This window comes from Rhinoraja longicauda, chromosome 27, assembly GCF_053455715.1.
Source record: "Rhinoraja longicauda isolate Sanriku21f chromosome 27, sRhiLon1.1, whole genome shotgun sequence".
Lineage (NCBI taxonomy): Eukaryota > Metazoa > Chordata > Chondrichthyes > Rajiformes > Arhynchobatidae > Rhinoraja > Rhinoraja longicauda.
In genome coordinates, this window is record NC_135979.1 from 2,768,166 (window position 1) to 2,840,254 (window position 72,089).

Below are 72,089 nucleotides of genomic sequence, written 5' to 3' on the forward strand. Positions count from 1 at the left end.
AGTCCTGAACTACTATCTACCTCATTGGTGACCCTCGGACTATCCTTGATCGGACTTTACTGGCTTTACCTTGCACTAAACATCATTCCCTTATCTGTCTCCACCTATATCCTTCCTTTGTCCCGCCCCCCTGACATCAGTCTGAAGAAGGGTCTCGACCCAAAACGTCACCCATTCCTTCTCTCCTGAGATGCTGCCTGACCCGCTGAGTTACTCCAGCATTTTGTGAAATAAATACCTTCGACTTGTACCAGCATCTGCAGTTATTTTCTTACACTACAAATTATTCCCTTATCATGTATCTGTACACTGTAAATGGCTCGATTGTAATCATGTATTGTCTTTCCGCTGACTGGTTAGCACGCCACAAAAGCTTTTCACTGTACCTCGGCACACGTGACAATAAACTGATAGGTTTAGAGGGGCATGCGCCAATCCCAGGCTGGTGGGTTTGTGTGCTGTATCTCTAAACTAAACTGCAGACGCTGGTTTATACCGATGATAGACACAAAAAGCTGGAGTAACTTAACGGGTCAGGAAGCATCTCTGGAGACAAGGAATGGGTGACGTTTCGGGTCAGAACCCTTGTTCAGACTGCGAGAAAGCACATTCTGTGCATCTCTAATGGCAATTGGAGCCAATGCCTGAAGGCTGGGGCAAACACCATGATTATGTGTTGTTAAACTGCGAGAATCAGGCCAACTCAGCACAACATCAAGGGTCAGACAGGGCAGCGCTCCCAACACACTCTTTTGCAACAGTAATATTTACAAAATATGTAATTATTCAATCTATTCACAGCACCGAGTCAACACCATTTACACGGCTAGACATTTCTTTTCCTATACTAAATATTTTTAGTGTCCTTTTATGTAAACCAACATCTGCAGTCTGAAGAAGGGTCCCGACCCGAAACATCACCCATTCCTTCTCCCACAGAGATGCTGTCTGTCCCGCTGAGTTACTCCAGCACTTTGTGTCTATCCTTGGTTTAAACCAGCACCTGCAGTTCCTTCTTGCACATTTTGTCTGCACTTCGTTGTTTCTTTCATATTTTTAGGATTAAGTTTAGACTTTTTAGACTTAGATTTAGATTTAGAGATACAGCTCGGAAACAGGCCCTTCGGCCCACTGAGTCCGCGCCGCCCAGCGATCCCCGCACATTAACACTATCCTACACCCACTAGGGACAATTAAAAAAAAACATTTACTCAGTCAATTAACCTACATACCTGTACGTCTTTGGAGTGTGGGAGGAAACCGAAGATGTCGGAGAAAACCCACGCAGGTCACGGGGAGAACGTACAAACTCCGTGCAGACGACGCCCATAGTCAGGATCTAACCCGAGTCTCCGGCGCTGCATTCGCTGTAAGGCAGCAACTCTACCGCTGCGCCACCGTGCCGCCCGTGATTTAGGGATGCTGGTTTAGGGTTGCAGTGCAGAAACAGGCCCTTCGGCCCACCGAGTCCACGCCGACCAGCGATCACCCCACACCCTAGCACTATCCTACACACAAAGGGCGACCTTTACTACTGACCGAAGCCAATTAGCCGACAAACCTGTACGTCTTTTGGGATGGATCATCTTTTGGGGTAGATCGATCGGCGCGTGGGAGCTGAGACCCCCCCACCCCCCCGATACCGGAGCTTGATCGCCCCGACGAGGAAGGCCTGCCGCCGGCTACGGGAGTCAAGATGGCCCCGTCAACGGAAGGCTCGAGGCCCCCGACCGCTGGAGGACAAAGAAGGGAAGAGATTGAACTTTTCTTCGTCTTCCATCATAGTGAGGAATGTGGAGGAGTCACTGCGGTGGATGTTCATGTTAAAATGTATTGTGTGTGTCCTGTTGCTTTTTATTGGTATTACTGTACGGCAAATGACGTTCCTCGTATGTTGCAAAACGTACTCGGCTAATAAAGTATTGCGATTGTGATTGGGATGTGGGTGGAAACCGGAGCACCCGGAGGAAACCCACGCGGTCACAGGGAGAACGTGCAAACCCCACACACAGGCCGGGATCGAACCCTGAGGTCAGGATCAAACCCATTCCTCTGGTACAGTGAGGCAGTGACTCTCCCAGCTCCACCACAGTGCATGAGAACCATAAACCATGTTCAGAGCTTCGACTCTAGATGGCAGCAGCAATCTGCATTGGACGCAGGATGAAGTGGTCGACAAGAGAGTTTCAAAATGTTAGGAGGACATACAGGTTGAGTGGTGGAGTGTGGACTGTGTGGGGAGGGTGGAATGTGTGGGGGGGGGTATGGAGTGTGCACTGTGTGGGGGGGGTGGAGTGTGGAATGGTGGGGTGGGGTGGAGTGTGGGATGTGTGGGGGGGGTGGAGTGTGGAATGTGTGGGGGGGGTGGAATGTGTGGGGGGGGGTTGGAGTGTGGGATGTGTGGGGGGGGTGTGGAATGTGTGGGGGGGGTGGAATGTGTGGGGGGGGTATGGAGTGTGGGGGGTGGAGTGTGGGATGTGTGGGGGGGGGTGGAGTGTGGGATGTGTGGGGGGGGGGTGGTGGAGTGTGGGATGTGTGGGGGGGTGGAGTGTGGAATGTGTGGGGGGGTGGAATGTGTGGGGGGGGGTGGAGTGTGGGATGTGGGGGGGGTGGAGTGTGGAATGTGTGGGGGGGTGGAATGTGTGGGGGGGGGGTGGAGTGTGGGATGTGTGGGGGGGGGTGGAGTGTGGAATGTGTGGGGGGGTGGAGTGTGGAATGTGTGGGGGGGGTGGAGTGTGGGATGTGTGGGGGGGTGGAGTGTGGGATGTGTGGGGGGGGTGGAGTGTGGGATGTGTGTGGGGGGGGGTGGAGTGTGGGATGTATGGGGGGTGGAGTGTGGGATGTGTGGGGGGGTGGTGGAGTGTGGGATGTGTGGGGGGTGGAGTGTGGAATGTGTGGGGGGGGTGGAATGTGTGGGGGGGGGTGGAGTGTGGGATGTGTGGGGGGGGTGGTGGAGTGTGGAATGTGTGGGGGGTATGGAGTGTGGGATGTGGGGGGGGGGTGGAGTGTGGGATGTGTGGGGGGTGGGTGGAGTGTGGAATGTGTGGGGGGGGTGGAGTGTGGAATGTGTGGGGGGGGTGGAGTGTGGAATGTGTGGGGGGGGTGGAATGTGTGGGGGGGGTGGAGTGTGGGATGTGTGGGGGGGGTGGAGTGTGGAATGTGTGGGGGGGGTGGAATGTGTGGGGGGGGTATGGAGTGTGGACTGTGTGGGGGGTGGAGTATGGGATGTGTGGGGGGGGTGGAGTGTGGGATGTGTGGGGGGGGTGGTGGAGTGTGGGATGTGTGGGGGGGTGGAGTGTGGAATGTGTGGGGGGGTGGAATGTGTGGGGGGGGTGGAGTGTGGGATGTGGGGGGGGTGGAGTGTGGAATGTGTGGGGGGGGTGGAATGTGTGGGGGGGGTGGAGTGTGGGATGTGTGGGGGGGGTGGAGTGTGGGATGTGTGGGGGGGGTGGAGTGTGGGATGTATGGGGGGGTGGAGTGTGGAATGTGTGGGGGGGGTGGAGTGTGGAATGTGTGTGGGGGGGGTGGAGTGTGGGATGTGTGGGGGGGGTGGTGGAGTGTGGAATGTGTGGGAGGTATGGAGTGTGGGATGTGTGGGGGGGGTGGAGTGTGGGATGTGTGGGGGGGGTGGAGTGTGGGATGTGTGGGGGGGTGGAGTGTGGAATGTGTGGGGGGGGGTGGAGTGTGGAATGTGTGGGGGGGGTGGAGTGTGGAATGTGTGGGGGGGTGGAATGTGTGGGGGGGGTATGGAGTGTGGACTGTGTGGGGGGGGTGGAGTGTGGGATGTGTGGGGGGGTGGAGTGTGGAATGTGTGGGGGGGGGTGGAGTGTGGGTGGGGAGCGTTAAGGAAAGCAATTGACGCTGTGGTGTTGAAATAGTAACTGGATAAGTGCAAGTGTAATGCATCCTACCATGGCACACGGGCACTGTTGAGGTGCTCAGGAGTTCTTTTTACAATAACGGTAGCGCGGCGGTAGAGTTGCTGCCTTTTACAGCGCCAGAGACCCAGGTTCGATCCTGGCTAAGGGCGCTGTCTGTACGGAGTTTGTACGTTCTCCCCGTGACCTGTGTGGGTTTTCTCCGAGATCTTCGGTTTCCTCCCATACTCCAAAGACGTGCAGGTATGTAGGTTAATTGACTGGGTAAATGTAAAAATTGTCCCTAGTGTGTATAGGATAGTGTTAGTGTGCGGGGATCGCTGGGCGGCGCGGACTCGGTGGGCCGAAGGGCCTGTTTCCGCGCTGTATCTCTAAAAAAATCTAAAAATCAGGACTGTTAACTCTTATATCACCAGGGACTAATTTAATTTACTGTATTAATTTATTTTTTGTAGTTTAGCACAATCCGCAGGCGTTGCCACTTTCATTTCACTGCACATCTTGTACATGTATGTGACAAATAAACTTGACTTGACTTGGCCAATTAACCTACAAACCTGTACGTCTTTGGAGTGTGGGAGGAAATCAGAGCACCGCGCGGTCACAAGGTGAAGGGTCTCGACCCGAAACGTCACCTGTTCCTTCTCTCTAGAGATGCTGCCTGTCCCGCTGTGTTACTCCAGCACTTTGTGTCTATCTTTGGTGTAAACCAGCATCTGCAGTTCCTTCCTGCACGGAGCTGTGGAGGACACATGAGGAGATTCTTTATTCTACCAGCAGATGGCAAGCATCATTCCCTTGGCAATACAGTCAGCACTTCCTTCTTCATTCCAAAAATAAACTTCATTCAGAAAAAAAATTATGCCAGAAATGCAAAACAGTCTTGCTTTACACTTACGTCACCTCCCTGTCCGTGCGCTCCGAATGTCATCAAGTCTACAGATGCACCAGAGAAACCATTTTATCGGGACACATCACAGCTTGGTTTGGGAACAGCTCCATCCAAGACCTGTGTAAGAAGGAACTGCAGATGGTGGTTTAAACCGAAGGTAGACACAAAAGGAGAGAAGCTACCTCGGCACGGTGGCGCAGCGGTAGAGTTGCCGCCTTACAGCGAATGCAGCGCCGGAGACTCGGGTACGATCCTGATTACGGGCGCCGTCTGTACAGAGTTTGTACGTTCTCCCCGTGACCTGCGTGGGTTCCCTCCGAGATCTTCGGTTTCCTCCCACACTCCAAAGACGTGCAGGTTTGTAGGTTAATTGGCTGGGCAAATGTAAAAATTGTCCCTAGTGTGTGTAGGATAGTGTTAGTGTGCGGGGATCGCTGGGCGGCGCGGACTCGGTGGGCCGAAGGGCCTGTTTCCGTGCTGTATCACTAAAAAAAAATTTTTTTAAATGCTGGAGTAACTCAACGGGACAGGCAGCATCTCTGGAGAGAATGAACGGGTGACGTTTCGAGCCGATGCTGCGAAATCTCCTCAAGGTATGTCTACTTTGAAGAGGTTCTCCTCTCTCCGACGAGAGTTCTTTATCTCTCCACATCACCATCTATATCTCTCGTTCCCCTTATCCCCAACCAGTCTGAAGAAGGGTCTCAACCCGAAACGTCACCCATCCCTCCTCTCCAGAGATGCTGTGTTACTCCAGCTTTTTGTGTCCATCTCCCTTCTATTTACTCCATTTACACCTCACGCTGCCTCGGCAAGGCCAGCTGCATCATCAAGGACCAGTCTCACCCCGGCCACTCCCTCTTCTCTCCTCTGCCATCGGGCAAAAGTTCCGTACACTAGCACTATCCTGCACACACTAGGGACAATTTACAATTTTCCAGAAGCCAATTAACCCACGAACGTGCGCAGCAAGGAACTGCAGGTGCTGGTTTGCACCGCAGATAGACACAAAACACTGGAGTAACTCAGCGGGACAGGCAGCATCTCTGGTGAAAAGGAATGGGTGACTTTTTGGGTGGAGACCCTTCTTCAGAGAGTCTGGGGAGAGGGAAACTGAAAATATGTGAAAACGACAGATCAAAGCAGAGGGTTAATTTGATCTTTCTTTCTCCTTCGTGTACCAGTCTGTGAATGCTTAGTTCACCCATTCTTTTGATCGGCAACAGTGAGCGATACACGTACCTCACCTCACTACACGTGACAATAATCTCAATTGAACACTTGGCTCCGAAACAAAACAATGAGATTCTTACTTCCAGCAGCACAACAGGTTTGTAATCACACAGACGTTGTGGGCCGAAGGGCTTCTTCTGGTACTGTACTTAGTTTAGTTTAGAGATACAGCGCGGAAACAGGCCCTTCGGCCCACCGAGTCCACTCCAACCAGCGATCCCCGCACACACTAACACTATCCTACACACACCAGGGACAATTTACACATACACATACACCAAAGCCAATTAACATAAAAAACCAGTCTGAAGAAGGGTCTCGACCCGAAACGTCACCCATTCCTTCTCTCCCGAGATGCTGCCTGACCTGCTGAGTTACTCCAGCATTTTGTGAATAAATACCTTCGATTTGTACCAGCATCTGCAGTTATCTTCTTATACTACAAACCAATATATACAGTACGTCTTTGGAGTGTGGGAGGAAACCGAAGATCTCGGAGAAAAACCCACGCAGGTAACGGGGAGATCGTACAGACAGCGCCCGCAGTCGGGATCGAACCCGGGTCTCCGGCACTGCAAGCGCTGTGAGGCAGCAACTCTACCGCTGCGCCACCGTGCCGCCCTAGTGCTCCATGTTCCAATCCCCTCACAAACCCGAACCACCATCCAATCCCACGGTGCCGATTTACGACTTAATGCCAGAAATCCTCCCTCCTCCCTGCCTCCATCTTTGTTAATCAAAAAAATCTATCAGCCTCCGGGAGAATTCAATTAACCACTTCTTTGATTTACAGAGCAAACAGCAGGAAAATGTAAATGATGTTGTACCTCCGCGGAGTATATCTAACAGCTCCGTATTCAGTTGCCTTCAGGACAATAATCCTGTCATAAATCTAAATTGCACAATGTGTAAATGATGCACTTAGACATTCCCCAGTGAAGCTGTCAGAGGCAAAGCTCGGTGATTCTGACAGACTCGTTACAGATGAAGTAACTAAACAGCGAACAGGTGCTGGCTATGTAAGGGTGAAAAAACAAAACAGGCAAAAATAGCTGATGGTTAATTGCACGAAGAAAAACTAACTTTGTGCAGTAATTGAATGTCGAGGGAAAATCTGTTCTGGATATTAATAGACAATAGACAATAGACAATAGGTGCAGGAGTAGGCCATTCAGCCCTTCGAGCCAGCACCGCCATTCAATGCGATCATGGCTGATCACTCTCAATCAGTACCCCGTTCCTGCCTTCTCCCCATACCCCCTCACTCCGCTATCCTTAAGAGCTCTATCCAGCTCTCTCTTGAAAGCATCCAACGAACTGGCCTCCACTGCCTTCTGAGGCAGAGAATTCCACACCTTCACCACTCTCTGACTGAAAAAGTTCTTCCTCATCTCCGTTCTAAATGGCCTACCCCTTATTCTTAAACCCCTTATTCACTTCAGACAATGCAGCTTAAGGAAGTAAAGCTAACTCTTGGTCTTATGTCCGTCTCAATAGAATGGCTTGCTTGAGCTGGAGTCATTGTTAAGCTTTCAGTTACTTTCCCAAACAATCATTATTTCAATCATTGAAATTGCAGTAGAAAGCAAAACTGTGGACCCGCTGAGTTGTGGTACGGTGTGGCATGGTGTGGTAGCTTGTCCCATGGCATGTACCATGTCTCATGGCGCCATGTCCCATGGCATGTACCATGTCTCATGGTACCGTCCCATGTACCATGTACCATCGTGTGGTACCATGTCCCATGGCACGTACCATGGCATATACCATGGCATGTACCATGTCCCATGTACCATGTACCATGGTGTGGTACCATGTCCCATGGCACGTACCATGGCATATACCATGGCATGTACCATGTCCCATGTACCATGTACCATAGTGTGGTACCATGGCATGTATCATGTCCCATGGTACCATGTCCCATGTCCCATGGCATGTACCATGGCATGTACCATGTCCCATGGTCCCATGTCGCATGGCATATACCATGGCATGTACTATGTCCCATGGTACCATGTCCCATGTACCATGTACCATGGTGTGGTACCATGTCTTTCACAAGTCCCTAAACTGTGGACCCGCTGAGTTGTGGTAGGGTATGGCATGGTGTGGTACTTTATTTGTACACGTTCTGAGGTACAGTGAAATTCATTTTTGTAGAGTTTTTGTATACACCGCACGGTGGCGCAGCGGTAGAGTTGCTACTGTGCAGCGCCAGAGACCCGGGTTCGATCCTGACTACGGATACTGTCTGTACAGAGTTTGTACGTTCTCCCTGTGACCTACGTGGGTTTTCCCCGAGATCTTTGGTTTCCTCCCACACTCCAAAGACGTGCAGGTTTGTAGATTAATTGACTCGGTGTATGTGTAAATTGCCCCTAGTGTGTATAGAGGATGTTTCCACCAGTGGGAGAGTCTAGGACCAGAGGTCACAGCCTCAGAATTAAAGGATGTTCTTTTAGGAAGGAGATGAGGAGGAATTTCTTTAGTCAGAGGGTGGTGAATCTGTGGAATTCTTTACTACAGAAGGCCGTAGAGGCAAAGTTAGTGGATTTTAAGGCAGAGACAGATAGATTCTTGATTAGTGCAGGTGTCAGGGGTTATGGGGAGAAGGCAGGTGAATGGGGTTAGGAGGGACAGATAAATCAGCCAAGATTGAATGGCGGAGCAGACTTGATGGGCCGAATGGCCTAATTCTATTCCTATCGTTTATGATCTTATGACCTACAGGGTTGTGTTATTGGGGATCGCTGGTCGGCACGGACTCGGAGGGCCGAAGGGCCTGTATCCACATTGTATCTCTAAACTAAACTAAACTAAGTTCAAAGGTAGACACAAAATGTTGGGGTAACTCAGCGGGTCAGGCAACATCTCAGGAGAAAAGGAATAGGGTCAAGTTTCGGGTCAAGTCAAGACGTCACCCATTCCTTTACTCCCGAGACGCTGCCTGACCCGCTGAGTTACTCCAGCATCTTGTGTCTCCCTTCGATTTAAAGCAGCATCTGCAGTTTTTTTCCTAAACTAAGTTCAATACAAGTATAACATAAGCACTTAGATATATAGTATTAGATAAGCATCTCAGATACAGTACAAATGTATAGCAGTTTAAGAAAATAACTGCAGATGCTGGTACAAATCGAAGGTATTTATTCACAAAATGCTGGAGTAACTCAGCAGGTCAGGCAGCATCTCAGGAGAGAAGGAATGGGTGACGTTTCGAGTCGAGACCCTTCTTCAGACTAGTTGCACTGAGGCGGTAGATAGCGTCGTTAATCCAATACTTTTTTCACCTACCTATCGAATCTTTGTTTCTAAAATATCACAGTTATTAATTTAATTTATTGCCTTTTTGTTTGTTATAATTAGTATTCATGTGCCTTGTGTTTACAAGGCATGTTATGCTGCTGCAAGTGAGAATTTCATTGTTTCCAATGTCATTACATATCACAATTAAACACTTGATTCTCAATGACTCTTGAATGAAGTAATTAATTAAAAGCACAGAACAATATTTGCAAATATGTAGGAAGGAACTGCAGATGTTGGTATAAAACCGAAGATAGTCACAAGAAGCTGGCGTTAACACAGCTGAAATCTGAAGTAGGGTCTCGACCCGAAATATCACCTCTTCCTATTCTGAGATTTAGATTTAGAGATACAGTGCAGAAACAGGCCCTTCGGCCCACCGGGTCCACGCCGCCCAGCGATCCCCACACATTAACACTATCCTACACCCACTAGGGACAATTTTTACATTTGCCCAGCCAATTAACCTACATACCTGTACGTCTTTGGAGAATGGGAGGAAACCGAAGATCTCAGAGAAAACCCACGCAGGTCACGGGGAGAACGTACACACTCCGTACAAACGGCGCCCATAGTCAGGATCGAACCTGAGTCTCCGGCGCTGTATTCGCTGCAAGGCAGCAACTCTACCGCTGCGCCACCGTGCCGCTGAGTTACTCCAGCTTTTTGTGTCTTAATGTTTGCAAATAGCTTAGTTTATAGATGCAACGTGGAAACAGGCCCTTTGGTCCACGGTGTCCACACCAACCATCGGTTGCCCGTTCAGACTGATTCTGCGTGATCTCACTTTCTCATCCACTCCCTGCCCAATAGGAAGAATTTACAGAGGCCAATAAATCTAAAAACCCGCACATCTTTAGGATGTGGGAGGAAACCGGAGCACCCGGAGTAACCCACGCAGGTCACGGGAAGAGCGTACAAACTCCATACAGACAGTGCCCATAGTCAGGATCGAACCCGTGACTCTGGCGCCATGAGGCAGCGACTCTACCGCTGCGCCATTGTGTGGCCCTGAACCTTATTGAAATAATAAATTTTAGATTTAGATTTTTAGATTTAGAGATACAGCGCAGAAACAGGCCCTTCGGCCCACCGGGTCTGCGCCGCCCAGCGATCCCCGCACATTAACACTATCCTACACCCACCAGGGACGATTTTTACATTTGCCCAGCCAATTAACCTACAAACCTGTACATCTTTGGAGTGTGGGAGGAAACCGAAGATCTCGGAGAAAACCCACGCAGGTCACGGGGAGAACGTACAAACTCCGTACAGACGGCGCCCGTAGTCAGGATCGAACCTGAGTCTCCGGCGCTGCATTCGCTGTAAGGCAGCAACTCTACCGCTGCGCCACCGTGCTGTTAATAAAGTTACAATAAGCTTGTAAAAACACTTCTCCTGTAAACCATGTCCACAAAATTGATGATAGATGTGAAAGTGGGAAGGTCTAGGACCAGAGGGCACAGCCTCAGAATTAAAGGACGTTCCTTTAGGAAGGAGATGAGGAGGAATTTCTTTAGTTAGAGGGTGGTGAATCTGTGGAATTCTTTGTCACAGAAGGCTGTGGAGGCAAAGTCAGTGGATATATTTAAGGCAGAGACAGATAGATTCTTGATTGGTACGGGTGTCAGGGGTTCTGGGGAGAAGGCAGGAGAATGGGGTTTGGAGGGAGAGATAGATCAGCCACGATTGAATGGTGGAGTAGACTTGATGGGCCGAATGGCCTAATTCTGTTCCTTTCACTTATGATCTTATGAAAATTATTTTGTCAGGAATCTCTTTTAGTGTAGAAAAGATAATAGTAAAAAAAAGCTGCACATTGAACAACCTTTCTGTGGAGTTAACATTTTAATTGAATTATCTATTTAGTAAGAATGACTGATTCCAGAGATAATTCCTGACCTGCTAGGTTAGTTTAGTTTAGAGATACAGCACGGAAACAGGCCCTTCGGCCCACCGAGTCCGCGCCGACCAGCGATCCCCGCACACTAACGCTATCCTACACACACCAGGGACAATTTACATTGAAACCAAGTCAATTAACCTACAAACCTGCACGTCTTTGGAGCGTGGGAGGAAACCGAAGATCTCGGAGAAAACCCACGCAGGTCACGGGGAGAACGTACAAACTCCGTACAGACAGCACCCGTAGTCGGGATCGAAACCGGGTCTCTGGCGCTGTGAGGCAGCAACTCTACCGCGTACTGAGTAACCTAGTCACTCCAGCACTTTGTGTCTTTTTTAGTGTCAACGTGTAATTGATCATTGGCATAGACTTGGTGGGCTGAAGGGCCTGTCCCAATGCTGTATCTTCAAACTAAACTAAATTTTAGAGAAGGATCTTTTAATTGTAGCTCTCCTGATGTAGAAACCATTGTACGTCGTTCTAGTTGTGTGGGATCATCGTATTACATTTTACATCAAAGCTTAACATATTAGGCTGTGGCGCAATGCAAACATCCCATAAAATCCAACAGTCATTACCTACATTATCTGGAAAAGGATAGATTTTTTAATCAACCGTGATTGCTCCAATTAAATTGTTTATTGTACTACAGATAACATGTTATTAAAGAGCAAACTTTATACAAGATTAAGTAGCTGTGTCCCACAGGGTTAGACATGAACTGGGTCAATAAAGGATGCTGCCAAATATTTGCCTTGAATTGCCCCCTGTGTTTCTTCAACATTGTAAATGAATAGACAAATAGCTGTCCCGAAACGTCACCCATTCCTTCTCTTCAGAGATGCTGCCTGACCCGTTGAGTTACTTCAGCATTTTGTGTCTACCTCAGACAAATACCTTTTCTTGAAAACCAGTCTCATTTATAGAGAGTGAACTTTCTCACCTTGGTCTCACAGTCCCACCATGTCACAGTGCACAAGGATGCTTAACAACAACACTTGGAAACCTATTAAAGGCACAAGAATAGATCCAAATGGAAGGATCGCTGGTCAGTGTGGACTTGATGGGCCGAAGGGCCTGTTTCCGTGCTGTATCTCCGGACTAAACTAAATTAAAATAAACTAAACTGAAAGTAAAGATAGACACAAAATGCTGGAGTAACTCAGCGGGACAGGCAGCATCTCTGGAGAGAAGGAATGAGTAATGTTTCGGGTCGAGACCCTTCTTCAGACGGACGCCTCGACCCGAAACGTCACCTATTCCTTCTCTCCAGAGATGCTACCCGTCCCGCTGAGTTACTCCAGCATTTTGTGTCTATCTTCGGTTTAAACCAGCGTCTGCAGTTCCTTCCTACACTTAACACCACCCTACACACATTAGGGACCATTTTACATTTTATACCAAGCCTACCAAACCAATTAACCCACAAACCTGTAGATCTTTGGAGAAGAGGATTCTTTTCTCTGGAACGTCAGATGTTGAAGGGGGACTTGGTAGAAGTATATACAATGTGGAGAGGCGTAGATTGGGTAGACAGTCAGAACCATTTTCCCCATGATGGAAATGTCCAACATTAGAGGGCATAGCTATAATGTGAGAGGGGAAAGTTTAATGGAGACGTGTGGGGCAAGATTTTTACACAGAGGGTGGTGGGTGCCTGTGAACGCGTTGCCAGAGGAGGCAGATACGATAGTGGTGTTTAAGAGGCTTTTGGATAGGCACAATGGATGTGCAGGGAGTGGAGGGATAGGGCTCATGTACAGCAGATGAGATCAGTTTAAGTTGGCATCATGTTCAGCACAGACATTGTGGGCCGAAGGGCCTGTTCCTGTGCCGTACTGTTCTGTGCTCTAGGTTCAGTGTGCTCCAACACTCCATCTCCCCAATCCAACCTGTGAATATACCCACAAGAGCTTGGACCTCCCAACGTGAATGGTCACGATTCAGATTTTTCCGTGTTCAACATTAAATACCCACGCACAGGCTATTTCTAACTAGCAGTTCCGAAACATCAAAAAGTCACAAAGTGCTGGAGTAACTCAGCGGGTCAGGCAGCATCTGTGGAGAACATGGATAGGTGACGTTTCACAGAGTGCTGGAGTAACTCAGCGGGTCAGGCAGCATCTCTGGAGAATACAGAGAATACAGAATACAGAGCTTTATTTGTCATTCGGTACCGAGGTACCGAACGAAATTACACTGCAGTCACACAAAAAAAAGAAAAAAAAGAACACAAGACACATAGCCCCAACACAAACGTCCATCACAGTGACTCCAAACACCCCCTCACTGTGATGGAGGCAACAAAACTTCCACTCTCTTCCCCACGCCCACGGACAGACAGCTCGTCCCCGACCGACCCGCACAGTCCCCGCAAGGGGATGGAAGTCCCCGCGGCCGAGCCGCACCGGGCTCTGAAAAGTCCCGCGGCCGAGCCGGGCGATGGAAGGCCCCGCGGCCGTACCGTGCGCTGCTAAGTCCCGCGGCCGAGCCGCACCGGGCGATGTTAGGTCCCGCGGCCGAGCCGCACCAGCGATGTAAAGTCCCGCGGCCGCACCGGGCGATGGAAGGCCCGCGGCCGAGCCGCACCTGGCGCTGAACCGTCCCGCGGCCGAGCCGCGCCGGGCGATGTTAGGTTCCGCGGCCGAGCCGCACCGGGCGGTGTAAAGTCCAGCGGCCGAGCCGCACCGGGCGATGGAAAGCCCCGCGGGCGATGGAAGGCCCGCGGCCGAGCCGCGCCCCGCGCCGTGAGGAAGAGACCTAAAAAGGAAAGGAAAGGTTCCCCACCCCCCCACACATACACAGCCAAAAAACAAAAACCATCCCAACACCGACACACAACAAAAAAAAGGAAAAAAGACGAACAGACTGCCAACATGGATAGGTGATGTTTCACAGTGCTGGAGTAACTCAGTGGGTCAGGCAGCATCTGTGGAGAACATGGATAGGTATCTTTTCGGGTCGAGACCCTTCTTCAAACCCTGAAGAAGGGTCTCGACCCGAAACGTCGCCCATTCCTTCTCTCCAGAGATGCTGCCTGACCCGCTGAGTTACTCCAGCATTTTGTGTCTATCTTTGGTTACCTGTAATGGACACAAAAAGCTGGAGTAACTCAGCGGGACAGGCAGCATCTCTGGGGAGAAGGAATGGGTGACGTTTCGGGTCGAGACCCTTCTTCGGACCTCAAGTCAGGATGGAACCCGGGTCTCTGGCGCTGTGAGGCAGCAACTCTATCGCTGTGCCTGTACATGAGCAAAGAAAATGTAAACAGTTCACAATTTTGAATTGGAATTGAAGTCTGTTGCCCTCTGCAAAAAGACAGGGACGGGGTGAATGTCCCAAAGACATAGAAACATAGAAACATAGAAAATAGGTGCAGGAGTAGGCCATTCGGCCCTTCGAGCCTGTACGCACCGTCATTCAATATGATCATGGCTGATCATCCAACTCAGTAACCTGTACCTGCCTTCTCTCCATACCCCCTGATCCCTTTATCCACAAGGGCCACATCTAGGTGAGACAGAGGTTCACCTGCACCTCCTCCAACCTCATCTATTGCATCCGCTGCTCTAGATGTCAACTTATTTATATCGGCGAAACCAAGCGCAGGCTCGGCGATCGCTTCGCTGAACACCTGCGCTCGGTCCGCATTAACGCAACTGATCTCCCGGTGGCCCAGCACTTTAACTCCCCCTCCCATTCCCAGTCTGACCTCTCTGTCATGGGCCTCCTCCAGTGCCATAGTGAGGCCCGCCGGAAATTGGAGGAGCAGCACCTCATATTTCGCCTGGGCAGTTTGCGGCCCGGTGGTATGAACGTCGACTTCTCCAACTTCAGATAGCTCCTCTGTCCCTCTCTTCCCCTCCTCCTTCCCAGATCTCCCTCTATCTTCCTGTCTCCACCTATATCCTTCCTTTGTCCCACCCCCGACATCAGTCTGAAGAAGGGTCTCGACCCGAAACGTCACCCATTCCTTCTCTCCCGAGATGCTGCCTGACCTGCTGAGTTACTCCAGCATTTTGTGAATAAATCGAGGGCCACATCTAACTCCCCCTTAAATATAGCCAATGAACTGGCCTCAACTACCTTCTGTGGCAGAGAATTCCACAGATTCACCACTCTCTGTGTGAAAAAGAACCGTTCTCATCTCGGTCCTAAAAGACTTCCCCCTTATCCTTAAACTGAGACCCCTTGTTCCGGACTTCCCCAACATCGGGAACAATCTTCCTGCATCTAGCCTGTCCAACCCCTTAAGAATTAAGACATATAACCCTCCATAGAAGCCGATTATTTCAACATCAATCCCAGTTGCTTTAGCCATTGCTTGTGTGAGGTTGTGTCTCTCACGGCCTGACGTGGGAATGCCTGAAGACCTCTCACACAGAGCGCCGTCAATCTGAGTGAGAGTTAATTCACCATTAGCTTTTCATTTATTCCCATATGTTCCAAAGACAGTAGCAAAGTCTGAAACCTCTTTATCCATAGCCTCAAGCTGTTTTGGTCCCTTCATCTCCTCCCTTACAGAGTCTTGGTGCCTGTTCATAGGTCCACGAACCGACATCCCTCTCCTCCCCTCTCCTCCCCTCTCCTCCCCTCTCCTCCCCTCTCCTCCCCTCCTCTCCTCTCCTCCCCTCCCCTCCCCTCTCCTCTCCTCTCCTCTCCTCTCCTCTCCTCTCCTCTCCTCTCCTCTCCTCTCCTCTCCTCTCCTCTCCTCTCCTCTCCTCCTCTCCTCTCCTCTCCTCTTCTCTTCTCCCCTCTCCTCTCCTCTCCTCTCCTCTCCTCTCCTCTCCTCTCCTTTTCTCTGAAATCTCCCTTAAGGCAGCCCTCTGTGACCTCTGCTCGTTCCTATTCTTGCCATCCTGGGTAATCCTCAAGAGGCAAGCCTTCACCATTAAAGCCTAAGCTTTAAACTCCAGGATTTCCTCCTTCAACATTCCTTGCCTCTTCACCTTTGACCCTTGATACTTTGCTTTAGACTTACAGTGTAGAAACAGGCCCCTCGGCCCACCTAGTCCGTGCTGACCGGCGATCGTCCCGTACACGAGCACTGTCCTGCACACACTGGGAACAGTTTACAAATTTAACAAAGCCAATTAATCTACGAACCTGTGCATCTTCGGAGAACCCGGAGAAAACCCACGCAGGTCACGGGGCGAACGTACAAACTCCGTACAGACAGCACCCGTGGTCAGGATTGAACCCGGGTCTCTGGCGCTGTGAGGCAGCAGCTCTACCCACTGCGCCACCGTGCCACCCTAATTTGTAACGTTCACCATTACTGACTTCTGTGACTGATTTTGCCTAAAATATCTCCTCTTGATTCAGTTAGTTCAGAATAACTCCAACACTAACACACCGACCCAACACTCCAAAGACGTACACGTTTGTAGGTTAATTGGCTTCGGTTATAAGAATGTAAATTGTCCCTCGTGTGTGTGGGATAGCGCTGGTGTGCGGGGATCGCTGGTCGGCACGGACTGGATGGGCCGAATGGTCTGTTTCACTCTGTATTTCAACACTAAACTCAACTAAACACTCATGAGGGATGCATTCTCCCATGTTCAAGGCTCTGTTTGAATAGAAGATGATGTTATCTCTACTCTCCCGAGAAGACCACCGGGAAAAAGCCTGGACAATTTAGTCGATCGTCAGGAGCCTGTTACTGTGCAGTTTTGCCGATCAATCTCTCCGCTCACTTGAACAGGCATTGATTGATCAAGTGCCTTTGTCTCCCATCTCCATAGCAACACAGCTGGTAGAGCTACACATCTATCCTTCAGTCAAGAAGCAGGCGGGTGGAAATATTGCATTCATTATTCACCTCATCCTTACGCCGTTTATATTCCTACGCATATCCACACTAACCTTACATCCTCCCATGTTCTGAGTTCTGTGTTCTCAGTATACACTGGAATTTAGAAGGATGAGAGGGGATCTTATCCAAACGTATAAGATTATTAAGGGGTTGGACACGTTAGAGGCAGGAAACATGTTCCCAATGTTGGGGGAGTCCAGAACAAGGGGCCACAGTTTAAGAATAAGGGGTAGGCCATTTAGAACTGAGATGAGGAAAAACATTTTTCAGTCAGAGAGTTGTGAATCTGTGGAATTCTCTGCCTCAGAAGGCAGTGGAGGCCAATTCTCTGAATGCATTCAAGAGAGAGCTAGATAGAGCTCTTAAAGATAGCGGAGTCAGGGGGTATGGGGAGAAGGCAGGAACGGGGTACTGATTGAGAATGATCGGCAATGATCACATTGAATTGTGGTGCTGGCTCGAAGGGCCGAATGGCCTCCCTCTGCACCTGTTGTCTATTGTCTATTGTTCTCTTAACGAGTCCATAAAGCAAAAATGGACATTGTGCTGTGTAGAGGAAGGAACTGCAGATGCTGGTTTAAGCCAAAGATAGACACAAAGTGCTGGAGTAACTCAGCGGGTCAGGCAGCATCTCTGGAGAGAAGGAATGGGCGACGTTTCGGGTCGAGACCCTCCTTAAGACTCAGGGGAGAGTGAAACTGGGGATATGGAAGGCTAAAGTGTGAAAATGACAGATCAAAGCTCGCAATGATCAAGGAAATGTAGAATGGTTCATTGTTGGCTGAGGGGAAGGTGACAACGAGGCATACAATCAGTAAAGTTAATCAGCAGGTCGGTGAAACTAGTCGGAGAACCAGGGTGGGGGAGGGACGGAGAGAGAGGGGAACCAAGGGCTACTTGAAGTTAGAGAAGTCAATGTTCATACCGCTGGGGTGTAAGCTGCCCAAGCGAAATATGAGGTGCTGTTCCTCCAATTTGCGCTGGGCCTCACTCTGACAATGGAGGAGGCCCAGGACAGAAAGGTCAGTGTGGGAGTGGGAGGGGGGAGTTGAAGTGTTGAAACATTATGTAGGATAGGTGAGGTGACACTGCCACTGTTTCACACTTTAACAACCATTTGTTCTCTCACTTCAGGGGAGAAGGCAGGAGAATGGGGTTAGGAGGGAGAGATAGATCAGCCAGCCATGATGGAATGGCGGAGTAGACCTGATGGTCCGAATGGCCTAATTCTGCTTCTAGAACCTATGAACTTCCATTGTTTTAGACATCATACATCTCCAGAGGATCACAGTTCCTCGAGGCTGCACCACCACCAACAGAATCCAACAATCCCCCCTGCTGGCTATGTACATTGGTTGCAAAGTGCGTTGGTACACCCAGAAAGGATCAGTAAGAATATAGGGCGGCACGGTGGCACGGTGGCGCAGCGGTAGAGTTGCTGCCTCACAGCGCCAGAGACCCGGGTTCAATCCTGACTACGGGCGCTGTCTGTACTGAGTTTGCACGTTCTCCCTGTGACCTGCGTGGGTTTTCTCTGGGTGCTCCGGTTTCCTCCCGCACTCCAAAGACGTGCAGGTTTGTAGGCTAATTGGCACGGTTTAATTGTAAATCGTCCCTGGTGTGTGCAGGATAGTGTTAGTGTGCGGGGATCGCTGGTCGGCGTGGACTCGGTGGGCCGAAGGGCCTGTTTCCGCGCTGTATCTCAGTTCAGTTCACTTTAGTTTGTTGTCACGTGTTCTATCTTTAGTTCTGTTTAGTTTAGTCTAGAGATACAGGGCGGAAACAGGCCCTTCGGCCCACCGAGTCCGCGCCGACCAGCGATCCCCGCACACTAACACTATCCGACACCCACTAGGTAGAGTGCAAAGCTTTCATTGCCTGCTGTCCCTGCTATCTAAATTAAACTAAAGAACGTCACTTTTCGAATCCCTGGTGTTTTTGTCAATTACTTGAAATCAGAGCCCAGCGTTGCTGACTCCTGTACTGGCGGTGAGTGGACTTGCACCATTAGAACCTCGTCAACTGTCTGACGGTCTTGGCTTCCGTGAATCCAGCCGCTGTGAACCACAGAACCCGCGCAACACAGGGCAGATTTAATTGGGGACATCAGACTGGAAGTACGTCACGGATAGAAGATGTCAAGTTAGGCGGTGACTGCACCTGAAATACTGCCGGGACAAGTCGTGAATAATGGAGTTGTGAAGTGGGTATAGCTGATCTCAGGTGCGGATATATTTATCACGTCTGACTGATGGCAAAGAGCTGGTTTATTATTAGTTTAGTTTAGTTTAGAGATTCAGCGTGGAAACAGGGCCCCTTCGGACCACCGAGTCCACGCCGACCTGCGATCACCCTGCACATTGACAGTATCCTATGCACACGCACACGCACACGTACACGCACACGCACGCGCACGCACACGCACATGCACACGCACGCACGCACACGCGCACGCACGCACGCACGCACGCACGCACGCACACGCACACACACACACACACACATACACACACACACACACATACACACAGACACACGGGACAATTTACACTTACACCAAGCCAATTAATAGACAATAGACAATAGGTGCAGGAGGAGGCCATTCAGCCCTTTGAGCCAGCACCGCCATTCAATGTGATCATGGCTGATCATTCTCAATCAGTACCCCGTTCCTGCCTTCTCCCCATACCCCCTGACTCCGCTATCCTTAAGAGCTCTATCTAGCTCTCTATTGAATGCATTCGGAGAATTGGCCTCCACTGCCTTCTGAGGCAGAGAATTCCACAGATTCACAACTCTCTGACTGAAAAGGTTTTTTCTCATCTCAGTTCTAAATGGCCTACCCCTTATTCTTAAACTGTGGCCCCTTGTTCTGGACTCCCCCAACATTGGGAACATGTTTCCTGCCTCTAACGTGTCCAACCCCTTAATAATCTTATACGTTTCGATAAGATCCCCATATATATTTGCATCTACATACTTGCACGGCTTCGGAGAGTGGGAGGAAACCGAAGATCTCGGAGAAAACCCACGCAGGTCACGGGGAGAAGGTACAAACTCCACACAGACAGCACCCGTAGTCAGGATCGAACCCGGGTCTCTGGTGCCGCAAGCCCTGTAAGGCAGCAACTCTACCGCTGCGCCACCGTGCCGGCCTAACATTTATAGTTGACTATGTACTGCCGGTTTAAAATAGATCTAACGATTCTTTCTCTTCCTTATTGGGCCAACAGAAAACATGCAGAAGTTGTTTAATAATATTTTCCAGCGCTTGGTGGAGAGGCAACACCTGCTCAGTTGACATTTTAGAAGTTTAAAAGGACGAGGTGGGGGGGGACCTCATTGAAACTTGCCGAATAGTGAAAGGCCTGGGTAGAGTGGATGTGGAGAGGATGTTTCCACTGGTGAGAGAGTCTAGGACCAGAGGGCACAGCCTCAGAATTAAAGGACGAGCCTTTAGGAAGGAGATGAGGAGGAATTTATTTACTCAGAGGGTGGTGAATCTGTGGAATTCACCGCCACAGAAGGCTGTGGAGGCAAAGACAATGGATATGTTTAAGGCAGAGATGGATAGATTCTTGATCAGTACGGGTGTCAGGGGTTATGGGGAGAAGGCAGGAGAATGGGGTTGGGAGGAAGAGATAGGTCAGCCAGGTTAGCCTCCTTTAGGCGGCACCCGGGCCTACACTGTCAGGGATTGCAGTGGCCCCCAGGCTACAGCGTCGGGACTTACAGTGACGGGGCCTACATTGTCCGGACCTACAGCACCGTCTGGGCCGACAATGTCCGGGACTTACAGTGTCGGGGCCTACAGTGTCCGGGCCTACAGCACCATCCAGGCCTACAGTGTCAGGGCCTACAGTGTCCGGGCCAACAGTGTCATCCGGGCCTACAGTGTCCTCCGGGCCTACAGTGTCCGGGCCTACAGTGTCCGGGCCTACAGTGTCCGGGCCTACAGTGTCCGGGCCTACACTGTCCGGGCCTACACTGTCCGGGCCTACAGTGTCCGGGCCTACAGTGTCCGGGCCTACAGTGTCCGGGCCTACAGTGTCGTCCGTGCCTACAGTGTCCTCCGGGCCTACAGTGTCCGGGCCTACAGTGTCCGGGCCTACAGTGTCCGGGCCTACAGTGTCCGGGCCTACAGTGTCCGGGCCTACAGTGTCCGGGCCTTCAGTGTCCGGGCCTACAGTGTCCGGGCCTACAGTATCCGGGCCTACAGTGTCAGGGCCTACAGTGTCGTCCGGGCCTACAGTGTCGTCCGGGCCTACAGTGTCCTCCGGGCCTACAGTGTCCGGGCCTACAGTGTCAGGGCCTACAGTGTCCGGGCCTACAGTGTTGTCCGGGCCTACAGTATCCTCCGGGCCTACAGTGTCCGGGCCTACAGTGTCCGGGCCTACAGTGTCCGGGCCTACAGTGTCCGGGCCTACAGTGTCCGGGCCTACACTGTCCGGGCCTACAGTGTCCGGGCCTACAGTGTCCGGGCCTACAGTGTCCGGGCCTACAGTGTCCGGGCCTACAGTGTCCGGGCCTACAGTGTCCGGGCCTACAGTGTCCGGGCCTACAGTGTCCGGGCCTACAGTGTCCGGGCCTACAGTGTCCGGGCCTACAGTGTCCGGGCCTACAGTGTCCTCCGGGCCTACAGTGTCCTCCGGGCCTACAGTGTCCTCCGGGCCTACAGTGTCCTCCGGGCCTACAGTGTCCTCCGGGCCTACACTGTCCGGGCCTACACTGTCGTCCGGGCCTACACTGTCGTCCGGGCCTACACTGTCGTCCGGGCCTACAGTGTCGTCCGGGCCTACAGTGTCGTCCGGGCCTACAGTGTCGTCCGGGCCTACAGTGTCGTCCGGGCCTACAGTGTCGTCCGGGCCTACAGTGTCGTCCGGGCCTACAGTGTCGTCCGGGCCTACAGTGTCGTCCGGGCCTACAGTGTCGTCCGGGCCTACAGTGTCGTCCGGGCCTACAGTGTCGTCCGGGCCTACAGTGTCGTCCGGGCCTACAGTGTCGTCCGGGCCGACAGTGTCGTCCGGGCCGACAGTGTCGTCCGGGCCGACAGTGTCGTCCGGGCCGACAGTGTCGTCCGGGCCGACAGTGTCGTCCGGGCCGACAGTGTCGTCCGGGCCGACAGTGTCGTCCGGGCCGACAGTGTCGTCCGGGCCGACAGTGTCGTCCGGGCCGACAGTGTCGTCCGGGCCGACAGTGTCGTCCGGGCCGACAGTGTCGTCCGGGCCGACAGTGTCGTCCGGGCCGACAGTGTCGTCCGGGCCGACAGTGTCGTCCGGGCCGACAGTGTCGTCCGGGCCGACAGTGTCGTCCGGGCCGACAGTGTCGTCCGGGCCGACAGTGTCGTCCGGGCCGACAGTGTCGTCCGGGCCGACAGTGTCGTCCGGGCCGACAGTGTCGTCCGGGCCGACAGTGTCGTCCGGGCCGACAGTGTCGTCCGGGCCGACAGTGTCGTCCGGGCCGACAGTGTCGTCCGGGCCGACAGTGTCGTCCGGGCCGACAGTGTCGTCCGGGCCGACAGTGTCGTCCGGGCCGACAGTGTCGTCCGGGCCGACAGTGTCGTCCGGGCCGACAGTGTCGTCCGGGCCGACAGTGTCGTCCGGGCCGACAGTGTCGTCCGGGCCGACAGTGTCGTCCGGGCCGACAGTGTCGTCCGGGCCGACAGTGTCGTCCGGGCCTACAGTGTCCGGGCCTACACTGTCCGGGCCTACACTGTCCGGGCCTACAGTGTCCGGGCCTACAGTGTCCGGGCCTACAGTGTCGTCCGGGCCTACAGTGTCCGGGCCTACAGTGTCGTCCGGGCCTACAGTGTCCTCCGGGCCTACAGTGTCCGGGCCTACACTGTCCGGGCCTACAGTGTCCGGGCCTACAGTGTCGTCCGTGCCTACAGTGTCGTCCGTGCCTACAGTGTCCGGGCTACAGTGACCGGGCCTACAGTGTCCGGGCCTACAGTGTCCGGGCCTACAGTGTCCGGGCCTACAGTGTCCGGGCCTACAGTGTCCGGGCCTACAGTGTCCGGGCCTACAGTGTCCGGGCCTACAGTGTCCGGGCCTACAGTGTCAGGGCCTACAGTGTCGTCCGGGCCTACAGTGTCGTCCGGGCCTACAGTGTCGTCCGGGCCTACAGTGTCCGGGCCTACAGTGTCCGGGCCTACAGTGTCCGGGCCTACAGTGTCCGGGCCTACAGTGTCCGGGCCTACAGTGTCAGGGCCTACAGTGTCAGGGCCTACAGTGTCGTCCGGGCCTACAGTGTCGTCCGGGCCTACAGTGTCGTCCGGGCCTACAGTGTCGTCCGGGCCTACAGTGTCCTCCGGGCCTACAGTGTCCTCCGGGCCTACAGTGTCCTCCGGGCCTACAGTGTCCTCCGGGCCTAAAGTGTCCGGGCCTACAGTGTCCGGGCCTACAGTGTCCGGGCCTACAGTGTCCGGGCCTACAGCGTCCGGGCCTACAGCGTCCGGGCCTACAGTGTCGTCCGTGCCTACAGTGTCGTCCGTGCCTACAGTGTCGTCCGTGCCTACAGTGTCGTCCGTGCCTACAGTGTCGTCCGTGCCTACAGTGTCGTCCGTGCCTACAGTGTCGTCCGTGCCTACAGTGTCGTCCGTGCCTACAGTGTCGTCCGGGCCTACAGTGTCGTCCGGGCCTACAGTGTCGTCCGGGCCTACAGTGTCGTCCGGGCCTACAGTGTCGTCCGGGCCTACAGTGTCGTCCGGGCCTACAGTGTCGTCCGGGCCTACAGTGTCGTCCGGGCCTACAGTGTCGTCCGGGCCTACAGTGTCGTCCGGGCCTACAGTGTCGTCCGGGCCTACAGTGTCGTCCGGGCCTACAGTGTCGTCCGGGCCTACAGTGTCGTCCGGGCCTACAGTGTCGTCCGGGCCTACAGTGTCGTCCGGGCCTACAGTGTCGTCCGGGCCTACAGTGTCGTCCGGGCCTACAGTGTCGTCCGGGCCTACAGTGTCGTCCGGGCCTACAGTGTCGTCCGGGCCTACAGTGTCGTCCGGGCCTACAGTGTCGTCCGGGCCTACAGTGTCGTCCGGGCCTACAGTGTCGTCCGGGCCTACAGTGTCGTCCGGGCCTACAGTGTCGTCCGGGCCTACAGTGTCGTCCGGGCCTACAGTGTCGTCCGGGCCTACAGTGTCGTCCGGGCCTACAGTGTCGTCCGGGCCTACAGTGTCGTCCGGGCCTACAGTGTCGTCCGGGCCTACAGTGTCGTCCGGGCCTACAGTGTCGTCCGGGCCTACAGTGTCGTCCGGGCCTACAGTGTCGTCCGGGCCTACAGTGTCGTCCGGGCCTACAGTGTCGTCCGGGCCTACAGTGTCGTCCGGGCCTACAGTGTCGTCCGGGCCTACAGTGTCGTCCGGGCCTACAGTGTCGTCCGGGCCTACAGTGTCCGGGCCTACAGTGTCCGGGCCTACACTGTCCGGGCCTACAGTGTCCGGGCCTACAGTGTCCGGGCCTACAGTGTCCGTGCCTACAGTGTCGTCCGTGCCTACAGTGTCGTCCGTGCCTACAGTGTCCGGGCCTACAGTGTCCGGGCCTACAGTGTCCGGGCCTACAGTGTCCGGGCCTACAGTGTCCGGGCCTACAGTGTCCGGGCCTACAGTGTCCGGCCCTAATACAGGACAAGGGCGGTCCCGTACGGGACAAACTAATTTAGCCCAAAATACTGGGCTGTCCCGGCTAATACGGGACTGTTAGCAACCCCACTCCAGACTAAACTCAACTATTCAACTATAAACTAAAATATTCTAGTTTGCCCACACTGATCCAAGAGTCTGAAAAATGGTGTGATCTGAAAATAGAGTTTGGAGAAGCAGAAATGGGCCAAATTGATTGAAATGCTCTCTACTCTGAAACTAGAATGGGCATAAAAGAACCCTTTCTCGTGATTAAGCATGTTCCCCAGCCGCCTGTTTGTGAGTTTGTAACGAACAAGTGCGATGTCTAGCTGCCCTATAAATGCCAGTTGTTTTTGTCATTAAGTACAATCAAGCTTTGTGAAGCTGGAAATCTCAATAGAATTTTAAACAGGAGTAAAACTAAGTGGATAATTAGACACCTGCTAAAAGTGCCGGTGTTTAGAGTGACGGTCTCTTTACTTACATTGTCATTTAAAAATAAACACCATCAAGAGAGATATCTCGAGGCTTATTCTCAAGATGCGCACAAAATGCTGGAGTAACTCAGTGGGACAGGCCGCAACCTCTGGAGAGAAGGATTGGGTGACGTTTTGGGTCGAGACCCTTCTTCAGACCAAGAGTCAGGGGAGAGGGAGACACAGAGATATGGAAGGGTAAGGTGTGAAAACGAGACATCAAAGGGGACGTGGATCAAGGAATATGTAGAATAGGTCGTTGTTAGGTTGGGGAAGTTGACAACGAGGCACACAAAGATAAAACTTAATACAATACAATACAATATATCTTTATTGTCATTGTACAGGGGTACAACGAGATTGGGAATGTGCCTCCCATACGATGCAATAAATTAATTAGCTAGTCAGTATTAATTTAAACAACCCAATGAAACAAATTAGAACAGTTTTAAAACAGAATAAAGTGCAAGTAGATCTGTGCCGGTTCGCTGTGCGATGTGACCATCCGGCTCAGCAGGACCGGTTCATAGCAGCTATGGCCCTGGGGATGAAGCTGTTCCTGAGTCTGGAGGTGCGGGCGTAGAAGGCCTTGTATCGTCTGCCCGATGGAAGAAGTTCGAACAGACTGTTTCAGGGGTGTGAAGGGTCTTTGTGGATGCTGGTGGCTTTTCTGAGGCATCGTGTGTTGTAGATGCCCTCCAAGGCTGGTAGCTGTGTTCCGATGGTCCTCTGAGCTCTATGGACTACCCGCTGAAGAGCTTTCAGGAGGATAGTCCGATGAGTCTCGGATGTTCCCATGTTTGATATGGTAGAGAAACAAGAAACTGCAGATGCTGGTTTACACTCAAACCAGCCTCCCTTCCATCGACTCCATCTACACCTCACGCTGCCTCGGCAAGGCCAGCAGCATCATCAAGGAACAGTCGCACCCCGGCCACTCCCTCTTCTCCCCTCTCCCTTTGGGCAAGATGTACAGAAGTGTGAAAACGCACACCTCCAGATTCAGGGCTACCCGGCTGTTATCAGGCAACTGAACCATCCTACCACAACCAGAGAGCAGTGCTGAACTACTATCTACCTCATCAGTGACCCTCGGACTATCCTTGATCGGACTTTACTGGCTTTACCTTGTACTAAATGTTATTCCCTTATCATGTATTTATACACTGTAAATGACTTGATTGTAATCATGTACAAAAGCTTTTCACTGTACATCGTTACACATGACAATAAACTAAACGGAACTGAACTGAACTGAGAATCTCCTCCACATCTCCTTTCAGAAGGTACGTCCCCTGCTTCCGAGGCTGTGGCCTCTGGTCCGAGACCCTCCCACTAGTGGAAACTTGTTAATGGTTTTGTGCCATTCCTAGCGTATTTTGCTTACATTTAACCCTAGCTATGGCATCTGAGCAAGGTGTAGGAGGATACTGCAAATGCTGGCTTACATGGAAGATGGACACAAAATGCTGGAGTAACTCAGCAGGACAGGCAGCATCTCTGGAGAGAAGGAATGGTTCTCTGGAGAGAAGTCTGAAGAAGGGTCTCGACCCGAAACATCACCCATTTCTCTCCAGAGGTGCAGCCTGACCCGCTGAGTTACTCCAGCATTCTGTGTCTGCTTCCAAGCAAGGTGCTGGTGTCAAGCATTAGCACATTTGATTTACACTTAACATTTGTTATACTTAGGTTGCAAGCAGTCCATGGTGCTCTAGAGAGACGGGAGTGGTATAATCAGTGGGGCAGAGGTTTATTGTTGAATTGCTATTACATGACCAAATTTGAGGAAGGATATTCTTGCTATTGAGGGCGTGCAGCGTAGGTTTACTAGGTTAATTCCCAGAATGGCGGGACTGTCATATGTTGAAAGACTGGAGCGACTAGGCTTGTATACACTAGAATTTAGAAGGATGAGAGGGGATCTTATCGAAACGTATAAGATTATTAAGAGGTTGGACACGTTAGAGGCAGGAAACATGTTCCCAATGTTGGGGGAGTCCAGAACAAGGGGCCACAGTTTAAGAATAAGGGGTAGGCCATTTAGAACTGAGATGAAGAAAAACTTTTTCAGTCAGAGAGTTGTGAATCTGTGGAATTCTCTGCCTCAGAAGGCAGTGGAGGCCAATTCTCTGAATGCATTCAAGAGAGAGCTAGATAGAGCTCTTAAGGATAGCGGAGTCAGGGGGTATGGGGAGAAGGCAGGAACGGGGTACTGATTGAGAATGATCAGCCATGATCACATTGAATGGCGGTGCTGGCTCGAAGGGCCGAATGGCCTCCTCCTGCACCTATTGTCTATTGTCTATTGTCTATTGTATCGGCAAAATGGATAATCCCGCAAGTCTCAGGAACCCAACGTGCCGGGAAATCAGTGGACAGAGTGGGCAAGTTGGGCTGAAGGGCCTGTTTACACACTGTATCACTCCATGGCTCTATGACTCTATGACTTTATGGCTCTATGACTTTATGACCTGCATTCTTTTAATGCAAAAGGAGCCATGTTTTAGAATTTCATCCAGAAACAAAATTAATGAAACGATTAAGGTAGCACGGTGGCGCAGCGGTAGAGTTGCTGCCTCACAGCGCCGGAGATCCGGGTTCCATCCCGACTATGGGTGCTGCCTGTACCGAGCTTGTACGTTCTCCCCGTGACCTGCGTGGGTTTTCTGCGGGTGCTCCGGTTTCCTCCCACACTGCAAGGACGTGCAGGTTTGTAGGTGAATTGTCTTTGGTATAATTGTAAATTGTCCCCAGCGTGTGCAGGGGATGGCATCAGTGTGCGGGGATCGCCGGTCGGCTTGGGTCGAGGGGCCTGTTTCCGCGCTGTATCTCCAAAGCTAAAAAAACACAGTGTGTTGTTGTCACCTGGTTTGAGTCCTGGTATATGTTTTACAAATGTAAGTACCTGGCTTACAGAGATGAAATTCTTGATGACATATTCTCCTTACACGAAACTGCCAAATTCCAAAGACAAATTGCATGCTTGAAACTAAAACAAGCTCGTGGAAGTTGGTGATAGATTGCAATGCTACAACTTCTGATCTGCACTTGTGATTATGTCCAGAAAATTGTGTTCTTTTTAACGTGATGCTAATGTATCTTAAAATATATCAGTGGTTTCAAGGTCTAAAACGAATAGAGTTTTGCTCTTTGGGGAATCGGGGTAAGATACTTGTTAGATAAGAGCACAGAGGTTATGACAGGATATCAAATATGTTGGTAAAGCTATTTCGCTGGGAGAGGCTATTTATCAATGCAGCACTACAAAGCTCGTCTCTGTGGAATACAGATTATATGTAGAGGAAGGAACTTCAGATGCTGTTTAAAACCGAAGATAGACACAAAGGAAGCCGGAGTAACTCAGCGGGACAGGCAGCATCTCTGGAGAGAAGGAACGGGCGACGTTTCGGGTCGAGACCCTTCCTCAGTGTGAGAGTCAGGGGGAGAGGGAGACTCAGTGCAGCTTGACTGGTTTGATCAGAGAGCACAGCTTAGGCACGGTGGCGCAGCGGTAGAGCTGCTGCCTCACAGCGCCACAGACCCGGGTTCGATCCTGACCATGGGCGCTGTCTGTGCGGAGTTTGTACGTTCTCCCCGTGACCGTGAGGGTTGAATCTGAGATCAGGTTTGTAGGTTAATTGGCTTCGGTAAAATTAGTAAACTGTCCCGAGTGTGTGGAGGATAGTGTTAATGTGCGGGGATCGCTGGTTGGTACGAACTCGGTATCACTAAACTAAACTAAACTAAACTAAAGTACATGCAGGTCAAAATTTTTTGTATTTGTACAAAGGATGTTCGGCAGTGTGAATAGGGTTGCCAACTGTCCCGTATTAGCCGGGACATCCCGTATTTTGGGCTAAATTAGTTTGTCCCGTACGGGACCGTCCTTGTCTTGTATTAGTAGGGTTGCCAACTTCCTCACTCCAAAATAAGGGACAAAGGGTGACGTAACCGCCCCGCGCCCCACGTGACCTCACCCAGCCAGCGGCCACGTGCTCCCGCTCCACCGATGGCGGCCGCCCGGGCCGGGAGCATGTGGCCGCTGGCTGGGTGAGGTCACATGGGGCGCGGGGCGGTGACGTCACCCTTTGTCCCTTATTTGGGCGTGAGGAGGTTGGCAGCTCTAATGGGAGATATCACAGACGGCTGTGGAGGCCAAGTCAATGGATATATTTAAGGCAGTGATAAATAGATTCTTAATTAGTACGGGTGTCAGGGGTTATGGGGAGAAGGCAGGAGAATGGGGTTGGGAGGGAGAGATAGATCAGCCATGATTGAATGGTGGAGTAGATTCGATGGGCCGAATGGCCTAATTCTGCTCCTATCACTTATGAACTTACGTATCACTGACCCTGCAATCTCCACTGGGGGCGGCACGGCACGGTGGTGCAGCGGTAGAGTTGCTGCCTCACAGCGCCCGAGACCCGGATTCGATCCTGACTACGATTGCTGTCTGTAAGGAGTTTGTACGTTCTCCCCGTGACCTGCGTGGGTTTTCTCCGAGATCTTCGGTTTCCTCCCACACTCCAAAGACGTGCAGGTTTGTAGGTTAATTGGCTCGGTATAAATGTAAATTGTCCCTAGTGAGTGCAAGGTAGTGTTAGTGTGCGGGTTCGCTGGTCGGCATGGACACGGTGGGCCGAAGGGCCTGTTCCCACGCTGTACCTCAAGACTAAACTCACAGAGTGGAGGGTTTTGGTGCACGTTGACACGTTTTCAGGGCACAGTCACTGCTCTGTGTTCCTGCATCAATCTCATCAGATGTCACATGAATGGGTCGATGGGATCTTACAAACAATGATAGGTTGTTATCGATCCCTGTTCCATTGAGCAGCAGAATATCTGTGATTGGCTCAAACTGTGTTAGTTGTAAACTCTAATTCCTTTCTATAATGGTCTTCGTGTCCATTGAATCATCTCATCCTTAATGTGTAGCGTTGAATTCACATCCAAATACTGCTCTCCCTGTAAGCCTCCACACAACGCTGTCTAGAAATGACTGAAACTGCTGCAATAACCTTCACACTGTTAATTTAAAAAGCTGTAAGATCATGAAAGGTTGATGCCTTTCTAGTGCAGAGTGGCGCAGCGGTAGAGTGGCGCAGCGGTAGAGTTACTGCCTCACAGCACCAGAGACCTGGGTTCAATCCTGACTACGGGTGCTATCTGTACGGAGTTTGTACGTTTTCCCCTGTGACCTGCGTGGGTTTTCTCCGGGTGCTCCGGTTTCCAGTTTCCTCCCACAGTTCAAAGACGTGCAGGTTTGTAGGATACCATTGGCTTGGTATAATTGTAAATTGTTGATAGTGTTAGTGTGTGGGCATTGCTGGTCGGCGCGGACTCGGTGGGCTGATGGGCCTGTTTCCGCGCTGTATCTCTAAACTAAACTAAAAGCACTAATTCTATATCAAAACAAATAGGTGACGTTTCAGACTGAAGTCTGAAGAAGGGTCTCGACCCGAAATGTCACCCATTCCTTCTCTCCAGAGATGCTGCCTGACCCGCTGAGGTACTCCAGCAGTTTGTGACTATCTTCAGTGTAAACCAGCACCTGCAGTTCCTTCCTACACTTATTCTGGTAAGGCAACATCCGTGGAGGGAATATACTGGAAAAGGTTTGGATTAGAATCTTTCTTCAGGCTTAAGAAAGGTCCCGACCAGAAATGCTAACTGCAAGTACACCTCCACAGATGCTGCCTGATCTGTTGAGTTCCTCCAGCACTTTGGGCTTTGCTCAAGATTCTAGCGTCTGCAGTTCCTTGTATCTCCACTCAGTTGTATACAGGCCAATAGCTACATGGCTTGTAGAAACAAGGAACTACCAACACTGCTTTACCAGGGAAGAACGCAGTGCTGGAGTAACTCAGTGGGCCAGGCAGCATTCCTGAAGAACAAGGATAGGTGACGTTTCGACTCGGGACCCTTCTTCAGACTGAGCCCAATCTGCTGTAGAAATGTTTCTGAAACATTGCGATAGTCCCAGCCTCAACTACCTCCTCCGGCAGCTCATTCCAAACACCATCCACCCTTTGTGTGAAAATGTTACCTCTCAGGTTCCTATTAAATCTTTCCCCCCCCTCACCTTAAACCTATGTCCTCTGTTTCTCTCTTACCCTGCTCTGGGCAAGAGACTCTGTACGTTTACCCTAGTTTAGTTTAGAGATACAGCAAGGAAACGGGCCCTTCGGCCCACCGAGTCTGCACTATCCAGCGATCCCCGCACACTAACACTATCCCACACACACTAGGGACAATTTACATTTATACCAAGCCAATTAACCTACAAACCTATGCATCTTTGGAGTGTGGGAGGAAACCGGAGCACCCGGAGAAAACCCACGCAGGTCACGGGGAGAACGTACAAACTGCGTGCGGACAGCACCCGTGGTCGGGATTGAATTCCGGGTCTCTGGCGCTGTGAGGCAGCAACTCTACCGCTGCGCCACCGTGCCGCCTTTATTCCTCAACCTAATCTATTCCTTTCACCAGGTCAATCCCTGGGATGGAGGGACTGCCATATGAGGAAAGATTGGAAAGACTAGGCTTGTATTCACTGGAGTTCAGAAGGATGAGAGGGGATCTTATAGAGACGTATAAAATTATAAAAGGACTGGACAAGCTAGATGCAGGAAATTTTTTCCCAATGTTGGGGGAGTGCAGAACCAGGGGCCACAGTCTAAGATTAAAGGGGAGGGGCATTTAAAACTGAGGTGAGAAGAAACGTTTTCACCCAGAGAGTTGTGAATTTGTGGAATTCTCTGCCACAGAGGGCAGTGGAGGCCAATTCACTGGATGAATTTAAAAGAGAGTTAGATAGAGCTCTAGGGGTAGCGGAATCAAGGGGTATGGGGCGAAGGCAGGCACGGGTTACTGATTGTGGATGATCAACCATGATCACAATGAATGGCAGTGCTGGCTCGAAGGGCCAAATGGCCTCCTCCTGCACCTATTTTCTATGTTTCTCTGTTTCTATGGAATAGATGGGTGATGTTTCGGGTAGGGACCCTTCTTCGCATTGATTCAACTAATATTTCTTTTAGCATACGGAAGGAAACAGGAGTAGCTAAGGGAAACTCCTGCAGTCACAGACAGCACATGCAAACTCTACACAGACAGCACCCAAAGTCAGGATTGAAACAGACAGTGTTTCTGGAAGTGCAAGGCATCAGCACTAACTGCTGCAGCACCACGCCAACGTTAATAAAAATTGGAAAATAAGTTAACTGTCTTGGAAGTTGAACGCTTCAAATTAAATTAATAGCTTTTAGTAATTAATATTGGTGTTGGATCTTTACATTTTGTTGCGAAGAGTTGGGATCAGATATTCCATTCTCACTCCAATGTGTTAATTAAATTTACATCTCTATAAACACTGGCCCATTTCACACAGTAACCAGATACTGTTATTGAATGTAATTAGTAAAATGTTAATGTTAATAGCACTCTTTATATAATTACATTAAGTATTATACTGCTGACATCTGTTATCAAATGCAGATAATGTAGTATCATGATTGACTTCTTAAATACATGCATGGGTAAAGAGATCTCCATCTGAAAACCTGCTGTATTGATATTTTGTTATTGATATTTTGTGATATTTCACATATTATTTGGTGTAATAAAATCAAGAGAGGAATAGATCGGGTAGAGCCACAGAATCTCTTGCCGAGAGCAGGGGAATCAAAAACCAGAGGACAGAGGTTTAAGGTGAGATGGAAAAGATTTAATAGTAACCTGAGGGGTAACTTTTTCACACAAAGGGTGGTGGGTGTATGGAACGAGCTGCCGGAGGATTCAGGCAGTGCCATCGTCTGAAGAAGGGTCTCGACCTGAAACGTCATCCATTCCTTCTCTCCAGGGATGCTGCTTGCCCCGCTGAGTTACTCCAGCATTTTGTGTCCATCTTCGGTGTAAATCAGCATCTGCAGTTCCTTCCCACACAATGTCAAGGGAGATGTGGGTCGAATGTTGTAAAATGGGACCAGCACCTGGCTTGGCATGGAGGAGTTCTTACGTTTTTTAAAGTTTAGTTTATTGTCACGTGTACCGAGGTACGGTGAAAAGCTTTTGTTGCGTGCTAACCAGTCAGCGGAAAGACAATACATGTTTACAATCACGCCATTTACAGTGTACAGATACATGATAAAGGGAATAATGTTTAGTGCCAGCAAAGTCTGATGAAAGATAGTCCGAGGGTCTCCAATGAGGTAGATAGTAGTTCAGGACTGCTTTAGTTTAGTTTAGTTTAGAGATACTGCACGGAAACAGGCCCTTCGGCCCACCGGGTCCGCGCCGACCAGCGATCCCCGCACATTACCACTATTCTACAACCCACTAGGGACAATTTACATTTACACCAAGCCAATTAACCTACAAACCTGCACGTCTTTGGAGTGTGGGAGGAAACCGAAGATCTCGGAGAAAACCCACGCGGGTCGCTGGGAGAACGTCCAAAATCCGTACAGTCAGCGCCTGTAGTCAGGATCGAACCCGGGTCTCCGGCGATGCATTCGCTGTAAGGCAGCAACTCTACCGCCGCGCCACCGTGACTGCTCTCTAGTTGTGGTGTGACGGTTCAATTGCCGGATAACAGCTGGGAAGAAACTATCCCTGAATCTGGAGGTGGGCCGAAGGGCCTGTTTCTGTGCTGCGTGACTCTACGACACGGTGGCTCGGCTTGGAGGAGGGTATGTAGACGTTATTCGTTAAGCTTGGTCGATCCAGAAAGTGCGTGACTTCAAGGAGAATTGAATTTCGGGAGTTTCAATCTGCTGATATTGACCTGCAAATGGTGTCAAAATAGCTCTCTCATGCGAGTGTGGTTCCTTCAATAATTCAGCGACTCACTGCGCCTTTCACTACGCTGCACGCAGCTTGCTGGATGATGTGAACTCCTGTGGGATGGAAGCTACTGGCCAAGGTTAAGCAACCTTTATTAATCACATTTACATGTCCTCAGCTGGAAGTGGACTTAGTGAGGAACAAAAGGAACACATGTCGACCAAACCCTCTCTGCCCAATGTCAAAACCCACAGGTGAAAGTCCTATCTGTTATGATATTATCAATCTCCATGGAAATCTGCTCTGACAGGGCACACCGACAGAAGTAAGCCATCCTTGGTATCTGACCTGAATCTCAAATATTCATTAGCAGTGATATACATTGTAAACATATACACTGTAAACGGCTCGATTGTAATCGTGTCTGGTCTTTCCGCTGACTGGTTAGCACGCAACACAAGCTTTTTGCTGTACCTCGTTACACATGACAATAAGAGAAACCGAAACTGATTAAGAAACCTCTTTCAAGGTAGCTAGAGCGGTAAAGAAGGCAGATGAAGAGGAATTTCTATCGTAGATGGTGGACCTTACTTCAGAGGTACAGCGTGGAAACAGGCCCATCAGCCCACCGAGTCCGCGTCGACCAGTGATCCCCGCACGCTAACACTATCCTACACACTAGGGACAATTTACAATTTCACCAAAGCCAATTAACCTACAACCCTGTACATCTTTGGAGTGTGGGAGGAAACCGGAGCACCGGGAGAAAACCCACGCAGGTCACGGGGAGAAGGTGCAAAATAATTCCTTTGGGCATTGGGGACAATGGTCTTTGAGTTAGTTAGTTGCTTTAGTTAGTTTAGATTGGTTCATTGTCACGTACACCGAGGTACAGTGAAAAGCGTTTGTTGCGTGCTAACCAGTCAGCGGAAAGACAACATGTGAATACAATCGAGCCGGTTACAGTGTACAGTTACATGATAAGGGAATAACATTCCGTGCAAGGTAAAGCCAGATCTTAGTTAAGGTAACAAACGTTGCTGTAGGAGTAGAGATTTAAGAGTGTGGTTGTAGATATGTGATGTGTGACTGTAGATCTGCTTCTGTGGCTGGCACGCAAAGAGTGGCCTGGGTTGGGCGCCAACTAATGCCCTGATGGTGTTGAGCTGGGGTGAGGGAGGGTCCTTGCTGTTTTTTGTCAAGGTGCCGACCAAGAGGAATGTGGGATAGACGCCGTTTGCAATCACCCTCTATGATACGACAAGATAGAAAGAAACATAGAAACATAGAAAATAGGTGCAGGAGTAGGCCATTCGGCCCTTCGAGCCTGCACCGCCATTCAATATGATCGTGGCTGATCATTCAGCTCAGTAGCCTGTACCTGCCTTCTCTCCATACTCCCTGATCCCTTTAGCCACAAGGGCCACATCTAACTCCCTCTTAAATATAGCCAATGAACTGGCCTCAACTACCTTCTGTGGCAGAGAATTCCACAGACTCACCACTCTCTGTGTGAAGAAATGTTTTCTCATCTCGATACGATACGATACGATACGATACGATACGATACGATACGATACGATACGATACGATACGATACGATACGATACGATACGATACGATACGATACGATACGGTACGGTACGGTACGGTACGGTACGGTACGGTACGGTACGGTACGGTACGGTACGGTACGGTACGGTACGATACGATACGATACGATACGATACGATACGATACGATACGATACGATACGATACGATACGATATGATACGGTACGATACGATATAATACGATACGATATGATATGATATGATTTAATACGATACGATACGATATGATAGAACTTTATTTATCCCAGGAGGGAGATTGGTCTGCCAACAGTCATAAAACACAAAATACATGAAACATGAAATTAAAGTGATGAGTGGAGAGGGTCGGGGGGTGTGCAAAGATTGGGGAGGCTTTTTTTAAAGTTTAGTTTAGTTTAGAGATACAGCGCGGAAACAGGCCCTTCGGCCCACCGGGTCCGTGCCGACCAGCGATCCCCGCACACCAACACTATCCCCTACACCCACTAGGGACAATTTTTACATTTACCAAGCCAATTAACCTACAAACCTGCACGTCTTTGGAGTGGAACTCTACCGCTGCGCCACCGTGACTGTTGGGGGGAGGGGAGTCCATCTCAGTCTACCCCATGACAGAAGGGGATGGGGGGGGGGAGTTGTAATGTTTGACAGCTGTGCACTATATTGACTTGAAAAACAATCCACCATTCCTTCAGCAAGAGTGCTTTCAAATCCTGCAAGTCCCCACCCAATGGCAGTCGCTCAATATGTAGAAAGCAAAGGGAGCTCACTCTCCAAGGTTAATTAGAACAGATGATGGCTTTGCTCTAAGTGCCTGCACTGCTCTGAATGAATTAAAGGACACTGTTGTTAAATGTGGAACTTGCAAGGCCAGCGTTTTTGTGCTCGTCTGAGGTTTTGATTGATTGGTTGATTGAAGGGCACAGTGGGGAAACAGGCCCTTCGGCCCACAAATTCCATGCTGTCCATCGATCTAGTTCTATGTTATCCCACTTTCTCATCCACTCCCTAGTACAGGAGGGGCAATTTAAAGAGGGCCGATTAACCTACAAACCTGCACGCCTTTCGGACGTGGGAGGGAGTTGGAGCACCCGGAGGAAATCCACGCGGCCCCACGCAGGTCACAGGGAGAACATGCAAACTCCACACAGGCAGCACCCGAGGCCGGGATCGAACCCGGGTCTCTGGTGCTGTATCTAAAGTGATGAGAGGCATTAAAAATAGGGTAGGCAGTCAAAACAAGGTGGAAAGGTCAAAGGCTAGAGGGCAAACTTTAAAAGGTGCTGTGGACACAAGGAACTGCAGATGCCGGCTTACAAAAAAAAGACACAAAGTGCTGGAATATCTCAGCGAGTCAGGCAGCATCTCTGGAGGATGTAGAGGGCTGACGTTTTGGATTGGGACCTTTAAATTCAGACTGTAGTGGCGGGGTGGGGGTGGGGATGGGGATGGGGATGGGTATGGGTATGGGTGGTGGGGTTAGGGGTGGGGGGTGGGGGTGGGGATGGGGATGGGTATGGGTGGTGGGGTTAGGGGTGGGGGTGGGGATGGGGGAAGATGAAGGAGGATGTTCACGGATGCTGCCTGAGCCATTGAGTTACTCCAGCAATGTCTACTTTTTAAAAAGGTCTGTGTATTCTTGAAGGTGCTCGGTTATTTGTTGAGGCCTCTGCCAATTTACAGATACTTTAAAATAACGATGTAAACATCAACAGTAATCTCAGATGTATTTTAGACTTCCAGCATGTGCAGTTTTTAGATTTTTATTTATATTGTACTCATTAGTTTGATTCCACTTATGTGGTTGATGCAATTAAGCTCATTAAAGGTCCAAACTACTGCAGTCTTTCACACCTATAAAAATTTACTGCTGAAGTCCAAATACAATAGACAATAGGTGCAGGAGGAGGCCATTCGGCCCTTCGAGCCAGCACCGCCATTCAATGTGATCATGGCTGATCATTCTCAATCAGTACCCCGTTCCTGCCTTCTCCCCATACCCCCTGACTCCGCTATCCTTAAGAGCTCTATCTAGTGATTCAAAACCTATATGTTAATTAGTAATATTAGTTGAATATGTAACATGAAGCAGGAAGGGGGAGTGACCCTGGGGGACAGGCAGCCTTTCTGGAGAGAAGGAATGGGTGATGTCTGAAGAAGGGCCTTGACCCGAAACGTCCCCCATTCCTTCTCTCCAGAGATGCTGCCCGTCCCGCTGAGTTACTCCAGCATTTTGTGTCTACCTTCGGTTTGAACCAGCATCTGCAGTTCCTTCCTACACAATAATAATAATCAGTCTGAAGAGGTGGTGCAGCGGTAGAGTTGCTGCCTCACAGCGCCAGTGACCCGGGTTCGATCCTGACCACGGGTGCTGTCTGTACGGAATTTGCATGTTCTCCCCGTGACCTGCGTGGGTTTTCTCCCGGGAGCTCCGGTTTCCTCCCACACTCCAAAGACGTACAGGTTTTGTAGGTTAATTGGCTTCGGTAAAAATTGAAAATTGTAGGATAGTGTTAGTGTGCGGGGATCGCTGGTCGGTGTGAACCAGAGGACATAGGTTTAAGGTGAGGGGGGAAAGATTTAATAGGTGCCTGAGAGGGTGACATTTTTACAGAAAGGGTGGTGGTGTATGGAACGAGCTGTTGGAGGAGGTAGTTGAGGCAGGTATATTTAAGAAACATTTGGACAGGAACATGGCTCGGACAGGCTTAATGGGATATGGGCCAAACGCAGGCAGGTGGGACTAGTGTATCATATCATATACATACAGCCGGAAACAGGCCTTTTCGGCCCTCCAAGTCCGTGCCGCCCAGTGATCCCCGTACATTAACACTATCCTACACCCACTAGGGACAATTTTTACATTTACCCAGCCAATTAACCTACATACCTGTACGTCTTTGGAGTGTGGGAGGAAACCGAAGATCTCGGAGTAAACCCACGCAGGTCACGGGGAGAACGTACAAACTCCTTACAGTGCAGCACCCGTAGTCAGGATCGAACCTGAGTCTCCGGCGCTGCATTCGCTGTAAAGCAGCAACTCTACCGCTGCGCTACCGTGCCGCCCGGTAGATGGGACATGTGTGGGCAAGTTGGGCCGAAGGGACTGTACGACTCTATGACTCTGTAATAAAGGATACTAAGAATCTATCTGTCTCTGCCTTAAAAATATCCCCTGGTAGACACAAAAAGCTAGAGTCTCTCAGCGGGTCAGGCAGCATCTCTGGTGATAAAGAATAGGTCTGAAGAAGGGTCCTTCTTCTTTCGAATGTCAACTACTACAATCAGAAGGGGCAATTGGTGCTTCAGAGTACCGTAGTTCATGCTTTGCTGCAAATGTTGCCAGTTCCGTAGAACTACCCAGGGTGGACGATGAGGACGTAAAGCAGCTTCCACCCCAAGAATGGGCCTGACCCGAAACATCACCCATTTTTCTCCAGATATGCTGTCCGACCCGCTGAGTTCCTCCACCTTTTTGTGTCTACCTTCAGGTGGGACTAGTGGAACTGGGGCATGTTGGTCGGCATGGGCCAGTTGGGCCGAAGGGCCTGTTTCCACGCTGAGTCATTCTAATTGGAAAGGGCACAGGATTAAACTGTTAAATTAATGAAGTCAATTATTTTAAACCTCCTTGGTAATTTGAAAAACACAAGTTAAATGATTGGACCACCTCACAAGCAGAACCAATTCAAATTGGTTCTGATAAGGCTTGCTTAATGAAGATAAGACTACATCTCAGAAAAGGTCATCAGTAATGCCAGAATCAATTTTAATTAGTTCAGGCCAGCCCAGAAAACCCAGGAACAAATTGGACCCTTTGAACAGTTGCGTTTATGTAAAGCAAGCTGATTGTTCTTCGAACTCCAATAATAGGAAATAATTTGATTTGCATTGATCTCTAAGTAAAGATTGGGGATGAAATCAGTGATTGTGAACGAAGCGTCACCAGGCTAACAAAATATTTATCTTGAAGCTACTATTTCATTCTATCCAGGATTTCACAAAAAAACCCCACTAGATTCAGTTAATATATTACACAAATTAGATTCAAAAATATTTCTGAGCATCACTGAATCTGCTGCGGGGCATTTTAATGTAATTATTTCAGCTGGGCTGAGGGCATACAAAATGAAAAGAAAGACATTTGAAAGATGTTATTTTTTTTTAAAGCTTCGGGGATTAAGGCTGGCCAGAACACAGCTGACAAGGGCTGATACGTTCCGAATGTTATGATAATTTCGTTTATCCAGCAACGTGCTGAGAGATTTGCGGAAGAAAAATAAACTTATCTAAAAATACCAAGGCGTTGAGCGCACTGGCGAGTCTTTAGCGTTCATGCGACTGCCTGGGATTACGCTGCTTCCAGGTTAAGAATGAATTCTTTAAGAGTTCCGTGAGCCTGTCAGCTCTCCCAGAAAGGTACGGACCAATTGCTGATTTTTATTGAATCAGATTTATCAAAGTTTCGAGATGCAGGAGGGAATTTAACTTTCATTGGGGGATTGGAGTACGAGGATCAAGAAAGTAACTGTCTGTATTAAAGGAAATTCGACAGATCAACAGTGCGGTAAAAAAAAAATCAAAGTGGCATCTTATCAGCGGTGCAAGATGCACTTGTAAGACATACACTCTTCTTGTGACAGTTTCTTGCATGCATTCATCATGATAGTTTTCACTGAAAGTCCTGACAATGCACAACATTAATGTCATGCAGAATACGCAGCCACATGCAATGTCCACACAATGCGGTTCAATAGACAATAGCCAACAGACAATAGGTGCAGGAGGAGGCCATTCGGCCCTTCGAGCCAGCACCACCATTCAATGTGATCATGGCTGATCATTCTCAATCAGTACCCCGTTCCTGCCTTCTCCCCATACCCCCTGACTCCGCTATCCTTAAGAGCTCTATCTAGCTCTCTCTTGAATGCATTCAGAGAAATGACCTCCACTGCCTTCTGAGGCAGAGAATTCCACAGATTCACAACTCTCTGACTGAAAAAGTTTTTCCTCATCTCCGTTCTAAATGGCCTACCCCTTATTCTTAAACTGTGGCCCCTGGTTCTGGACTCCCCCAACATTGGGTACACGTTTCCTGCCTCTAACCTGTCCAACCCCTTAATAATCTTTTACGTTTCGATAAGATCCCCTCTCATCCTTCTAAATTCCAGTGTATACAAGCCTAGTCGCTCCAGTCTTTCAACATACGACAGTCCCGCCATTCCGGGAATTAACCTAGTAAACCTAAACTGCACGCCCTCAATAGCAAGAATATCCTTCCTCAAATTTGGAGACCAAAACTGCACGCAGTACTCAGTTGAGGGAAATCTGTCAAATTGAAACGAAGTTTGGGTGGTGAAGAACATGAAACCGGGGCTGTAAATGGTCTCTTGGCCACAAGGGTCTTTCTCTCATTCCCCAAGGTCACGGCTAATCCTTTGACCACAAACACCATTTTCCTGCCCTTTTTAAACAACACGGTGGCACAGCGGTAGAGTTGCTGCCACACAGCGCTCACAGCGCCAGAGACCCGGGTTCCATCCTGACCACGGGCGTTGTCTGTACGGAGTTTGATCGTTCTCCCTGTGACCTGCGTGGGTTTTCTCCAAGATCTTCGGTGTCCTCCCACACTCCAAAGACGTGCAGGTTCGCAAATTAACTGGCTTTGAATAAATGTTAAGAAAATGATCCCTAGTGTGTGAGGGATGGTGTTAATGTGCGGGGATCGCTGGTCAGTGGGACTCGGTGGGCTGAAAGGCCTTTTTCCGCACTGTATCTCTAAACTAAATTAGATTTTAACATCTGCACTCACTGTAAAATCCCCAGTATTGCTGTATGAAGTCTGCATACCAAGTCTACATTTAATGACACACTATGCTATAATTACAGCTGAGCAAAATCTTTGGTTCTGTGAAATTAATTTTATTTTTATACGCGGATTATGATTTTGTCTCACAAATGTTCCAACAATAAAAATGAGTTTGAAGTCATTAAAATGTTCTTTAGTTCCATCATCTCTACCTTCATTGTTTGAACATGGAGTCAGTCGTACAGTCACGCAATGTAGAATCTCTGGTCCATCAACTCCCCACTAACCAGCGGGCACCCATTTAGAGTCACGGGTTACTGATTGTGGATGATCAGCCATGATCACAATGAATGGCGGTGCTGGCTCGAAGGGCCAAATGGCCTCCTCCTGCACCTATTTTCGATGTTTCTATGTTTCTAGTCAAGCAGAGTCCTATAGATTGGGAAAACATTGCCTCAGAATTAAAGGACAACCGTTTAAGAAGGAGTTGAGGAGGCATTTCTTTAGTCAGAGGGCGGTGAATCTGTGGAATTCATTGTCACAGAGGGCTGTGGAAGCCAAGTCAGTGGATATTTTAAGGCAGAGATACAGTAGATGGATTCTTGATTAGTACGGGTGCTAGGGGTTATGGGTAGAAGGCAGGAGAATGGGGTTAGGAGGGAAGGATAGACTGAGGAAGGGTCTCGACCCGAAACATCACCCATTCCTTCTCTCCAGAGATGTTGCCTGTCCCGCTGAGTTACTCCGGCATTTTGTGTCCTATTCGATGGGGTTTTTCCCAATCCAAATCAGCTCGGAATAGTCGATGACCTTTTATTCTGTGTGTCAGTCACTAAACAGGCATTTAATGATTTTCTCCCCAGCGTCTAACAGCACAGAACAACTAATGGATTCTTGGTGATTGTACTGTTCCTATAAAGAGGGTATTTGTTCTAATTCGGAATTTTGTGGCTGACAGATCTCTGCAAAATTGCAGAATTAGATTTTTGGTGTTATTCACTTGTCTAAAATTTTGAAGGCAGCAATCATTCCTCCATTGCTTATTGCCCTGTTTGTAGCTAATCGATGAACAGCTTAAAGCCAAAACCAACACGAATCACAAGCAGAACACAAAGTGCTGGTGTAACTCAGCGGGTCAGGCAGCCTCTGTGGAGGGAGATGATTCAGCAGCGTTTCAGTCAGGGCCCTTCTTCAGACTGATTGGAGTGTACAGTTCAGTGTAGTCTACTGTCACATGCACCGAGGTACAGTGAAAAGCTTTTAGTTTAGTTTAGAGATACAGCGCGGAAACAGGCCCTTCGGCCCACCGGGTCCGCGCCGACCAGCGATCCCCGCACACTAACACTATCCCACACCCACTAGGGACAATTTTTTACATTCACCGAGCCAATTAACCTACAGACCTGCACGTCTTTGGAGTGTGGGAGGAAACCGAAGATCTCGGAGAAAGCCCACGCAGGTCAAGGGGAGAACGTACAAACTCCGTACAGACAGCACCCGTAGTCGGGATGGAACCCGGGTCTCCGGCGTTGCATTGTGAATCTGTGGAATTCTCTGCCTCAGAGGGCAGTGGAGGCCAATTTTCTGAATGCATTCAAGAAAGTGCTAGATAGAGGTCTTAAGGATAGCGGAGTCAGGGGGTATGGGGAGAAGGCAGGAACGGGGTACTGATTGAGAATGATCAGCCATGATCACATTGAATGGCGGTGCTGGCTCGAAGGGCCGAACGGCCTCCTCCTGCATCTATTGTCTATTGTCTATTGTCTATTTGCTGTGAGGCAGCAACTCTACCGCTGCGCCACCGTGACCGCCTGCTTCTGTTGCGTGCTAACCAGTCAGCGGAAAGACAATGCATGATTACAATCGAGCCGTCCACAGTGGACAGACACGTGATAAAGGAAGAACGTTTAGTGCAAGGTAAACCAGTAAAGACCGATCACAGACAGTCCGATAGTAGTTCAGCACCGCTCTCTGGTTGTGGTAGGATGGTTGAGATGCCTGATAACAGCTGGGGAAGAAACTGACCCTGAATACAGGGGTGGAAGCGGGAAGAAAGAGAGGTGGGGGCGGGACAAAACCTGGCCAGTGTTCCCAGCTGTTATCAAGCAACTGAACCATCGAACAACTGGAGAGCTGTCCTGAGCTAATACCTACCTCAATGGAGACCCTTCAGATGATCCTCAAGGATAGCGGAGTCAGGGGGTATGGGGAGAAGGCAGGAACGGGGTACTGATTGAGAATGATCAGCCATGATCACATTGAATGGCGGTGCTGGCTCGAAGAGCCGAATGGCCTCCTCCTGCACCTATTGTCTATTGTATTTGGACTTCAGCAGTAAATTTTTATAGGTGTGCATATAGGTGTGAAAGACTGCAGTAGTTTGGACCTTTAATGAGCTTAATTGCATCAACCACATAAGTGGAATCAAACTAATGAGTACAATATAAATAAAAATCTAAAAACTGCACATGCTGGAAGTGTAAAATACATCTGAGATTACTGTTGATGTTTACATCGTTATTTTAAAGTATCTGTAAATTGGCAGAGGCCTCAACAAATAAGCTAGCACCTTCAAGAATACACAGACCTTTTTAAAAAGTAGACATTGCTGGAGTAACTCAGCGGCTCAGGCAGCATCCGTGAACATCCTCCTTCACAGTCTGTGTAGCTGTGGGAGGAGAAACATGGAGTCAGCCCCCATCTCTCTTCAGGCTTTCCCTCCACTCACCCCCACCCCCACCCCCACCCCCACCCCCACCCCCACCCCACCCCTATTGTCTATTGTCTATTAATCGGACTTTACTGGACTTATCTTGCACTAAACGTTCTTCCCTTTATCTTGCATCTATCTGCACACTGCGGGCAGCTCGATTGTAATTATGTATAGTCCTTCCGCTGACTGGATAGCATGCAGTGAAAGGCTTTTCACTGTACCTCGGTACACATGACTATAAACAAAACTAAGTGATAGGTGGACACAGAGTGCTGGAGTAACTCAGCAGGTCAGGCAGCATCTGTGGAGAACATGGATAGGTGACGTTTCACAGAGTGCTGGCGTAACTCAGCGGGTCAGGCAGCATCTCTGGAGAACATGGATAGGTGACGTTTCACAGAGTGCTGGAGTAACTCAGTGGGTCAGGCAGCATCTGTGGAGAACATGGATAGGTGACGTTTCACAGAGTGTTGGCGTAACTCAGCGGGTCAGGCAGCATCTCTGGTGAACATGGACAGGTGACGTTTAGGGTCAGGACCCTTGTTCAGACTGGTTTTTTCCATCTCCCCTGACCTCCCTCTTTCTGACACAGAATGGCCAGTCCTCAAGAGGCCTCACCCTTGTGGCCCTCTGCCCCCCAGCTCAGCGGGTTCCGTGCCCGGCAAGATGGAGAGCTCTTCTTCCATCGCCTCTGCCTCTGAGCCTCTTTCTCTGATTTAGGAGTCCTCACCGCCCAGCAATGACCCCCTTCTCCCATCTCCAACATTCCTCCTCCTCTTGGACTCCCCCCTAATGGCCTTCCACACTCTCTGGACCTTTTTATAAACAGGCTGGAGTGGTGTCCCGCCCCAAAACGTCACCCATCCTTTTTCTCCAGAGGTGCTTCCTGTCCTGCTGTGTTACTCCGGCACTTTGCGCCTATCTTTGGTTTACTGCAGCTCTTTGGTTCCACATTTGCTAATGTCAATCAGATTCAGATTAGTTTAACCTCATATACACCAGAGTGCAATGAAATGCCTTGTTCACAGGTTATCATGTTCGATGTTTGGAAATATGGATATGCATTTCTTATGTACTTTTCAGTTTCATGTTTCCCCAAAGTGCTCTACAGCTAAAACGTGAAATCTGTATCTCAATATAGCAAAGATAAAAGCTGTTGCCCACAGTGACTCCAGTTTAGTTTAGTTTAGAGATACAGCGCGGAAACAGGCCCTTCGGCCCACCGAGTCCACACAGACAAGCAAACCCCGCACACTTACACTATCCTACACACACGAGGGACAATTTTACATTTATACCAAGCCAATTAACCTACAAACCTGTACGTGTTTGGAGAGTGGGAGGAAGCCAAAGATCTCTGAGAAAACCCACGCAGGTCATGGGGAGAACGTGCAGGCAAGCGCCCGCGGTCAGGATCAAACCTTTTGTGTCTCTGGCGCTGCAAGGCAGCAACTCTACCAAGGGGTTCTTGATTCCCCTACTCTGGGTAAAAGACTCGTGATGTGAGCCACCTCCATAAGATCAGCCCACGGCCTCGTGCTCCAGGGAACATGGTCCTTTTTCAGATTTTTTAGAGATACAGCGTGGAAACAGGCCCTTCGGCCCACCGAGTCCGCGCCGCCCAGCGATCCCCGCACACTAACACTATCCTACACACTCTAGGGACAATTTTTACATTTTACCCAGTCAATTAACCTACATACCTGCACGTCTTTGGAGTGTGGGAGGAAATCGAAGATCTCGGAGAAAACCCACGCAGGTCACGGGGAGAACGTACAAACTCCGTACGGACGGCGCCCGTAGTCAGGATCGAACCTGAGTCTCCGGCGCTGCATTCGCTGTAAGGCGGCAACTCTACCGCTGCGCCACCGTGCCGCCTGTGGTGATGTAGCCTTTATTAAGGTTCCTACAGCATCTCTCATTACTCTAATCAGTTTCTCAGCACCGTTGATGTTGAAGCAGGAACAGAGCGTCGAGCTGATTAATACACAGGCCTCTGTCAATGCTTTAATCAGTTCATGATCCCTGTTGTAGCTTTTAACCACTCTGGAAGAAACACTTCAATTAGGATTAGCCAGGACTAAAGCTGATTATGGGTTGATGGGGGGAGAGCTTTCAGAACGAGTCTGATTTCACCGAAATTCCTCCTGTGTTTTGTCTTGGTCCTTTTTAATTTTCTGGTGTCTGGGCTTTGCAGGTTGGACCAGCAGCACTTATAGACTCACAGCGTGGAAACAGGCCCTTCGGCCCAACTTGCCCACACCGGCCAACGTGTCCCAGCTACACTAGTCCCACCTGCCCGCGTTTGGTCCATGTCCCTCCAAACCTGTCCGATCCATGTACCCGTCTAATTGTTTCTTAAACGTTGGGATAGTCCCAGCCTCAACTACCTCCTCTGGCAGCTCGTTCCTTACACCCACCACCCTTTGTGTGAAAACGTTGCCCCTCAGATTCCTATTACATCTGTTCCCCTTCACCTTAAACCCATGTCTTCTGGTCCTCGATTCCCATTCTTAATTGCTTGAACTGAGCGAGCTTGCTGGTTTACTTCATAAATCATAGGAGCAGAATCAGGCCATTCGGCACATCAAGTCTACTCTGCCATTCAATCATGGCTGATCTATCTCTCCCTCCTAACCCCATTCTCCTGCCTTATCCCCATAACCCCTGACACCCGCACTAATCAAGAATCTGTCAATCTCGGCCTTTTAAATACCCACTGACTTGGCCTCCACAGCCGTCCTTGGCAATGAATTCCACAGATTCACCACCCTCTGGCTAAAGAAATTCCTCCTCATCTCCTTTCTAAAGGAACGTCCTTTAATTCTGAGGCTGTGCCCTTTGGTCCTAGACTCTCCCACTAGTGGAAACATCCTCTCCACTCTATCCAGGCCTTTCACTCTTCGGTAAGTATCAATGAGGTCCCCCCTCATCCTTCTAATCTCCAACGAGGACAGGCCCAGGGATTATTTTAGTTTAGTTTCTTATTGTAATGTTTACCGAGGCTCAGTTAAAAGCTTATGTTTTCATGCTCCCCAGTCAAAGAAAAGACTAGACGTACAGTGCACAGGTAAAGGGTACATTGTTCAGAACAAGATATAACATTGAAGTCCGATCAAGCCTGATTAAAGATAGTTCAAAGTCTCCAATGTGGTAGATGAGAGGTCAGGACCATACTCTAGCTGGTGTGAGTGAGGATGGCCCAGTTGCTAGATAACAGCTGGGAAGAAACTGTCCCTGAATCTGAAGTTGGACACAAAATGCTGGAGTAACTCAGCGGGTCAGGCAGCATCTCTGGAGAGAAGGAATGGGTGACGTTTCAGGTCGAGACCTGAAGAAGGGTCTCGGCCCGAAACGTCACCCACTTCTTCTCTCCAGAGATGCTGCCTGACCCACTGAGTTACTCCAGCATTTTGTGTCCACCTTCGATTTAAACCAGCATCTGCAGGGTTTTTTTCCCTACACCTGTATCTGAAGGTGTGAGTTTTCAGTCTTTGGTACCTCTTGCCTGGTGGGAGAGGGGAGAAGAGGGAATGACCGGGGTGAGACTGGTCTTTGATTGTGTTGGTGGCTTCGCTGAGGCAGCCCAAAGGATAAATAAGGAAATGGAGTCAAGCAGATGGGTGGATCTGGAGTGACATTGAGGTGAGACGAGGTAAAGAGAGACATTGAGAGATGGAGACCATGGACGCTGGAACCTGTGAAGAACAAAGGAGATCTACTGGAGGAACCCAGCAGGTCGGGCAGCATCTGTGGAGGGAAATGGACAGTTGACGTTTGGGGTCGAAACTCTTCTTCATCGTGACAGGAATGTCAGTTGTCTATTTCCTTCCACGGTTTGGCGGCACGGTGGTGCAGCGGTAGAGTTGCTGCCTCACAGCGCCAGAGACCCGGGTTCGATCCTGACTACGGGTGCTGTCTGTACGGAGTTTGTGCGTTCTCCCCGTGACCTTCATGGGTTTTCCTCCCACGCTCCAAAGACGTGCGGGTTTGCTGGTTAATTGGCTTCTGTAAATTGTCTCTGTTGTGTAGGATAGAATTAGTGTATGGTGATTGCTGGCCGGCATGGGCTCGGTGGGCTGAAGGGCCTGTTTCCACGTTGTATCTCTAAAACGACAAAAACTAAATTGGAATGTGTTATTTAGTTTAGAGATACAGCGCGGAAACAGGCCCTTCGGCCCACTGGGTCCGCGCCGACCAGCGATCCCCGCACACTAACACTATCCTACACCCACTCGGGACAATTTTTTAATTTACCAAGCCAATTATCCTACAAACTTATTAGGAATGCTCTTTTTTTCTTGAAAACCATCATTATAATTTCACCGAGCTTCCATCACACCTTAAAGCCATCAAGATCAATAAGATGATTCTCACTGAAATGTATTACAAATAGCTTGAATCTGTACAGGCAAAAATATTTTCTCATTACAGGAGTTGTGATGAAACAATTTTGTTAAGAAACAGGCAATTTGAAAACATGCTGAAAGTGAATTGTACATTGGATATATTTTTTAAAGTTTGTCTGAACTCCAGTCAAATTTAATTATCACAGCAAGAGGCCAAAATAACGAGTTGATTACCGAAATATGTCGTGAAAGAGAAATTCTTTGCAGTCTTTGTGTTCTGTTGAATTGATCCCTTTTTTATATTCTAACTAAATAATTCTAAGACTCCAGCAACAATTAAGGTCTAAGAATAGAAAAGGCAGTTTCAAATCTAATTCCTGGAGATTAATTAAATTAAAATGACTGAGAGTCACAGAAGGGATTTTAGTTCAGCTTAGCTTAGTTTAGTTTAGTTTAGAGGTACAGTGTGGAAACAGGCCCTTCGGCCCATCGAGTCCGCGCCGACCGGCTTTCCCCCACATATTAACACTGTCCTGTGTAGACTGGGGACATTTTACACATGCACCAAGCCAATTAACCTACAGAACTATAGGTCTTTGGAGTGTGGGAGGAAACCGAAGATCTCGGAGAAAAACCCACGTAGGTCACAGTGAGAACGTACAAACTCCTTACAACCCGGGTCTCCGGCGCTGCAAGTGCTGTAAGGCAGCAACTCTACCGTTGCACCACCGTGCTGCCCCCTTGTGGACATCAGGGGCAAGATGAGACCATTCAGCCCTTCTAGCCCATCCTGTCACTAAACTGCACCATGATCTACGTCTTAACTCCAAAAACAATAGTGGCATTTAAGAGATGTGTGGGGAAAGGAAGGCTATGAATTATGAGCAGGTAGAGATGAGATGGTCTTAGCATCATGCTTGGCATGGACATTATGGGCCGAAGGGCCTGTTCTTGTGCTGCACTCCTCTATGTTCCACGTTCTATCCTTCCACCCTCATGGAAGGGTGCACGGAGTTTGCACGTTCTCCCCGTGACCTGCGTGGGTTTTCTCCAAGATCTTCGGTTTCCTCCCACACTCCAAAGACGTGCAGGTATTTAGGTTAATTGGCTTGGTATAAATGTAAATTGTCCCTAGCATGTGTAGGATTGTGTTAATCGGGGACTGCTGGTCGGCGCGGACTCGGTGGGTCGAAGGGCCTGTTTCAGCACTGTATTTCTGAACTAAACTAAACTAAAAATATCACGGCCAGTTGTACAAAGATATCAAAAGCCAGAAAACGTCTGAAGAAGGGTGTCGGCCAGAAACGTCACCCATTCCTTCTCTCCAGAGATGCTGCCTGACCCGCTGAGTTACTCCAGCATTTTGTGTCTATCTTCGATTTAAGCCAGCATCTGCAGTTCCTTCCTACATATTAAAAGCCAGTTTGTTTAATTGATAAAGCAGAGGAGACCTTCAATTGATGTACACCAATGGGAACATTTGGTCAAGGAAGACAATTACTCATAAACTATTATGATCATTACGGATCGATACCAACGTCCCTGGTGTGTGGACAGAGTTTGAAGTTACTGCCCCATGATCTCAGGCAGCTGTGCAGCCTGGATTAAGTAGTGTAAATGTCTTAAATAAATGTTGCCACCAAAGCTAATTTGCAAATATTTAAAGTGCTAGTACTGGAATAAAATTAAACCAATGCTCCATAAATTGTGATTCCTTCAAGTAAATCATCTCAGAACCGTGTTGCGTAAATTTAAAATGCTCCTCGACAAATTCTTCAGTGACCCGTTGTCAATAAACAAGGCAAACGTTGCCGTAAATTACTCTGAACAACGCTAAATAAAATACAACGTCCCTCATAGCTCAGTTTGAGAGGCAGTCTAATTTTTACTTTAGTTTAGTTTAGAGGTATAATGTGGAAACAGGCCCCTTCGGCCCACTGAGTCTGCACCGACCAGCGATCCCCGCACACTAGCACTGTCCTACACGCACTAGGGACAATTTACATTTTTACCGAAGCCAATTAACCTACAAACCTTTACGTCTTTGGAGTATGGGAGGAAACCGGAGCGCCCGGAGAAAACCCACGCAGGTCATGGCGAGAACGTACAAACTCCGTACAGACAGCACCCGTAGTCAGGATTGAACCCGGGTCTCTGGCGCTGTGAGGCAGCAACTCTACCGCTGTGCCACCATGTGGCCCCTCAAGCTTAAATATGTTGCCAGACAAATCCAGTTGAGAAAGCATACTGTGTAGAAAGCAACTGCAGATGCTGATTTAAACCAAAGATAGACATAAAAAGCTGGAGTGGCTCAGCGGGACAGGCAGCCTCTCCGGAGAGGAGAGAAGGAATGGGTGACGTTTCGGGCCGAGACCCTTCTTCGGTCTGAAACGTTACTGATTCCTTCTCTCCAGAGATGCTGCCTGTCTCGCTGAGTTTCTCCAATGTTTTGAGAAAGCATACTGATGCATCTCTTTCTTTCCACAAGATGTGGGCTTCGCGGGAAAGGCCAGTTTGATTAGTAGGACTGGATGTTACAACCCCTAAGGTTTGCACTACAATTGACTGGTGTTGTTCTTGGGGGTGACCACTAGGTGATGTTGCTACCATTCAGACACATCTTCAGTTGTGTACCTCAACGTCACTGGGTGTTTCGGCCTTTTATCACAAGACCCCCTCAGTCGAGGCAGGCCCACCACAGGGTGATCAGCCCTGGGTGTGTGTCTTATGGTTAGCCTCTAGATGGTCACGTGGCAGCCCAAACAGTATCTCTTCTTTTCAGCCACAGCCAGTGACTGCTCCGTTCGGCGGCATTTGCAAGTTCTTTGATTGCCCTCCTTTGGGCCTGCCCTCTGACTCCAACTTCCCTCAGGAGCCTTGCAGTGGAACTGGCTACAAAGCCCCTGCACCCCACCCCCACTGGACACACTCTTACACTCCAACCTCGCTCCTCTGCCTCCACTGCAAGGTTGGTTCCCACCTCTCATGGAAGTTAGGATGCAACCACACTGGTGGGTTTAAGAGGCGAGAGTCAATTTTAATTTATACCGGCAACAGAACAATGAAAGTCTCATTTGCCTGCAGCTTAAAAGGCCCATTAATGCAAGGAGACACACAGATAAATATACAAGAACACAATGAATTAGTAATCAGCAATACTAGGTAAGCATAATATTACAAAATCAATCAATCTGTGGTGTGATGTGACATGTAGAATGGATAAGGGAGGGAGAACCAGTGGATGTGGTGTATCTGGACTTTCAAAAAGCCTTTGACAAGGTCCCAACGTGCAAAATTAGAGCACATGGTGTTGGGGGTAGGGTATTGACATGGATAAAGAACTGGTTGGCAGATAGCATGCAAAGGCAAGGAATTAACGGGTCCTTTTCAGAATGGCAGGCAGCGAGTAGCCATCACCGCCATTCATTGTGAACATGGCTGATCATCCACAATCAGTAACCCGTGCCTGACTTCTCCCCATATCCCTTGATTCCACTAGCCCCTAGAGCTCTATCTAACTCTCTTTTAAATTCATCCAGTGAATTGGCCTCCACTGCCCTCTGTGGCAGAGAATTCCACAAATTCGCAACTCTCTGGGTGAAAAAGTTTCAACTGCATCTGCAGTTCCTGTGTCTCCGCTTTTAACTAACTGGTTTATTTGGTCGGGCAAGCGATATTCATTCTTCGAGCAGATATCTGTTCCAATCGAAGACAGACACAAAATGCCAGAGTAACTCAGCAGGACAGGCAGCGTCTCTGGAGAGAAGGAATGGGTGACAGGCAGTGTTTCTGGAGAGAAGGAATGGGCTGAGATCCTTCTTCTGACTGGGGAGGGGGAGACACAAAGATATGGAAGAGTCAGGTGTGAAAACGAGAGATCAAAGGGGACGAAGTCGAGGAAAATGTAGAATAGATCATCGTTAGCTCGGCAATCGAGGCGGGGACTGGATGCTCCTTGGTGACACCGGAGGTTTTCCTGTGCGTGTTGTTCTAATCATTGCCCCGCTCCATCTGGGTGTCGCTCAGTGCTGTGATGCTGTGTACGCACGGCCTCTCTGGCCCGAGTTCAGTACCAAGCCTCTCACTGTGCTGGCAGAAGCCCTGTCACACTGCCAGCCCATTCCCAATCAGCACTGACGTAAGAAAGACCGTCTCCAAGACACCCACACGAATTTAGCTTTGCAGTGAAACCTGATCTGCAGTGTCTATCCATCCACAGTGCAGAGGCTGCCTGGTTCACAGGCTTGAAACCTGCTGATGTAGCACCACTTTGTTCCCTCAGACCTCGCCAATAAAATCTGATTCCCTGCACAGGGTGACACGAGTGGGAGAGTCTCGGACCAGAGGCCACAGCCTCGGAATTAAAGGACCGTTAGTTTTCATTTAGTTTTAGTTTAGTACAGTTCAGTTTTAGTTCAGTTTAGTTTAGTTTAGTCTAGTTTTGTTTAATTTTAGTCTAGTCTAGTCTAGTTAAACTGAGTTTAGTTAGGGTTAGGGTTAGGGTTAGGGTTAGGGTGCAGGTGAGAGGGGCTAAACTAGTTTAGTTTAGTTTAGTTTAGTTTAGTTTAGTTTAGTTTAGTTTAGTTTATTTTAGTTTAGTTTAGTCTAGTCTAGTTTTCGTTTAGTTTTAGACAATAGACAATAGACAATAGGTGCAGGAGGAGGCCATTCAGCCCTTCGAGCCAGCACCGCCATTCAATGCGATCATGGCTGATCACTCTCAATCAGTACCCCGTTCCTGCCTTCTCCCCATACCCCCTCACTCCGCTATCCTTAAGAGCTCTATCCAGCTCTCTCTTGAAAGCATCCAACGAACTGGCCTCCTTCCACACCTTCACCACTCTCTGACAGAAAAAGTTCTTCCTCATCTCCGTTCTAAGTGGCCTACCCCTTATTCTTAAACTGTGGCCCCTTGTTCTGGACTCCCCCAACATTGGGAACATGTTTCCTGCCTCTAATGTGTCCAATCCCCTAATTACCTTATATGTTTCAATAAGATCCCCCCTCATCCTTCTAAATTCCAGTGTATACAAGCCTAATTGCTCCAGCCTTTCAACATATGACAGTCCCGCCATGCGGGAATTAACCTAGTTTTAGTTTAGTTTAGTTTGGTTAATTTTTAGGACGTACCTTTAGAAAGGAGATGAGGAGGAGTTTCTTTAGCCAGAGGGTGGTGAATCTGTGGAATTCATGGCCACAGACGGCTGTGGAGGCCGAGCCAATGGATATTTTTAAGGTGGAGATTGCAAGGTTCTTGATCAGTGCGGGTGTCAGGGGTTATGGGGAGAAGGCAGGAGAATGGGGTTGAGAGGTAAAGATAGATCAGCCATGAATGTATGGCGGAGTAGACTGGATGGGCCGAATGGACTAATTCTACTCTTACAACTTGTGAACCTATATAGTTTCCACCCGCTGGCATTTGTTTACTAGCTTTGTCCCATCAAAATGCTGCTCCACTCTCTTTCCACTTCACATCTCCTTGAGACGTTGCCCCTCTCACCTGCAAGCTATGCCCTCTAGTCTTTGACATTAACAACCTTTATTATTTCAATTTTTAAAAAAATTCTCGGTTTGCAAACAGCACCATCCAAGACCAAAAGAAGGTGCAGAGAATTGCGGATGCAGCCCAGCCCAGCGCACAAACCAACCTCCCTTCCATTACTCCATCTACACCTCACGCTGCCTCAGCAAGGCCAGCAGCCCAGACCATCACACAAACCAACTTCCCTTCCACCGCCTCCATCTACACCTCACGCTGCCTCGGCAAGGCCAGCAACATAATCAAGGACCAGTCTCACCCCGGCCACTCCCTCTTCTCCCCTCTCCCATCGGACAAGAGGTACAGAAGTGTGAAAACGCACACCTCCAGATTCAGGGGCAGTTTCTTCCCAGCTGTTATCAGGCAACTGAACCATCCTACCACAACCAGAGAGCTGAACTACTATCTACCTCATTGGTGACCCTCGGACTATCCTTGATCGGACTTTGCTGGCTTTACCTCGCACTAAATGTTATTCCTTTACCCTGTATCTATACACTTAAATGGCTCGATTATAACCATGTACAGTCTTTCCACTGACTGGTTAGCACGCAACAAAAGCTTTTCACTGTACCTGCATGCTTGACACAGTGGCGCAGCGGTAGAGTTGCTGCCTTACAGCGAATGCAGCGCCGGAGACTCGGGTTCGATCCTGACTACGGGCGCCGTCTGTACGGAGTTTGTACGTTCTCCCCGTGACCTGCGTGGGTTTCCTCCGAGATCTTCGGTTTCCTCCCACACTCCAAAGATGTACAGGTATGTAGGTTAATTGACTGGGTAAATGTAACAATTGTCCCTAGTGGGTGTAGGATAGTGTTAATGTGCGGGGATCACTGGGCGGCGTGGACTCGATGGGCTGAAGGGCCTGTTTCCGCGCTGTACCTCTAAATCTAAATCTTTGTCTGCACGAGCAAAATGGTCTTGCAACGTAATCTTGCAGCAAAAAGGATTCAGCAGCCAATCTCAGTGAGATCCTGTAGGTGGCAATATTTCTTGCTCCTGAAAAGTGATCATTTAATTAGCCCTGCCACTGCAATGCTCCCAGATCCTCGACACTTTGACCTCTTACGTCCATTTTCATTTGTATCTTATCTGCCCGCCGTCTGTGGTAAACGGGATGTCTACAATCCAAGTCTTCAACCATTGCTTGCTGAGGCTCTCTCCAGTTGAGATATTTCACGGCTGATATGTATTGGCAGGCCCTGTGCCATGTTGATCTTGCCAGCTAGCCTGAAGAAGGGTCTCGACCCGAAACGTCACCCATTCATTCCTTCTCTCCAGAGATGCTGCCTGACCCGCTGAGTTACTCCAGCATTTTCTTTGTCTATCTTCAGTTTAAATCAGCATCTGCAGTTCCTTCCTACCCAGCTTGCTTCTGTTGTTCTGTAGGTGGGGGAGGGGGGGGGGGGGGGACATTTGGTGCAGAAGTAATGTAAGAAAATAACTGCAGATGCTGGTACAAATCGAAGGTATTTATTCACAAAATGCTGGAGTAATTCAGCAGGTCAGGCAGCATCTCGGGAGAGAAGGAATGGGTGACGTTTCGGGTTGAGACCCTTCTTCAGACTGATGTCAGGGGGGGCGGGACAAAGGAAGGATATAGGTGGAGCAGGAAAGTAGAGGGAGATCTGGGAAGGAGGAGGGGAAGAGAGGGACAGAGGAACTATCTATAGTTGGAGAAGTCAATGTTCATACCGCTGGGCTGCAAGCTGCCCAAGCGAAATATGAGGTGCTGTTCCTCCAATTTCCGGTGGGCCTCACTATGGCACTGGAGGAGGCCCATGACAGAAAGGTCAGACTGGGAGTGGGAGGGGAGAGATGAAGTGCTCAGCCACCGGGAGATCAGATTGGCCAACGCGGACCGAGCGCAGGTGTTGAGCGAAGCGATCGCCGAGCCTGCGTTTGATTTCGCCGAAGAAGTAAGATCGGCTGTCGATTATTGTCCTTCGTTTACGAAACATGCCTATAACCGAAAGAGGCGGCACGGTGGCGCAGCGGTAGAGTTGCCGCCTCACGGCGCCAGAGACCCGGGTTCGATCCTGACTACGGGTGCTGTCTGTACGGAGTTTGTACGTTCTCCCCGTGACCTGCGCGGGTTTTCTCCGCCATCTTCGGTTTCCTCCCACAGGTTTGTAGGCTAATTGGCTTGGTATAAATATTTTAAAAATCGTCCCTAGAGTGTGTCGGGTAGCGTTAATGTGCGGGGACCGTTGGTCGGCGCTGATTCGGTATTTCCGCGCTGTGTCTGTAAACTAAACCAAACTAAACCAGACAAACCCTTTCCACTTCCAACGTGGTGGGCAGCATTTAGGGTTGCCAACTGTCCCGTATTAGCCGGGACATCCCGTATTTTAGAAGATTGAGAAGATTGAGGGGGGATCTTATAGAAACTTACAAAAATTCTTAAGGGGTTGGACAGGCTAGATGCAGGAAGATTGTTCCCGATGTTCGGGAAGTCCAGAACAAGTGGTCACAGTTTAAGGATAAGGGGGAAGTCTTTTAGAACCGAGATGAGAAAGTTTTTTTTCACACAGAGAGTGGTGAATCTGTGGAATTCTCTGCCACAGAAGGTAGTTGAGGCCGGTTCATTGGCTATATTTAAGAGGGAGTTAGATGTGGCCCTTGTGGCTAAGGGGATCAGGGGGTATGGAGAGAAGGCAGGTACGGGACACTGAGTTGGACGATCAGCCATGATCATATTGAATGGCGGTGCAGGCTCGAAGGGCCGAATGGCCTCCTCCTGCACCTATTTTCTATGTTTCTACGTTTCTATTTTGGGCTAAATTAGTTTGGGGACCGCCCTTGTCCCGTATTAGTAGGGTTGCCAACTTCCTCGCTCCCAAATAAGTGACAAAGGGTTACCGCCCCGCGCCCCCGCCTGACCTCGCCCAGCCAGCGGCCACGCGCTCCCGCTCCACCAATGGCGGCCGCCATTGGTGGAGCGTGAGGGCGTGGCCGCTGGCTGGGCGAGGTCAGGCGGGGGCGCGGGGCGGTGACGTCACCCCTTGTCACCCCCTTCTTTGGGGAGCGAGGAAGTTGGCAACCCTAGCAGCAGCATTAGCAAGCAGTTTATAAATCGGCCTTGATCGACTTTCAGAGTTCTTGCTTGGGCGTTGGAGAGCGCTGTCGGCCAGTGTGCAGTCGCACACTCGAGTTGGCCTTAGCAAAGGCAGCAGATTTACTTCCCTGAAGGACATGACTCAGCCACAGTGTTTCTGCAACCATGTGTCCATCATAGTGCCGACACCAGCATTTCTAGTCACGGGCGGACGGTGCACACAAAACCCTCTGAATGCAAACACTTCTATAGACAATAGGAGGAGGCCATTCGGCCCTTCCAGCCAGCACCGCCATTCAATGTGATCATGGCTGATCATTCTCAATCAGTACCCCGTTCCTGCCTTCTCCCCATACCCCCTGACTCCGCTATCCTTAAGAGCTCTATCCAGCTCTCTCTTGAATGCATTCAGAGAATTGGCCTCCACTGCCTTCGGAGGCAGAGAATTCCACAGATTCACAACTCTCTGACTGAAAAAGTTTTTCCTCATCTCAGTTCTAAATGGCCTACCCCTTATTCTTAAACTGTGGCCCCTGGTTCTGGACTCCCCCAACATTGGGAACATGTTTCCTGCCTCTAACGTGTCCAACTCCTTAATAATCTTATACGTTTCGATAAGATCTTATATGTTTCGCTACTTTGTCGGAAGGAAGGAACTTCGGACGCTGGTTTGAAACCGAAGATAGACACAAAATGTTTGGGCCGGGTTTTGCCACCAGCCGCACTACCCACCGCTCAACCTCGTCTACATTAGCAACAAAATGTATTGTTCACTTCCTCCCAGTCAAACATTGTTGTGCAGGAAGGAACTGCAGCGGCCGGTTTGAAACCAAAGGTAGACACAAAGTGCTGGAGTAACTCAGCGGGACGGGCAGTATCTCTGGAGAGAAGGAATGGCGTAGGGCTTGCCAACTATCCCACTCCCAAATACGGGACAAAGGGTGACCCCACCCAGCCAGCGGCCACGTGCTCCCGCTCCACAAAATGGCGGCTGCGCAACCTCCGTCAGGCGAACACGCTCCGTTAGCCTACACTGTCCCGGTCGACAGCGGCCCGCAGGCCTAACACGGGACAAGGGCGGTCCCGTATGGGACAAACCAATTTAGCCCAAAATACCGGATGTCCCGGCTAATTCAGGACAGTTGGCAACCCTAGGAATGGGTGACTTTTCGGGTTGAGACCCTTCTTCAGACTTCTCTGGTACTGCCTTTCCCACAGAGAAGGAACAGTGGTGCAGCGGCAGAGATGCTGCCTTACAGCAACAGAGACCCACGTTCAATCTTGACCGCGGAGTTTGTACGTTCTCCCTGTGACCAGATTTGTTTTCTCTGGGTGTTCTGGTTTCCTCCCCCGTTCAGATTTGTAGGCTAATTGATTAGTACAGGAGTCAGAGGTTATGGGGAGAAGGCAGGAGAATGGGGTGAGGAGGGAGAGATAGATCAGCCATGATTGAATGGCAGAATAGACTTGATGGGCCGAATGGCCTAATTCTACTCCTATTCCTTATGACCTTATGATCTTAATTGACTTGGTATAATTGTAAATTGTCCCTCGTGTGTGTAGGATAGTGTTAGTGTGCGGGGATCGCTGGTCGGCACGGGCTCGGTGGGCCGAAGGGCCAGTTTTCACTAGGATCGCCAACTGTCCTGTATTAGCTGGGACATCCCGTATTTTAGGCTAAATTGGTTTGTCCCGTACGGGACCGCCCTTGTCCCGTATTAGTAGGGTTGCCAACTTCCTCACTCCCAAATACGGGACAAAGGGTGACGTCACCGCCCCGCGCCCCGCGTGACCTCACCCAGCCAGCGGCCACGTGCTCCCGCTCCACTAATGGCGGCCGCCCGGGCCGGGAGCACGTGGCCGCTGGCTGGGTGGGGTCACGTGGGGCGCGCGGGGTGGTGACGTCACCCTTTGTCCCGTATTTGGGAGTGAGGAAGTTGGCAACCCTAGTTTCCACACTGTGTCACTCTACGACGATCTGAGGGAGATGCTATTTCAGTAGAGTTTTATCTTCTTTAACCTTTCCCTTGTGGGTCATGCTTCAAGCTCTGCCGAGACCACGTCACATCAAACAGAGCAGACACTCTGACTCATGCTCAATATGTCAGTGTTGCCAATGCGAAATAGGAAATATTCAGCACACAAAAGGCAAATCATGACATCCAGCTAGATTTAGATTTAGATTTAGATTTAGATTTAGAGATATAGCGCAGAAACAGGCCCTTCGGCCCACCGGGTCCGCGCCGCCCAGCGATCCCCGCACATTAACACTATCCTACACCCACTAGGGATCATTTTTACATTTGCCCGGCCAATTAACCTACAAACCTTTGGAGTGTGGGAGGAAACCGAAGATCTCGGAGAAAACCCACGCAGGTCACGGGGAGAACGTACAAACTCCGTACAGACAGCGCCCGTAGTCGGGGTCGAACCTGAGTCTCCGGCGCTGCATTCGCTGTAAAACAGAAACTCTACCGCTGTGCCACCGTGCCGCCCTAAAGCCTATGCAGCTAAATAAATTGACTCAATTTTTAGTCACCCATTCCTTCTTCCCAGAGATGCTGCCTGTCCTGCTGAGTTACTCCAACATTTTGTGTCAGTTTTTATTCTCTGACCAGCCTGACTGCCCCTGATTACATTTTATTTCCGTTTGCTTTGTTATCGCCTTCTCCTTGCGAACAATGATCTATTCTACATTTTCCTTGATTTGCATCTCTTTTGATGTCTCGTTTTCAAACCTTACCCTCTCCCCTGACTCTCAGTCTGAAGAAGGGTCTCGACCTGAAACGTCACCCATTCCTTCTCTTCAGAGATGCTGCCTGACCCGCTGAGTTACTCCAACATTTTGTGTCTGCCTTCAATCTTTATTGGTTGATTCTCCATCTTCACTGTATGTCTACCCAGGACTAGTAATAATACTAATGTGCACTGATTTTCACTAGTGTCTTAATATCCCATCTTTGAAAAAATATAATAATTAGATGTTGTCATCTTCAGATTTTGATTGGTTTCGATAGAGAAAAGTAGAAGGAATCTGTTCTCATAAACAGATGGTTTAGGGACTTTAGGACAGATTTCTTTTTTAGGGCAAAAAGATGTAAATGTGTGCAGAAAATTGATCGTGCTCAGAGAGTAGTTCCGATGTAATTTGTACCCTTAGGGCATTAAAACACTCGCTAACCTACAGACTAACATTGAACGTAGCTGTCTGGAGAGAGGGGCAAAGTTTAAAGGAGATGTGTGGGGCAAGTCTTTTACACCGAGGGTGGCGGGTGTCCAGATCGGCGCACCCGACTACGGGCGCTGTCTGTACGGAGTTTGTACGTTCTCCCCGTGACCTGCGTGGGTTTTCTCTGGTTTCTTGATTTAGTACAGGTGTCAGGGGTTATGGGGAGAAGGCGGGAGAATGGGGTTGAGAGGGAAAGATAGACCAGCCGGGAATGAATGGCGGAGTGGTCTTGATGCCCCTATAACTTATGAATTTACAAACTTATGGATGCGCAGGGAATGGCGGGATTTGGATTATATTCAGGCAGACAAGAGTTGATCTTGGTTTCATGTTCAGCACAGACATTGTGGGCCGAAGGGCCTGTTCCTGTGCTGCACTGTCCTATGTTCTCTGTTCTATGTTTAGTTTCATTTAGAGATACAGCGCGGAAACAGGCCCTTCGGCCCACCGGGTCCGCACCGACCAGCGATCCCCGCACACTAACACTATCCTACACACACACTAGGGACAATTTACACATACACCAAGCCAATTAACCTTTGGAGTGCGGGAGGAAACCGAAGATCTCGGAGAAACCCCAGGCAGGTCACGGGGAGAACGTGCAAACTCCCCACAGACAGCACCCGTAGTCAGGATCGAACCTGGATCTCCGGCACTGAAAAAGCTGTAAGGCAGCAACTCTACCACTGCGCCACCGTGCCACTGGTCTATGTTGTATGTTCTCTCCCCTCGAGTATCTCCCCTCATGTTACATGTTGCCCTCTACTAACTAGTAAGCAGCACTCCCCAGGGGCTGTAAGAGTGCTGTCTATGCGGTGTGACAGTGCCTTCGGGGTTGGTAGGTAATGTCTAGGCAGTGCATCGAAGAGCTGGGCTTTTCACTAATGCTTGCTGTTTCGGAGATGATGTGGCAATCCACAAGGGAGGCTGAGAACACTGAGTTTTAAATGGAGCTGTCAACTATCGTAATCTTTTTACAGCATTTTAAAGCAGCTTTAGGGAGACAGGTAAAAGCGTCTCATAACCACACACACCGACCGAGGAGAAGTCTCTCGGCCCAGTGTGCCGCGAATCTTCATAATTGTTTGCCCAGATACCGGACATTCAAGAGCAAGATTGATGGGTTTTTGGAAACGACAGAAGTACAGCACGGAAACAGGCCCTTCGGCCCACCGGGTCCGCGCCGACCAGCGATCCCCGCACACTAACACTTTCCTTACACACACCAGGGACAATTTGCACACATGGACCAAGCCAAATAACCCACAAACCTGCACGTCTTTGGAGTGTCGGGGAGGGGAACCGAAGATCTCGGAGAAAACCCACGCAGGTCACGGGGAGAACGTACAAACTCCGTACAGACAGCACCCGTAGTCAGGATCGAACCCGGGTCTCCGGCGCTGTCGGGCAGCAACTCTACCGCTGCGCCACCGTGCCGCCCCAAAGCCATGAGAAACGAGAGATATTGGGGAACGGATTCTCACGATGAGAACAGGTCCTCAATACGATGCAGGGAACGGAGGGTTATAGGTCCGGTCGCTCCGATGGTCGTGGGCTATCCTTGATGGGGCGGCACGGTGGCGCAGCGTTAGAGTTGCTGCCCTACAGCGCCAGAGACCCGGGTTCCATCCTGTCCACGGGTGCTGTCTGTACGGAGTTTGTACGTTCTCCCCGTGACCTGCGTGGGTTTTCTCCAGGTGCTCTGGTTTCCTCCCACATTCCAAGGACGTGCCAGTTGGGTTCTGTACATTGTCTTTCGAGTGTAGGATAGTGCTAGTATAACGGGGTGATCGTTGGGGTCGGCAGCGACTCATCGGACCAAACTAAACTAAACTAAACTAAACTAAACTGAACTGAACTATACTACCCTTCTATCCTGGGGCACCTCCATTGCCAGAGTGGGCAACATGCAAACTGGAGGAACAGCACCTCATATTCTGTTTGGGCAGCTGACAACCCAATACTTTGAACATTGGGTTGACTCCGACTGCATTTGATCTCTGTCTGCTTTGCTCTCACCTTCTCCCAGCTAACAGTGTTCTATTCTACATTTTCCTTGATCTCATAGAAACATAGAAACATAGAAAATAGGTGCAGGAGTAGGCCATTCGGCCCTACGAGCCTGCACCGCCATTCAATATGATCATGGCTGATCATCCAGCTCAGTAACCCGTACCTGCCTTCTCTCCATACCCCCTGATCCCTTTAGCCACAAGGGCCACATCTAACTCCCTCTTAAATATAGCCAATGAACTGGCCTCAACTACCTTCTGCGGCAGAGAATTCCAATTCTCCATTCCCTTTGTCCTGTTTTTACACACCTTACACTTCCTTATCTATGTACCTCCCTCTCCTCTGACGTCAGTCTGAAGAAGGGTCTCGACCCGAAACGTCACCCATTCCTTCCGGATTGTGGATGTGGAGAGGATGTTTCCACTGGCGGTGGAGTCTAGGACTGAAGGTCACAGCCTCAGAATTAAAGGACGTTCCTTTAGGAAGAAGGTGCCACAGAAATTCTTTGGTCAGAGGGTGGTGAATCTGTGGGATTCCTTGCCACCGACTGCTGTGGAGGCCAAGTCAACGGATATTTTTACGGCAGAGATAGATAGATTGTTGATTAGTGCGGATGTCAGGGGTGATGGGGAGAAGGCAGGAGAATGGAGTTAGGAGGGAGAGATAGATCAGCCATGATTGAATGGCGGAGCAGACTTGATGGGCCGAATGGCCTAATTCTGCTCCTATCACTTATGACCTTATGACCTTCACACTCAAGCAGTAAGTTAATGAAGATGTGAAAGGTGATACAAAGATATAGAACCTTGAAAATAACAGCACAGTAACAGGCCCTTCTGCTCACAGAGTCTGTGCTCAACTTGATGCCAAGAACAAGTTTAGATCAGATAGAGATACAGCACGGAAACAGGCCCTTCGGCCCACCGAGTCCGCGCTGACCAGTGATCCCCGCACACTAACACTATCCTACACACAATAAAGGCAATTTACAATCTATCTAGCTCTCTCTTGAATGCATTCAGAGAAGTGGCCTCCACTGCCTTCTGAGGCAGAGAATTCCACAGATTCACAACTCTCTGACTGAAAAAGTTTTTCCTCATCTCTGTTCTAAATGGCCTACCCCTTATTCTTAAACTGTGGCCCCTGGTTCTGGACTCCCCCAACATTGGGAACATGTTTCCTGCCTCTAACGTGTCCAACCCTTTAATAATCTTATATGTTTCGATAAGATCCCCTCTCATCCTTCTAAATTCCAGTGTATACAAGCCTAGCCGCTCCAGTCTTTCAACATACGACAGTCCCGCCATTCCGGGAATTAACCTAGTAAACCTACGCTGCACGCCCTCAATAGCAAGAATATCCTTCCTCAAATTTGGAGACCAAAACTGCACACAGTACTCCAGGTGCGGTTTTCTCCAAGATCTTCGGTTTCCTGCCACACTCCAAAGATGTACAAGTTTGAAGGCCAATAGGCTTGGTATAAATGTAAATTGTCCCTAGTGTGTGTAGGATAATGTTAGTATGCGGGGATCGCTGGTCGGTGCAGACTCGGTGGGCCGAAGGGCCTGTTTCCGCGCTGTATCACTAAACTAAACTAAACTAAAAGGAATAGGTGACGTTTTTCGGGTCGAGACCTCTTTCAAACAGTGGGTCTCGACCCGAAACGTCACCTATTCCTTTTCTCCAGGGATGCTGCCTGACCCGCTGAGTTACTCCAGCATTTTGTGTCCATCTTTGGTGTAAACTAGCATCTGCAGTTCCTTCCCACATAGAGTCATATAGTCATAGAGTGATACAGTGTGGAAACAGGCCCTTCGGCCCAACTCGCCCACACTGGCCAACAATGTCCCAGCTACCCTAGTCCCACTTGCTTGCGTTTGGTCCATAACCCTCCAAACCTGTCGTATCCATGTACCTGTCCAGCTGTTTATTAAACGATGGGATAGTCCCAGCCTCAACTACCTCGTCTGGCAGCTTGTCCCATGCACCCACCACCCTCTGTGTGAAAAAGTTACCCCTCGGATTCCTGTTAAATCTTTTCCCCTTCACCTTGAACCTATGTCCTCTGGTCCTCGATTCCCCGACATCTCAGCGATCACTGCTTTGCCTCAACAAGGTAAGTAAAATGGTATAAGAAAATAACTGCAGATGCTGGTACAAATCGATTTATTCACAAAATGCTGGAGTAACTCAGCAGGTCAGGCAGCATCTCGGGAGAGAAGGAATGGGTGACGTTTCGGGTCGAGACCCTTCTTCAGACTGATGTAAGTAAGACTGAAGTAAATGATGTAAGACTGAAGTAAAATGGCCCTGCCTGTCCCCATACCTGTTAAATCCACTCACAATGCCGTTACCAGCCCAATACATCTCACACTTAGATTCCAGGGAGAGGGGCATCTCTTTAATTACATTCTGAGCAGCACCCCTAGTAAGCTTTTACAGGGATAACTTATGTTATTGATTTAGCATGCAGGAATCAGTGACTCCAGATCTTGTAGTACCTGTAGGCTATCTCAGGAGAGTAGTGAAGATCTGATTCTGTCTGCATGATGCAAATACAAAGTAGACTTACAGTGAAAGGGGAAATATGTTATATCTCTTTCCTTTAAAACCCATTGAATGCAGATCTACAGCATTAAATTATTTACTGAGCACTCATGCGATGGTTTTAAAACAAGTCCTCCTTACAAATACACTTCAGCATATCCAACCATTGGATATTTTGTCACTTTCAATGTTTTTCACCGGCAAAGCAGCAGAATTAAATGGAAAATAAATTCAAGCAAATAAATGAATATAATTTCAGAATTTAGTACAATAACATTTTATAGCATGTCCCATTTAATTGCAAACCAATTAGCGGAAAGACAATACACGATTACAATCGGTCCATTTACAGTGCACAGATTTAGTTTAGTTTAGCTCAGGTTAGTTTAGTTTAGAGATACAACACTGAAACAGGCCCCATCGGCCCACCGGGTCCGCGCCGACCAGCGATCCCCGTACACTAACACTATCCCACACACACTTGGGCCAATTTTTATAATTTTACTGAAGCCAATTAACCTACAAACCTGTACATCTTTGGAGTGCGCGAGGAAACTAGGAGAAAACCCGCGCAGGTCACGGGGAAAACGTACAAACTCCATACAGACAGCACCTGTAGTCAGGATCGAACCCGGGTCTCTGGTGCTGTGAGGCAGCAACTCTACCGCTGCGCCACCGTGCCAACACAGATTTATAAAGTCATAGAATCATATAACACAGGTCTCGGCCCGAAACGTCACCCATTCCTTCTCTCCAGAGATGCTGCCTGTCCCGCTGAGTTACGCCAGCTTTTTGTGTCCATCTTCGAGCCATTTACACTGCACAGATATATGGTAAGGGAATAAAGTTTAGTGCAAGGTAAAGCCAGTAAGGTCCGATCAAAGATAGTGCGATGCTCTCCAAAGAGGTAGATAATAGATTATTTACATCGGCAAAACCAAGCGCAGGCTCGACGATCGCTTCGCTGAACACCTGCCCTCGGTCCGCGTTAAACAAACTGATCTCCCGGTGGCCGAGCACTTTAACTCCCCCTCCCATTCCCAGTCTGACCTTTCTGTCATGGGCCTCCTCCAGTGCCATAGTGAGGCCCACCGGAAATTGGAGGAACAGCACCTCATATTTCGCTTGGGCAGCTTGCAGCCCGGTGGTATGAACATCGACCTCCAACTTTAGATAGTTCCTCTGTCCCTCTCTTCCCCTCCTCCTTCCCAGATCTCCCTCTATCTTCCTGTCTCCACCTATATCCTTCATTTGTCCCGCCCCCCCTGACATCAGTCTGAAGAAGGGTCTCGACCCGAAACGTCACCCATTCCTTCTCTCCCGAGATGCTGTCTGACCTGCTGAGTTACTCCAGCACTTTGTGAATAAATACCTTCGATTTGTACCAGCATCTGCAGTTATTTCCTTATACAGATAGTAGCTCAGGACTGCTTAGCTGTGGTAGGATGGTTCAGTTGCCTGATAGCAGCTGGAGGTGTGCGTTTTCACACTTCTGCACCTTTTGCCCGATAGGAGGGGAGAGAAGAGGGAGTGGCCGGGGTGAGACTGGTCCTTGATGATGCTGCTGGCCTTGCCGAGGCAGCGTGAGGTGTAGATGGAGTCAGTGGAAGGGAGGTTGGTTTGTACGATGGTCTGGGCTGTGTCCACAATTCGCTGCAATTTCTTGCGGTCTTGGATGGAGCTGTTCCCAAACCAAGCTGAGATGCGTCCCGATCAAATGCTTTCTTTTATTTGCAGAAGAAGATGCTAAACCGTGCTGCCTTTTGAAAGATAACCTCTTTGCTATTTAAAATGTCAAGGACAGAGCTAGCATGTTATGGTTTAAACTTCTACGGGCTTTAATTAATAAATTGGAGGCCGGTTACTTTTATTCAGAAAATACAAAGATAATATTCATTATGTTAATAAAGGTAAATGTTCATGAAATTATGCAAATATGACCTAGTTTGTACAAGCAAATTAGGTTAATTAGAAAATCATATTTTCGTTGTGCTCAAGCCCTTCATCAAACTTAAAGGTTATAATTAGCTTAGCATTGGAGAGAGAAGATTACTGAAATACAGCACGTTAATTTAATATAGTTTTGAAATGCAAAGCAATTTCAATTAGCAAATTTCCACTTCCCACAAAGATTTTGTTTAAGGAAGTGACATTTTAATGTCACATATTCTGGATATTTTGAGGAAATATTTTAGTTTTGAAATCTCACCTTTGAGATTCTCCTGCAAGGATTCAAGCCTTGATGTTGTTCACAAGATCATAACTTCATAAGAAAAAAGGAACAGATTCAGCCGATCCAGTCTACTCCGCCATTCAATCATGGCTGATCTATCTCTCTCGCTCAACTCCATTCTCCTGCCTTCTCCCCATAACCCCCTAACACTAATCTATCCTTGTGGATATATTAGTGTACAGATTCATCCGTGAATGTGTTCCAATGTGAAACTCCTCACGTATGGTAGTGCACCAAGGGAAGATAGACACAAAAAGCTGGAGTAACCCAGCGTGTCAGGCAGCATCTCTGAAGAGAAGGAAAAGGTGACGTTTGGGGTCGAGGTCTTTCATCAGACGGGCTCTGAAGAAGGTTCTCAGCCCGAAATGTCACCTATTCCTTTTCTCCAGAGGTACTGCCTGACCCACTGAGTTACTCCAGCTTTTTGTGTCTATGATCGGTGTAAACCAGCATCTGCAGTTCCTTCTTACACTGTGCACCAAAGAAGCACGACTTTGCAATAGTGCCCCAGAACCTGCATTGTGCATTTCTACATTCATTATTTCAGGGACAGTTTCTTCCCTGCTGTTATCAGGCAACGGAACCATCCTACCACAACCAGAGAGCAGTCCTGAACTCCTATCTACCTTTTCCCTCAGATTATCTATGATCGGACTTAACTGGGTTTATCTTGCACGAAACATTATTCCCTAATCATGTATTTGTGGGCGGCACGGTGGCGCTGCGGTAGAGTTGCTGCCTTACAATGCTTTCAGCGCCAGAGACCCGGGTTCGATCCCGACTACGGGTGCTGTCTGTACGGAGTTTGTACGTTCCCCCCGTGACCTGCGTGGGTTTTCTCCGAGACCTTCAGTTTCCTCCCACACTCCCAAGATGTACAGGTTGGTAGGTTAATTGGCTTGGTATAAATGTAAATGTTCCTAGTGTGTGTAGGATAGTGTTAATGTGTGGGGATCACTGATCAGTGCGGACTCGGTGGGCCGAAAGGCCTGTTTACGCGCTGTATCTCTAAACTAGACAAAACTAAATCTATACACTCTAAATGGATCGATTGTAATCATGTATTGTCTTTCCGCTGACTAGTTAGCACGCAACAAAAGCTTTTCACTGTTCCTCGGTACACATGACAATAAAATAACCTAAACTGAACTGAACATTAGCAAGAGAATAGGAAGTTTTCCCTTTCAATAGACAATGGACAATAGGTGCAGGAGGAGGCCATTCGGCCCTTCGAGCCAGCACCGCCATTCAATGTGATCATGGCTGATCATTCTCAATCAGTACCCCGTTCCTGCCTTCTCCCCACGCCCCCTGACTCCGCTATCCTTAAGAGCTCTATCCAGCTCTCTCTTGAATGCATTCAGAGAATTTCATTACAATAGCTGTGAGGAACTTAGTAAATAAGACATCATTTTTAGATTTATTAACAAATTAACAAGTTAACTCCTTCATTTAAAAGGCATATTTGGCAGGTTCATGGATAGGACAGGTTTCGAGGGATATGGGCCAAACAGGGGCAGGTGGGACTAGTGTAGATGGGACATCTTGGTCGGCGTGGGTAAGTTGGGGTGAAGGGCCTGTTTCCATGCTCTATTACTATGACTATGACTTTATAGCTCTATTTTAAACATTTTTGCATTAGAAAATGGATTGAACCCAGGTCTCTGGCGCTGTGAGGCAGCAACCTTACCACTGCATCACCATCTACTTGTACCTAATGCCTTTCATGTAGATTTAGAAGGTGTTGGTACACATATCACAGCTCACATGAGGTAATTGGCTGCATCAATCTTGTTTCTAACTTCTTTAGAGAAGGCAGTAACCATATCGATGTGTAACATTATGAAAGAACCACTGATTACACCTTTGGGGAACCACACAAGGCACCATGTGCAAAAAGACACAGAGTGCTGGAGTAACTCAGCGGGTCAGGCAGCATCTCTGGAGAACATGGATAGGTGACGTTTCGGGTCGAGGTTCTTCTTCAGACTTAGAAACATAGAAACATAGAAAATGGGTGCAGGAGTAGGCCATTTGGCCCTTCGAGCCAGCACCACCATTCAATATGATCATGCAAAATCAGTACCCTGTTCCTGCTTTCTCTTCATATCCCTTGATTCCATTAGCCTTAAGAGCTATATCTAACTCTCTCTTGAATACATCATGCACTTTGTGGTTTGTCTATGGGCCAGCAAATACTGTAGCACATAATACTTGCAACAGTCTGCAAAATTCATAAGGTCATCAGTGATAGGAGCAGAATGAGGCTATTCGGCCCACCAAGTCTACCCCGCCATTCAATCATGGCTGATCTATCTTTCCCTCTCAACCCCATTCTCCTGCCCTCTCCCCATAACCCCTGACACCCAATTCTGGGAAACTGGGTGGAAATTCATCTATGCCACAAACTCTAAAACCCACACACTGTACTTTGCAACCTGAAGTTCTGTTCGGCTGATATCTATAGAATCAAATTTCAATAGACAATAGACAATAGGTGCAGGAGTAGGCCATTCGGCCTTTCGAGCCAGCACCACCATTCAATGTGATCATGGCCGATCATTCACAATCAGTACCCCGTTCCTGCCTCCTCCCCATACCCCCTGACTCCGCTATCCTTAAGAGCTCTATCTAGCTCTCTCTTGAATGCATTCAGAGAATTTGACCTCCACTGCCTTCTGAGGCAGAGAATTCCACAGATTTATAACTCTCTGACTGAAAAAGTTTTTCCTCATCTCAGTTCTAAATGGCCTACCCCTTATTCTTAAACTGTGGCCCCTTGTTCTGGACTCCCCCAACATTGGGAACATGTTTCCTGCCTCTAACGTGTCCAACCCCTTAATAATCTTATATGTTTCGATAAGATCCCCTCTCATCCTTCTAAATTCCAGTGTATACAAGCCTAGTCGCTCCAGTCTTTCAACATATGATAGTCCCGCCATTCCGGGAATTAACCTAGTAAACCTACGCTGCACGCCCTCAATAGCAAGAATATCCTTCTGCAAATTTGGAGACCAAAACTGCACACAGTACTCCAGGTGCAGTCTCACTAGGGCCCTGTACAACTGCAGAAGGACCTCTTTGCTCCTATACTCAACTCCTCTTGTTATGAAGGCCAACATTCCATTGGCTTTCTTCACTGCCTGCTGTACCTGCATGCTTCCTTTCAGTGACTGATGCACTAGGACACCTGGATCTCGTTGTACGTCCCCCCTTCCTAACTTGACACCATTCAGATAATAATCTGCCTTCCTATTCTTACCACCAAATGGTATTCTTACCATTAAACTGCATCTGCCATGCATCCGCCAACTCATAAAAACCTGTCCAAGTCACCTATGACTGAGGAAGTCATAGCATCTTCCTCACAGTTGACACTACCACCCAGCTTTGTATCATCTGCAAATTTGCAAATGGTACTTTAATGGTCCTTTCAGTCGGGAAATAGAAACATAGAAACATAGAAACATAGAAATCGGCCAGGCACTACTCTATCTCACGTTAAGTTTAAGAGACATAGAAACATAGACATGTTTCTATGTTTCTATGTTTCTATCACACGTTAAGTTTAAGAGACCAACTCAAAGCCTGAGATAAATGAAAATAAGATTTTCTAATTAACCTATTTTACGTGCAAACTAGGTCATATTTGTGTAATTTCATGAAAATGTCTCTCTATTAACATGACTGTAGCCGTTGTACTGTCTGCATGATATATTGGTTTAATATTGTCACCTGTGCGGAGATTCAGTGAAGGCTTTTGCTTTTGCATGCAATCCTATCAAATTATTTCACACATGAATACAAACAAGTCACAGGCAAGTACCACTGGCAGTGCATAGAGAAACACACCAGAGTGCAGGGGGGCTTCCAGGGGGGTGGGATTTCGAGTGTGCTCTCGTAATTTTGTCCGGATTAAAGGAGGTGCCATACCACCAGTTGCCGAACAAACAGCGTCGGGTCTGTACATGGGTAGGACAGGTTTAGAGGGTTACTAGACCAAGTGGACCCGTTGGGCCCAAACCTCTCCTACATGAGTGCACCCCCCTCCCTCCCCCCTTCCGTCCCCCTCCCGTCCACCCCCCCCCCCGTCCCCCTCCCCCCACTCCATCCCCCTCAACCCCCTTATCCTCCCTCCTCCCCCTCTTCCCCCTCCCCCCTCTCCACCCCCCTCCCCTCCCCCCTCCCTCCCCCTCCCCCCTCCCCCCTCCCTCCACCCCCTGTCCCCCTCCCCCCACTCCATCCCCCTCAACCCCCTTATCCTCCCTCCTCCCCCCCTCCCCTCCCTCCCTCCCCTCCCCCCTCCCTCCCCCCTCCTGTCCACCCCCCCCTCCCCCTCCCCCCACTCCATCCCCCTCAACCCCCTTATCCTCCCTCCTCCCCCTCTTCCCCCCTCCCTCCCCCCTCCCTCCACCTCCCCGTCCCCCTCCCCCCCACTCCATCCCCCTCAACCCCCTTTTCCTCCCCCACTCCCCCCTCCCTCCCTCTCTCCCCCTCCCTCCCTAGGAGATAGATTTCAACTTTAAAACGTGAATAACTTTTAAAAATATAACACCGATTTCTATGAAACATCTTCCATTAGCACCAAAGGGACGGCGGTGAGTAAGGTGGGGCCTAAAACTGTCGCGCTGTAGTGTACCGTTTTGGCTGCTGTTCAGAAACAAACAAACAAGAGTTCTAGTGTATAGATGAGCTAAACGCAGGCAGGTGGGACTAGTGTAGATGGGGCATGTTGGTCGGTGTGGGCAGGTGGGACTAGTGTAGATGGGGCATGTTGGTCGGTGTGGGCAGGTGGGACTAGTGTAGATGGGGCATGTTGGTCGGTGTGGGCAGGTGGGACTAGTGTAGATGGGGCATGTTGGTCGGTGTGGGCAGGTGGGACTAGTGTAGATGGGGCATGTTGGTCGGTGTGGGCAGGTGGGACTAGTGTAGATGGGGCATGTTGGTCGGTGTGGGCTGAAGGGCCTGTTTCCACGCTGTAGGGCTCGATGACTCTAGGCGGAAAGGTCAGCATTTAAAAGTGGATGCAGAAACCCTACAAAAATTGAACAGACTTCAAATTTCTCGGCTGAATTTCAGCTGTTTATCCCCGAGGAAC